Consider the following 52,641-nt stretch of genomic DNA (forward strand, 5'->3'; position numbering starts at 1 on the left):
CTCTCTTGAAATGTTAGATGAGAAGATTTATACAAACAGGTTAGTTGGTTACAGCAGCATGGAGACTGTGAACAGAGATGAACTGTGAGGCTGGTTCTGTCCAAAGCCTAATTAATCCTAATGTTTTTCTTAATGTTTTTCAATGCCCTTGTAAAGCACTTTGAGTTTCCCTGTGTATAAATGGTGCGATACAAATAAACTTGCCTAAACCTTTTAATATGTTGTTTGCATATTGTCAGAGTTTAGCCAAGAAATGTGACAGATTAGGAAAAATGTACCGAACAAATAGCGACAATACAATAATAATCATAAAATGAGTTGAGGAAACAAGAGTAAAATAATAAAGAATTGTTTTAAAAGATCAAATCAAACCCTATAGAAGGATAATTAAGAAAGCAGTACAGTAGAACCAGTTTTCTGCTCTGGACTAAAATAATGTCAGAATGAATTAAAGAGCTAAACTTCTGTCTAAACAACCGAGCAGCTATATAAATATACTGTATATACATACATATACTGTATAGTATGGGTGTATGCATGTAAACAGAACACAGACTGCCTGTGTAAATACAGGTGGAATCTGCCGAGAACAAAATTGCCTCCTATTCCTTGTGCAAACAGCATCCATTTTCAATTAGGTGTTACTGCTAATGAGAGACACAGCACAGCCGTTCATTTTAATTACAAAACAGCACCATCACAATCACAGTGTGTCCATAATAATGGAAATATTGTACATTCAACAGCAAGGTATGGAGGAGAAAAACACATGAAGTCTGTGTTAATAAAGACGAGATTTAACCAAGAAAATGTCTTCAAGATGTCCTTTTAAATCCTCATTGTATCATGGAAACTTATTTTTATTTGAGAGCAGGGCATGAATTCAAATGACTCACTAATGTATGGAATATTTGAGAATGACCTCAGCATCAATATAACACCAGTGCATCCAAATAAATAAATTACAAGCAGGAAATGGCCGATGATGAAACCTTGGAGGACATAAACTTGCACTCCACGCTGTCAATATTCCCCTGACAGTGAAGCTCATGTTCACTCGCTCTCTCCTCTGAAAATGCATTAGATACAGACGATATCCCGGGAACATCGACACGCCGCCACTAATCCGTTAATTGATCACTCTGTGTGTGTGTGTGTGTGTGTGTGTGTGTGTGTGTGTGTGTGTGTGTGTGTGTGTGTGAGGGGCCAGGACATTACTTAAGGAATAATCTTTTATAATGGGTTCAGGGACGTTGGGGTGGATGAAAGCTCTTTTTGAGTCCTTTAAGAATTCAGTCATCCCAGTTTATTGTTGTCAGTCTGCAGGAGCTCTTCATTGTGGGCTGCTTTTGTACAGTGAACATCTCAAATCTATGCCGAACCTGTAATTAAGCAGTTTATATATATATATATATATATATATATATATATATATATATATATATATATATATATATACGTCGCCGTGTACCACAGACTCAGGCCCAGACTGATTCTTGACTTTTTAATAACGATCATTATAATGTGGAATCAGGCAAACAATGTTCCCAAGCATAGTATTTTCATTTAAGTAGCGGTGTGATGCACCAGCAGGCTGCTTTGCACCAATATCACTGGCAATTATGGATGCACGATATTGGACTTTTTGGCAATATCCGATTGTAAGAGCCAGTATTGAGTTCATTTAGATTAAAATGAGTTTAAATGACTAATGCAGGATTACTTGTTACAGTGTAATGTGTGAACAGTAAAGTAGTTAACCGTTGGCCTTAAGCCTTTGAGTAAATATCCTTATAAGGAAACAAAGGGTACCTCATGGACCCTTGATGCCTTTGATAACAATGATAGATACATATGGAGCAACTTGCCTCGGTGGACGTGAAGCTGTGCTAGGTTTGTAGTGTAGTGTTTGTTTCTGTAGTGAAATGAACATGTTTTTCAAACATATGTTGCAGCAGATGTGGATATAAAATATCTCTATTGTGCAAAAATAAATAAGCATCAAAAAAAGACTAGCTATAGGGGGCGCTAACATAGAAGTCAAGGAGGTGGGAGCTTTTTCAGCCTACTATTTTAGTCATTAGTCATATTGGCAGATATTCATATCTGATATTACATTTTAAAGCCAATATTATATATACCGATTGTGCATCCCTACTGCCAGTCTAAAAAATGACTTTTACGTACTGGCCCCCTCCAGAAAAAAGGAAAATCTTGTCAGCCACCATAGTTTGTTTGTTTGGTTTGGTTTTCCAGGCTTCAATGGCATCATGTGATCTCATTTAACGATGGTTTGAATAACATAATAACAGATATTGTTTAGTTGTTTAGGTTGTTTAAGTTATGCACTCCAGTTTTAAAGCTATATAACTGGTTCCAGTTACACTTCAGCTGCCCACACCGTGCTGTTCCTTATCATAAAGCATTTGTTCCATTTGTGCAACAGAGACATTTGCTTTGTTGCATCAGTTGCGGTGTAGTCTGCTGTCACAACCTTTTCCAGACTCATACTACACCAGAATTCAAAACTTAATTCACTGATGGTTATCTGGACATGAGGAGGACGTCAACAAATTTCCTTACTTTGCTCTCACAACAAATTCAGTAAGATGTTTTTTGAAAATGATTTAAAATAACGTCTTTGAGTGTTCAGTTTTCAATAGTGCACAACAACATCCATATACTTTTGGCCTCATTATGTAACACACTGTGTAACAGAGGCAAATATTAAGCTCATGGCACTAAGTTGTCAGTGTTGCACACAAGATGCAGAGAGCGAGTGCTTTGATGTGAGTCAAACCCACCTACTTTTCCTGCGGGGACCACAGCGATGGGAGGAAACCTCAGAGCAGAGGAGTCTGGAGGATGACAGCAGGTATTATTTCACACACAGCGGATAATAACTGCAGGAGTGTTTTGGAGTTGCTGCGCTTCTCAGCCACTAAAGGGATTAAGGGTTTGATCAAGGCTGCAGCGAAAGTGATAAGAGTCCAAAAAAAAAAAAAACAGGAACAAGGAGTGAGTCACACGCTCTAATCCCCTTCTCCACTGTCTTTAGCTGCAGATATGAAGCATCCTCTGATTCTCAGAAACCAGAGGAGTTTAGATGATGCAGCGTTTGTTTTCCATAACTTAAAAGGGGTCTTCAAAAAAAAAAAAGACTGAGTGTCTAATTTATGGAAAAATGAGGCCTGACTGATGTTATGATTCACTTTTCATAACATGACATGATCAAACACAGTATACACCTCAGGGCAACATGCCTTTAATAGCCATAATTAAAGCAAAAGCTTCAAGTTTCTCATGTCTAATTTGTCAGAAAACGTACATGAGCTGAAAAATCATAATCTTTAAGCGACCAGTAACACCAATGATGGTTTGGAGGTAACGACTGTGGACACGTGTTGCCTCCGTCTGACTAAAATAATCATTAAGTGTGTGACATGGGATCTAAAAACAACAACTATACTGACAAACACAGAGTTCTATGGAGCTGATGGTGTGAATCTATAAGTTCCACACTACAGTTTCAATATTCACTGTTTCATCATATATTAAACAACTGGCAAAAACAAGTGAGTTCAAAACCTTTTTCAGTTTTTATTTTATAAACCAAACTATTAATGAAGGAAACTGAAAGTCATTTGTAGTCCTGTGATGTATATTATACTTCAACCTACATTAATATTTTTGACTGCATAACACAGATCACAACATCTCAACATCGTCGTAAGAAACTTATAAATTGCAACATTTAAAAAAGGGCAAAACATGTTACAAATAACAAACTCTAAAACACTTGTGCACCTCTGTCAAATGCTCTGATACTACGGCTTACAAACTGTCCAGAGTTGTATCACAGCTGTCACCTAACGTCAGCTGGGATTGGCTCCAGCTCCTCCTGCTACCCTTTAAAAGATAAACGTGACATAATGAGTGAATGAATGAATGAATGAATGATGATGTGAACGTTGCATCATTTCTTGCTTTAAATGTGACTGAAATCTCAAGCTTCGGTTTATACTGTAAAGTATAGAACACCTATAGGACGTGCGTGTTTTTCAATATAGAATTTAAGGTGATGATAAAACTCTCATTGAAGAACAATCATTAAAAAAAATGCTCTGTACATAAATGAATTGTGAGTTATTGCCCCATTGAGCCACATTATGTAATTTACTGCTGGGGCTTTGATTCAGTGTGACAACTTCCCACAGGATGTGCAAAACATTTCTGTTCACATACTGACCCCTAGTGGAATTTAAAAGTATAGCAAAACATAGTACAGTTGAGGACAAATTTCACTGTTTCCAAAGTATTTACGCTGTTAAACAAACAAATAATTATTAGCACGGTTTGTTTTTTTTCAAAAACATTCTAGTTTTATTTTGGATCATTTATTCATTTGAATTATTCCACAAAAATCAACTACTACTCCAAATACTCCAGTTCTTACACTGTGACCGCGCTGTGATAACTTTGTATATCCTTCTCCTTTGTGGGCATCAACAATCCTTTTTCTCGTGACAACGCAAACTCTTACTGAAGATTCTATACTGGGCATTTTAACTTGATTTTAAAAGTTTTGTACATTACAACCACTGCACAACAGTGGTTTGTGCTATGGCTCGATGAAAAGGTCAGTTCTTACGGGGGCATGGTCATTTTTGTTTTTTGTGGAAGTAAAATCATGGAAGTTTTGCTCTGTTTAACAACACTAGGGAAATACTTTTAAAACAATGACATTTTCATGTCCTCAACTGTATTTAACATAAGTCACACTACAAACAGTAACTGTCCTGTTGTTTCACATCTATTGAAACATGACCAGACATGTGTCACTGTATACAGTAGAATCAATATCAATTAAATAAACTTGAGCTGACAAAATGTCCCAGTTCACTTTGCAACCTGTGTAAAAAACACATTTTTAATTCCACTCTTCTCAAATCAGTCAAATCTGCTTTGGATAACAGTTTAATTCACAAAAATACATTGACCAATATAATGAAAACGTACTAAAATGTACTTTAATAATCCATAAAGGCTGGAACATCGACAGAAAAACACAGGAAGCATTATTAGAGTTGGTTTAGTATAATATATTTCAGCTTCAAGAGACATAGAAATCAATCCTTATTTTTCCCCGTATTTCTTCTATAAAAAGGCCCATTTTTTTTCTGAAGCATTATTATGCAAAAAATGGCATTAGAATATATTATGGGAGCTATGAAATCCCAGTGACTGAGTATAAAATTAAGTCACATCAAAGAGAGATATCTGCAGAAGAGAAGTCCATGAACAACAGGGCAAACAAAGAAAAAAAAAAACTGTAATAAAAATAATAATACATATTATAGACCTGGATCTATCATCACTGACATGACAAGCAGGGACAATAGGTGTATGGCTATAAAAAGAAATTCTCACTTTTCCACTTGATTTTACTTGAAAACATCTACACTTAATAACTGATGCATTTTTTTCATGCTGTTTTTGAAGAATATTTAGAATCGCACAACTAAAAAGAGGTCGACTTCCATGTCTTTCAAATACAATATTGAAAAAGATGAAAAATACTGAATCCAAGTTCCTAACATTGTTTTTCCTTCTGTAACGCTGTTATTTCTTTTTTTTTTATTATTAAACTGTCAACAAAAAAAACCAAAAAAAAAATTAAAAAAATGGGGCTGCTCTCTGGCCATGTAGGCAGCTCATGGACACCTTTTTTTTTATACTTTCAGAGGCTTTGCTGCAATCTTATCATCATCATCATCATCATCATCAGTTTGTGGTGGGGTTTTTTTTGTTGGTGCAGAAATGGAGACTGTCCGTTCAGGGTTCACTGAAACTGAGACACAGAGGAAGGTCCTCAAAGGCGAGAGACAACAGTCTTCTCTCTCATACTGTCTTTCTTTCCCTCTCTCTTTATTCTCTTCATCTCTCTCTCTCTCTCTCTCTCGTGTAGATCATCCTCGTCTTTGATAGGAGCGGTTCAGTCAGCTGATTCACCGTTTATGGCTGATGGGAGGAAAAGGGTGGGCGGGCGGAGGAGTAGGTAAGATCGGGGCTGTTGGAATGCTGGCACGTTCCAATCAGGGCAACAGTTCTTCATTACAGCATTTCTGCAACACGGAGCAGAGGTTTAGGTTTCATTTCATGGGTCAGCAATGCTCAGATTTAATCATCATTTTTTTACTACCCTAAAGTAAATGTATAAGCGCTTACTGCCCTCTAGTGGCCGTTTAACCACACTGCATCTGTTTGAACAACACCCCTTAAGAGGAAAACATAGTGGAAAACAAAAATTCTGTGTTGAAAGCAAATTGTATATTAAAGATTAGGTCAAGTTTGTGCACTCTTACGCCAACTCAAAGCCTTAGGAATAAAACTGGTGAGACACCAACGCAAATAAATCTACAAAGCAATAAACCCGTTTACAGAGCTACAGAAGTTTTCCTCACATGTTTCAAATACAGCTAAAAGAGACCTAACAGTATGGTTGCTCATTACTGAGCATCACCTGCTGTGTCGTCAGTCCAGGTCAGAGGGCAGAAATGAGGCCAGTGGTCAATGAGAGAGCTGATGGAGTTCACGGTACAGGGATATTTCACTCTGATATTTTTACCAAAAAGGAATATATAGCAGTGTTTATATAATATATAGCAAGCTCTTACAGAGACGCTTAAAGAGCACTGACTTCCTGCTCTCTGCGTACGTACAGTAATTACTCCTTTCCCACCTGTAAACAGTGTTCATGTCGACATCCAAAGTGTAATTTCGACTGGATCAAGTTACAATTTTACAAAGGCTGTTATGTATTTAACTTGCTGCCAAAGTGCTGTAAGGACAGTAGTTTAAGGGAAATAACACTGAAATCTCATAGATACTGAGCTGTAGTGGACTATTTTTAGCACTCACAGGTTCAACTTGGCAGCACAACAACCATTAGCTGTTCAAATATCACTCATTTACAGCAGCCATGTGTGTGTTTTAACTGATTAGGACGGGCATTATGCAACGATATAGGCCCTCACGACATGTGAGAATCTTTCCATCATTACCATAACTCCCACATGGCATGAATGTAGCAATGGTGCAGTCCCAGTTAGTGCTGTCTTCACTCAGGTCAACCCGTCTCCACTGCTTTTAGCTTCAGAAATTAAAGGTTTTGGACACCGAGTTGTCATTAAATCCCAAATTGCCTCAGGTGTTTTTACCAACGGCCAAGTGTGAGGGCAGAGCACAGGACAAAGAGAAATGGAAGTAAAAGGTTTGGATTTATATAACACGTTTCTAGTCTTGATGACCACTCAAAGCTGCTTTAAACTAGTTTTGCCATTCACACATTCACTCACACATTTATACAGTGCATCTATGCACAGCATCCAAGTGGGCAGACAGGGCAACTGGGTTTTCTCAGGGGTTAAAGGTGGAGTTTTTATAGCTCAACTGACTCTTTTCAGTGAAGACATTTTGATTTGTAATAGCAGCAAAAGCACAGGTTCCATTCACATTGGGTATATTTATTAAGGGCCATGCTAATATACCTTTAACTTTTGTTCTTTAGTCAAAGAGTTTACCATGACAGAAAGCCTTTTAGAGAGGAATGCTCAGCAGGAGTAACATCAAGCTTTACATCTACATCAAAGTGCAAAGAAGAAAACCAGAGTCTATAAAGCGTAATGGCAACATCAGGTGTCAGAGTGATAAAACAACATGTGGGCACTCCTGGGTCAAGACTGTAATAAAAAAACGAGGGGAAATGAGGCCACCTGTTGTTTTGTCTAAGCAAGCACGTACAGAGTCAGGATGATGTGAGTTTACTGAAATATGGAGTCAATTTTCCCTTTTTCAAATCCTTGAATACATCCAAACTAGTAAAATAGGAGTTCCCATACTGCCTTAGACTCTGGTCATTTCATCAGTGTATACAGTACAAATTAGATGCTGAGGTCAGCAAACTAGGTGGCCAAAGTGAAATGTCCCCTTAACTTTCACCCTGTCTCTCAATGCAATCTCTCCCTCTGTGGGACAATGAGGCTGTAATCCTGTTAGTGCTGGTTCACTGGGCTGGCGAGCATGTGAACGGGAGCGGGGTGGGACAGCACTCGCCCTGGGGTCTGTTGACAGAGGCCCCACTCTCACACACTCTGGACCTCTAGCTGTCCAAAAACATCTTCTGAGCCTATAATCATCGAAGGGAAATCCTCCAAACCACAGCAGAAACTTTCGTTCTCAAATTCTTTTTTGTTCCATATCCGCGAAAGATGGTTTAAATCTTAACAGGTTATCTTAAGCCTGCCCCACACTAGGGGATAATTGGCCAGATTTCAGTCCTGATCCGTCTTGACCGGATCGTCTAGTCTGTGCTTTCTCGGGATTAAAACACTGAAGATAGGGTTACAAAGCTTGTCGCGTCTGTGGTCTCCCACGTTTTTAAAATCAAGACAGATTTGAAAATCCAGGCTTTATTGTGCATTAACTCTGACATAGAGTAATACCATGAGTATACATAAGAAGTCGGCACAGAATGTATGTTGCAAACAAAACCAGGTAGACCACTCTACAATGCTAATCCCAAGACACATATGCTTTACTATTTCTGGCTATTGAAAGGTCTGAAAATGAATAGAAATGACATTAGTGTGGTAATTTCGTCCTAAAGCACATAATTTCAAATTACTAATAAAAAAAGAAAAACACACACACAACAAAAAATGGCACTAGAACCTCCACATGACTGTTGAGCAGCAAGTCAACTCCTGCTGTAAATGAAGATGAATTATTTCATCGCATACATTAAATATCAGTAAAGGCTAATGAAAAATGAATAAACAAGCTGTTGAGAAGGATTTACTGGCACCAGCAGTCTGATTTACTGAAAATGGCTTTTCACGACAAGCTTCTGATCACTAGAACTATAAATAATATTAAAACTATAGAAAAGAGAATAAAACCAAAAGAAGGGACTTGGACTTTCCCAACGACAGATTGGGACTTCCTTAAAACTAGCTGTTAGCATCTGCTGAGTTTAGTCCAAACTAAAAATAAGCTCAACGTTTTTAAAAAGGTGGGAATTGTAGCCTGCCCGAGAAACATTTGCTGAATGTACAAATGACAAGAAAACATCAAAATGTTTTTAAAAAGACGCACCTCACACCTACAGATAATGAACAAAATGCCCCAGATTCGTCATCAAATGACTTGGTTCCTCTTGTGACAATAGATTCAGTCAGTTTCACATGAAAAATGGAACACATTTCCATCACGTCAGGAAAGCAAGTGGCATACACTTCCACACCAAACATACACACTACCAAATAAACTGTGCATTCTAAAAGAGACAAACGAATGAAAGTGGTAAGTCTGTGTCCACCAGCTGGCGGACAAATGCTTACAGTGGTGAAAATGGTCCATTTCAAGTCTTAAGACATAGCGACACATGCTAAACTAAAAGGAGCTGCAAGAACAAATGCTCCTAAATGGGAATTAAAGCTCTTCAATAGCTAAGAAGCCGTTTTTTAGACTCACATGCACACTGCCTGTCGGACAAACTTGGAAACCAAACTCAGGCTAACGAATGACAAACTACGACCGATGAGTGTAGCATAATCTGAGATGAAAGAACAAAGCTATTACATAAAATTATAAAAAAAATTAAAAATGAACCTGGCAGTCTGTTTATGCATGATTACCTCATGATTACGGCTGCTACATTCAAATGCAGGACTAAAGTTACAAGTTTGCTGATGACACGTACACACACCTGGCTCAGAGCTGCTGCAGGGGCTGGAGGGTCTTTAAAGCAGGACACAGTTGGATTTCTTTTTCGCCTTCTTCTTTTCCACTGGCGTTTTCCTATTTATCTGTCTGACCAGGTCATAGAAGATCTAAGAGACACGAGACAAAAAAAAAGAGGACAAACCTTCAACATTGATACACAAAACGCTAAACACACCTCTCCTCTCTTATTTAATCCTAAATTAACGCACCGTTTAAACTTTATGCAATCATTTAGAGCCTCATTACTAAGTGGAGATGTGTTGCTGTTTAAACAGACCAGGTCTTACCTACATCTCTGATAAACCACACTTGTTAGTGCTGATGAGCTTACTCTCACAATTAGAGATGTCACAAATTACACAATTCCCTGAATGACTAAGACTATGGTTAAGGTAGTACTGAGGACAGGATGTTTACAGTGTGGATAGGTTCCTAAGTGGTTTGTGTGCTCACATCGAGGACGTTGATCTTTGACTTAGCAGAGGACTCTAAAAAGGCACAGTGGTTCCACTGTCTGGCCAGGTTCTGGCCCTGCTCCTTCCCCACAACACGCTCGTCCTCCAAGTCACATTTGTTCCCCACCAGAATCATCGGCACCTGGAAATGAGCAAGAAAAACAAAAGAGAGGCAATTTTGTAATGTGTTTTATGACTCCATTTTAATACGTTCTTTTAAAAAAAGAAAATGTATAATACAAAGAAGAAGAGAAAAACCTCTTTATGAAAATGCTAATGGTAAGTGAGTCTATAAAAATAGTATTAATAGCGATAGTAGGGAGGAGGGGTGGAAAATGAGCATTAAAAATAGAAGATACTTCTAGGGGGTTTTTGGTACCAGTGACAAAACAATAGCCAGGCTTCAGTGCAAATATCAAAACCATACTGAAGATGCAAGTATGACCACATGAAGAATCACATAAAACACATTGTTCTCCACCAAAAAGAAGATCAAAAACTCCCCATGTATTACACTGAATGACTTTGCCTGCTCAACTTATGCTGAAGTAATGCATTAAAAACATCTGACAAAAAAAAATACTCTTTGAGGAAAGGTTCAGGCCTGACTGTCATACTGGGCAAAGCTGGGGCAGTGAGGGTGTCGGGATGCGGCTCATCCTGCCTGCTGTTTCCTGACTGGCTATCTAGGGAGCGTGCTGGCCCGGAGGAAGCCATGGCAGCCCCGCCCAGACGGGATAACATCGCTTTCCTTCCTGAATGTTTTCAAACATTTCATTTGGATTGCATGCTCTGGCTGCTCCCTGAAATTACATGATAGCAGCAGATAGTAATAAGATGGTCATTTGTCGTGCAGTGTATTCTAACCTCTAAACAAGACTTTAATAGATCAGTATACTTCTCCCATTTTAGTATTTAATGTAGGTTTACAAGCTGTACTGTCTAGTGGAAAGCAAAGCTGAGGTAATGTATTTGTTGTGGGCCTGCAACAAATAAGTCTCTGCATGGGAAATACAGCCTCCTCTAGACACCTCTGAGCCAGAAACGGCCTCTAGACATGTGTTGTGAATCTGGAAAAACTGAATATTTGGGAATCCTGACATGTGACAACTTGCTCAGTTAAGAGATTGTATTTGACAGGAGGTATGGCCACATTCCTACTGACAGGTCTTGAAGGTATAGGATGAATAAACCATGGTCATTATTTTCCTTCTCTCGTCCACACACACACACTCAAGGTTGTGAGCAGATGACAGGAAACCACAATGTTTAGATTAACCCAATGGCGGTTGCTGCTTGACGTTTGATGTCCAAACAAGCCGTTCAGTGGACTGCTGAACGGCATTTCTCCCCGGGGTCCAAAAAGAACCAATGGCATGCCCTCCAAACACAAACCTCTGGGCCAAGCTAGGATAAGAAGGATATAGAGAGGGATGGAAGGACGAAGGTATGCAGGGAAGGAAAATATGTTCCGTGTCAGCAGTGCGCACACCGGGCAAGCGTTAGCTTTCTTGAAGAATCCACACACACAGCCCACAGAGAATCGGATCAGATGCTCTTCACATGCTACAGACAGGTCCTGTCTCGTTCACAATGGCATGCTCCAGAGTGGATTGCAGGGGAACACAGAATGTGGCAGTATAGATTAGCTAAAATGTTTGGAACAAGTTGCTCTCTAAGTGCTGCAGGGAGTCACAAGCATGGAGTCAGGCATTACTGCCATCCTAGAAACACAGGCAGAGAGCGTGATCGGCCGGAATAGTCACAAGACCTCTCTTATGTAAGAACTGTGGAAGGAAGTGAGAGGGGCTTTTAATAGTATGTAGTTTATTTTTCCAGTCTTAATTACTTATTTAAGGAAATGGAATATTACTTTACTGTGTTTACCGTCAGAAAATACTGGATTTAATTGAGCTTGGCAATATTCAGTGCCTCTGTACATTCTGACATCCAAGAAGTAAATGGAGCATGTCAAGGCGGAGAATGGGAAAAGCTGCGGTAGCAACTAGAGGTGTTTTACTCTGCAATAGCTTGAGAGCTTCTGTCCAAAAAATAAAGAAAACATCTTAGGTATTTCCTTTAGTTATGCATTCCTGCAAGGGGCAACCAAAGATAAACAGATGTTGTTTTAATCATATGATTAAATCACCGCTGGACTGATAGCTGACCGAGTGAACAAAATAGCCAGATAAGCAAAACTGTTCAACGTTCTACATTCAGAAAGAGCAAACCGAGAAGAAACATGTTGCATGTTGAGGAGCCAATGATCCTGCAATCCATCTGTTAGCCTGAGGCTAACCTCAGCTCCCTAACCACGGAGGCTCTAATGAAGTACCACAGCCTCAAACTCCAGTATGTTTCTGATGAACTGAGGCTTTCCTTGCACATCATCCTCGACAGTCCAATCACCCGCACCAAGTGCCAGACCACAGTGAGACCACAAGGCAGGCCATAGAGAAGAGGGGGGAGACACAGAGCAACAGGAACTAAAAAGCAAAGCAGAGGAGTATACTGGCACTGAAAGCGAGAGAGGAAGAGAGGCAAGATGATGACCAGTAAAAAGCTCAGACATAAAAGATAAAGAAAGTATAAAAACTTCTACACCAAACTGAAGCCCCTCATAGATGGTTAACAGGGAACAGAGAGCAAGAGAGGAAACCATAAGAGAGAGGGTTATAGTAACATTCAGTTCCAGTGATCACCAAAAAAGGGCATCTTGGATTCTGCTGACGCACTGCCCTACCAGAAAGGGGTTGGAGGTTTTACTTTCTACAACAACCTTCACAATTTACTAGAGATACAGTAAACTGGAAACTGGAAATGATTAAAAAAGTAGAAAAGCTGGGAAAACAACAAGATGACGTATCTTCTACTTTATTGTATCTGTTACCGATACAAGCTGAAGAGCAGGCTTGAATGGGAAAACCCCAGTTTAAAATCTCCTACTGAGACAAAAATATTGTCCTACTTTCTGCTGGACTCTTGACTAAGTAGGGACCAATGCTGTGCTTCCAGATTAAGTAAATAAACCACAGGGACCTCCACAGCGCTACCATTAGCTAATGATAGGCTACATACAACCCACAAGTGCTTTTCCTATTGTTTGCACTGTACTGACAATACAAGGAGTTACACCATGACACCATCTGCATTATGTTAGGGTAAGGCAAATTTGTAATCAGTGTTGTTATGGTGTCCATGGCAACAGTGTGTGATCAGATCCCTGGACGATGTAGGCGGCAGAAAACAGGGAAGTATGGTGCTTATAAACTATCTGTAATTTTTTTTCTTCAATGGGATCAACAACCTTATCAGCCATGATATATGTACAAATAAAATGAATGCAGTACTGGGGAAAAGTGTGCCAACTGTACACTTACATCCTCTGTGTCCTTTACTCGTAGAATCTGTTCTCTCAGGTCCTGGAGGTCGTTGAAGGTTGACTGTGCTGTGATGGAGTAAACCAGGGCGAACCCTTGGCCATTCTTCATGTACAAGTCCCTCATTGCTGTAAACTGTTCCTGAAAAAATGAAGAGGAAGAACTAGGCATTAGCTCTGCAATATACCTTCTGGCGTGCTTTTATCAATGTTCATGGCATGTAACAGGCAGTCAAGTTTTGTAAACGTTGCAGTGTGAATATTTGCATTCATTGTATTTTAACAGCCAACTACAAAATCTCTTTGGGGTTTGGACCGTTTGTCACACACAACACAGATTTGTCTAACTATTTGCAGATGCTTTATAGGCTGAATGAATACTTGAGAAACTGATGATTACTTGCAGGCCTACATGATGCTGAAAAAAAAAATATATAGTGCAGTACAGTTGTTGGATCTCAGTCGAGGTTTTTCGTAGCACTGCACGGGCACAGGACTACATGATAACATGACACAGATCTGCCTGTAGCAAGTATTTTATTCATAACGCACTACAACATTGAGGTAGCACAGTTCTCCTGTGTTAGGAGAAGGAATGGATGCAGCTCGGTTAATAAATGCAATGCAGTGCAGTTTCAGTTCTAGTCTACCACAGAAACAAACTTTTTCATATATTTATATCTCATTAAGAGTTATTTCTTCGACTCAGCTGTGTTTTTCCTGTAAGTTATATTTCCTGTAACACAAGTGTTTCTATCTTCTACAATGTCAAAAAGCCAGGTACAGACAAGCTTTTCAATGGAGAAATGTTCACTTACTGTGCCTGCTGTGTCAAGAATTTCAAGCATACATTGCTGCCCATCTACCTCCACTTGCTGTAAAAAAAAAAGTTAAAAAGAAACACGAGATAAAGTCCTCACATCATATTCCATGTCATCTATCATGTACCATGTTATTTCATACACACAATTAACACAGAAAAAACATTAACACAGGGAGAACAAATCATTTCAAGACCGAATGCAAGTAAAAGACAAAAAAATCAGGAGAGAGGAAAGGAGAGGGAGATACATTAGCGAAAACCAGACGACAATATCATGACGTGAGCTTGCAGAGCAGCTGCTAACAATCAGCTCATTCCAGGCCAGCGCTCACTGCCTCTCCCTCTGTGCTCTCACAGGACACTCACCTTTCTGTACGAGTCTTCTATTGTCGGGTCATATTTTTCCACAAAGATTCCCTGTACAAACTGAACTGTCTGTAAGAGAACAGAGAAATCTGCCATCAGCTCACCGTCACCTCTCCAGCCACAAAGAGTGACACATCCCGATTGTAATGCTTTCTAGATTATTCAAAGTAGGAGGACACCTGGAATGGTATGTTCAAGAAATTCACGGGTTGCACAAAGTTACAGTGCATTCATTTATCGTCAAGTGTGACTATATGCAAATAAGAGGGCCTAAGCTATATACTGTAAAGCAGTGTGCTGCTTAGTGACAGGTTTACATTAGGAGGTAGACAGAGTTCACACAACAACAACATCATCTTAAGTGAAAATAGGTCAAACTGTCAGAGATTATCTCGTCTTTGACACCAGATCAATAAACATTTGAGGTCTGATCTATTTAAAACCCTATCGTGGAAAGCCAAATTGTTATGTCAGCAAACATACAAACAAATGGATAGGAAGTACATTATGGCAAATATTTTAGAGGGGAAAATACAACTTCATAGTTTGCTTTCTTACCATTCACTCCTCTCCAAAAGGTAACAAAATATTTTGCTCTGTGATTAATGACTACCTGAGAGTCTTTAGGAAACTGCAGAGGAGTCTGAGAGAGGGAGGAGAGAGTAAATACTCACCAGAGCAGACTTGCCCACACCTCCAGAGCCTAACACCACTAGCTTGTATTCACGCATGGCGGGATTGTTTCACCGGACAGCCCAACAGTCTGCAGAGGACAAACAGAGAGAAGCAAAAATGATTTGACGAGTGAGAAATGTGTGTAAAGACAGTGAGACAACGCTAAAAACAAACAAGGGCTACTCAAAGAGACTTTCTTTTCAGTGAAAACAAAGGAATTTTCTAAGGCTGGTCACCAAGTTTTTCCACTCTAGAAAGGAGGGATTCTAGTCATTCCTGGAAGTAATGGACAAGACGCAGCACAACAATAGAGGGAACACCCATAATCGAAGCTGCTTCAGGGTGGAGGAGGTGAAGAGTATGTGACCCTTCTCTAACACAAACCAGCTGTGATGTGCGTATGACTGTAGAGGGAACTGTGGGGGAGATAGCACATGGATCTGGCAGATATTCCTACTAATGACACAATCATTTGGCCTTTACACACCAAAACCCACCCTGCTGACAGACTTTTAGTCACCCAGTCATTTTAAATATTGTGGTACAACAATATGGAGTCAGCCGTTTTGTGGAACAGGGAAGAGGTGACTGCATTTGAAAGGAAACTGAGAAGAGATAGACAGGTTCTGACTCATTGACACAGATAGTGGAGGAAAGTCAGTTGAGTTTGCCAACTGGGTCAGTATAAGCTGGACTACAGATAACAAGAGACTCCCAAAGGTTTATTTGTAGTTGGGATAAAAAGGGGGATTCCAGATTCTGTCACCTGAGCTGACTTCATACCATCAGTTGTTTTCAAAAGATATTTTTCTACAAATCATTTCCCTTGTATTACCTTAATTTAGGCGAACTGCCATCGCCTAAATTGTCAAACCAGTTTTTTTACACTTGACATAAACTATGTCAGACTTAGTGTTTTGCACCACTGCTTCATTGTATAGCTGTGCACTGCCTTCTTTGCTCGCTCTCAGCTGCTCAATCGAGTGCTTGGTCTCTGTCTCACCATCCATCTCTCAACTGGTAGCATGGGGAGAAACGAAGCCAATCAGAACATCCATAAATCTTTCACTGTCCTAGCAGACAGACACGTCTTGTCATGGTTTCAGCTGTTGCTTTGGGTGTACTTGTGTACCTCATCATTAAGCTCTGTTGTACAAAAGAGAGAACCAACATGCAAGTGCTATTCCCAAACTTTCTTCAGGAAAACATGGAACAACTTAAAAACCATAGTTTATACAAGCCAGGGAACTAGTGGCTCTTGTTTTAATGAAACTGAGTGCGGAAAATGAGAAATACTTTTGGGTCATTGGTTGAAACGTGCAGCTGCTTGGCATCAAAACTGAGTGGAAAATCACAGGGGGCCTTTTTGTGAAATCCAGGTCTGAAAAGAAGACAACAGAGGCATCCTTGATTATCAACCCTTTCGCAAACCATCAAAAGCTAATCGTCGGTTACCATTGGAAGCAGATGATCACCTCCTACACTGTTCTTTTTACAGCCTACTCCATTAAAAATACACAGGGGAGGTAGAAAAAGGACCTCCAACTTCAACCACAAGGAATGACCATGTACGATATGAAGCGGACTGAATAATTCACATTCACTAATCCTCATTGCACAAGAAGTTCTTCTTGCACGATTAGGGAGGAGTCACTGGAAGGAGAAGGTTCTCACAATACACTACACTCATGTAAACAGAACAGAGTACAAGTCAAGTGCATGCAGTGTCTCAAATACAATGTCATATAGACAATGTCAGACTCCGATTTAGGGTAGGTTTCACTAGTCTGCTATGTGCACATATGTTTCTTGTATGGACACTGGACTAACCCCTGATAAGACACAGAACATCAGGATACCTTTTTGTAGCAGTGGCTCTTAGGCCCTGTACACATGGAAACTTTTTCTTAAAAAAAGTGCAAAGTTGTTGTTGTTTTTTAATAAAGTTTTATTCGAACGACTATACATTACAATTATACAATCACAGAAACAAAGACAGAATGAACCAAGCCAGGGGAAAGGAAGGACATAAAAACGTTGACAGATTTACCTAGACCTAGATTCATTTTCATGTTTCAGTCCCTTAGATTATTACAGTATGTGACTGCTACACAAGGTCTTTCTGAAGAACATATGCTTCTTCAGAGACTGCAATCTTTAAAATCCTCAAAAGACAAACAAAATATTTACATTTTTCCCAAAAATCACCTAAATATTTTACATAAGAGGATCAGTTGCTTTTATTTGACAGGACAAATAAGCATTAAATAGGGTGACAGAAGATGGGCTGACAAGTAGTAAAACACTGTGCCACCAACTTTTCCACTTTAGCAATCAATCAACTGGGGAAACAAAAAAAAAGTCCCAGGCTCAGTGATGAGTTGTCTCCAAAGTAAATTTATGACACAACACTGCTTCAAAGGCTGTTAGGCTTATGTAAATAGGAATTCACATAAGTGAAGAAAATATTATTAAATACAATAAGGTGGTTATAATGTCTTATTTACATTGCCAACACATGTGCATTCACTATAGTGTCACATTCAACTTCCACTAAAACATAAGTCAGCCAGTCAATTTCCCCCGAAATTGATAAAAAAAAATTGTCTTATAGTAGTTGTTTTAGGAATCAATTTTGCCTAAAATGAAACAGGCAATTCAATTTTAGCACAGTAGGACAGCACAGCCTCTAATTTATCACTAAATGCTCTTACTGTAGAACATCTCACCATCACCATCTTTGGACAACAGCTGACCAGGAATAGGTTGGCTGGCTTATTAAAAAGTGACCATGCATATATGCATTGACTTCTGGACCTACAATCTTGCTGTTTCTGGGGACAGCTTGGAGAGAGCTTATACTGTGTGTATCATGCAGGCTATTGGTCAGAACCTCATGTAGTCCCACTTCAAAAAAACTTGACCTATTCCATAAAAACACGATATCTGTTCCAATTCCTACACTTAAGTAGGAGTGAAGGACAAAATTTCTAAGCTCAAAAATCACAGTCCTCAAAGCAGACGATGTTATTGATCAAGACCTCAAAAAGCTCTGCTTAATATTCAATTAGTGAACGATACCTTCCTCTTCTGAATCCCTTTCTTTAGGAAATGTTCCATCATGACATTCTCTCATACAAACTAGGGACATGACTGAAACCATTTAACACTCTCCAACCAGGAACACTAAAAACAATTCTGCGCTACTACTCGCCTGCCTACACACTCACAGTGCACACCAACACACACAAAACACACAAGGCCATTTAAGGACATCTCCCTTTAACACCAAACCTCTCCCCGTTTCCACTGCCTTGGACTACACACTTCATTTTCATCAAAACAAACACAAACACACTGCGGCCAATCCTCTGCTCTTGTAGTAACCCTAGCAAATAAGGAGTGAGGGAAAGCCACATGCCACAGACACATGCAGCCCCATGACATCACTGACTCACTCACCCTCTACAGCAAAAAGTATGTATCCATCTAAGGCTGGAAATTGGACGAGGTGGTGCTGCGAGAATATGCAGCAAATGTCTGCATCAATGACAAAACTCAAACTAGAAGTGAGGAGATGATACCATCACTAAACTGCAACATTCAGGAGCCATCAATTCCTGAAGCTGTCATAGCAACTGACTCAGCAAGTTGTATGATTGACAGCTGCCCTCTGTATCTCCTACACTGTGCGGATGGTAAAAATGCACGCATCCGCTGGTCGAAGCTAGCAGCACAACAACTCTTGTGGTATCTTATTAGCGTCCATGTTTGTTGACTCACATACAATTACATAAGCCAAACAGTTAAAAGACGACTGGGTTGAGGGTCAGGTGTAGAAAGAAAAAAGAAACGCGGTGAGATAATAACTAGTGTTCTGGTAGAGTGTTCTCAAATGCTGATAAGCTCCTGGTTACTCATTACCTCCAACAAAACCACACATTTAGCATGGAAAACCCACTAACATTAGGAGGAAAAAACAGATGCCACTGACAGCAGAAAACTTGAAACCTGAAGTGAAGAAGATGGAGTGGTGATGCTTTACATTAAAAGACAACTTACTTAAGACTTCATTCATTGCCTAGCATTATATCATGCTCATGAGAGTCACAGGGCCACTAGAGACAATCCCAGCTGACACAGGGCGAAAGGCCAGGTACACCCCAGACAGTTCCATCGCAGAGCAAACAACACCGGAACAAGCATTCACTCATCTTCTACCACGTTATTCTCCACATGAGGGTCGCAGATGGCACTGGTTCAAATCCCAGCTAGGGCAAGAGGCAAAAGGCAGAATACACCATGGTCAGGTCGCCAGTCCATCACAGGGCCACATGGAGACAAACAAACCATTCAATCCTTCACTCATACCTACGGTTAATATATAGTGTCAATTTTACCTCTATGTGTTTTTGGACTGTAGGTGGAAACCAGAAAACCCTGAGAACCTGTAAGTTCCATACTCTGATGGACTGGGTCTTGTTTCCTTTGAAGAACTATGGTATTTGATAAGTTACAGGTACAGTCTGATTTGTAGGAACGGTCTAAATTTTTTCAAAATGCTGAGCTAGTACAGTAGTGAGCATGTATCAATTTGAGCTTGAAATCTAAAATGTGTCTACAAAAAAATATTCAGTGCAAATTAATGTTTCATAGAAATATATCTCAAAGTCAATAATAGGGCTGAACAACTAATCGAAATTTTATCGAAATCGCAATACAGCTTACTGCAATCGCAGGAGACGCAATATTTGTTCGAGCCGAAATGTGTCAAAATATAATTTTAAATGAATTATTATTACACATCTTATTCTACAGACTGAAGAGAACATCTTCGTTTCTCACAGAGCTGCACAAATATCACACACTAATCCTTTTAAATGTTTTTTTTTATGGAAATGAGAATAATGATATAAAAATGACCATTCTCTCTGATATCGCAATCACATTTATTGTCAATACAAACCAGATATTTATTCAAAATCGTTCAGCCCTAGTTAATAATTAACTCAAATTATACTAAATAAAATAACTTTTTTACATTACACTGTATATGAAGCTCCATATTTTTCTCTGGTCAAATTATATTGCATGATCAACTGGCCTGTGGTGCCCAAACAAAAATGAGCAGTCATTTAAATTAACTTAAACAATACCAATAAAACAGAGTAATTTACCTGTGATTAGTGCCAGACTAACTCTTCTCAAGAAACACGCTGGGCAATTAGGAATTTACAAGCCAGTAAATTAAAGAGGCAACTACTAAACTGTTTTTGTATGTTCTTAATGTGTAATAGGTTCAACACTTCATTAACAGCAATCTGAGAATCAAGACTTCATAGAAATGAAGATTTTCACATCTTTTCAAGGGAAAAGATTATGACTGCAGTTGTCAGACTTTGTGCTATCTGCTCAGTTCTTGCCTCACTTTTCTGGCCAACCACAGCCTTGAGTTAACCAATGAGTCAGACCAAGAGTGCAATTCGGCACACAAAAGTTTGCTGACTTAATTATGACAAAGATCTGTAACTGACAAACACCATCAGCCAAAGCATCTGTGTTGCAGGGGCCTTGACCTGTAACCACATCCTCTTTCCAAAGTGCAAGAAGGCTTCAAGCTGATAGGATAGAACAGGAGTAGTTGCCCACAAAAATAGCCTCTTTGAGTCTCTGTTCCTGTTCAAGACTCCAGACAGCAGGCTGGTATAGAAGATAGGGGTTGGGTGGGTTAAATATCTCATCATCAAAACCTGAACTGTGTAGAGGGCACATGGTGAAGCAAATGTGTCACTTTTATCAGCATTGGAGATAGCCAACCTCACTGCAGATTTGTCTTTGGCATGAATCTACAATATACACCTTCACCAAGGATATTGTATGGCTGCATCTGTCCGTCTGTCTGAGAGCAGCATAACATAAAAAAAAGTAGAGGATTGATTGGATCACATTTTTTTTGGTGCAAGGCCAGGCAGAGGCTCTTTGAGTGCTTTCTCCAGTTTCTATAAGATTCTGGATATACGATCACACAAGCTAAAGTAAAAGTATGAGGGACAAACAGTGGGGATAAGATGGCTAGGCCTACAACAACATTTAAAGCAATCACCACAGCCAGCTGTGGTAGTGTTTGCTTCAAGTTATGCTACAAAACAAAGTAAAAGGTGTGCACAATCCACTGTCACAACAGTGCTTTCTCTTTAACTCTGGCAAGGACGCTTTGATTTCAGTTGCTTTTATCTGTCTATCTCTGTGCAGTGTAACTCAAAAAGTGAAGCTGTAGGTCACTTCCAAAGAAAGAAATGATTACATTTTGGTGGGGGTACTGATATACATTAGGATTTCACTGAAACAGAACAGCTTGCAAAATAGGGAGTGCCAACAGCGTTGGAGGTTTGCGCTCTCAGGGTGCTTTCTCTCAGTGTGTATTGCCTCCCATCCGAACTCAACTGGAATAATCCATTTATGACAAAGACTGTCTTCAACTTTTGGAGTCACCATTTGAAGGTAAAAACATGTATAGCTATGCCCTACCTTTTAAGAACTATGGGTGCCCTGCCGTGATCATTTAAAAAAAGGATACCGAGTACACACCTTTCCTGTAAAACAACACTCTGCAGCAGAAATAACCTGTAACCGGCAGAGGGGGGAAGCTTGGAGCCAGACATCAGAAAGAAATCTGAGCTCTTAGGGTTGTCTCACAGTGAATCTACTTAATTTGCTTATGGCAGCAGCATATGTTTATCACTCCGGGTCATGCTAAGTCCCTGCAATCTGCGGCTACGACTACACCACAGAGCAGTAATCAACAGTCGGTGGATGCGAATTACAACCGTGGCTTCTCTGAAATTAATTAAACTGTTCAAATCCTAATCCCGTGTAAAGATAATAAAATACCACGAGCTATAATCCATACAAGTGAGGCCAGCATCTGTTTATAGACAATCCACTTACATGGCAACATCAACAATAAGTCCCGTTATCAAGCCAGTTAGCAAAATGCTGCTAACTAGCTAGCTTTAAGTGCCTGCGACGGGCCGACGCTTCACAAACCGCTAGCTGCGGCTCCTTAGCAGGCGAGCTAGCTTAGCCGACACATTCCTGTCCAAGACGTGTGATCGAAACACATATTTGTGGTCAGCAACCACACAATCACTCTCAATTCACCACTGTAATATCCATGGACCAGGCGGGGGGTTTAAAGGAGTCCGCATTCCTGTGCTAATCGCTCGCCACAGACACAACCGTTTTGCTAACGCTACCTGCCCTTCCGCCCGGCCTTGACTAAAATGGGAGTGCTAACTCCCGTTTTTTTTACTGGGGAACAATTTTTCTAATTAACCCGAGAAATAAAACGCACGTCGCTCGCACTGTCGCATCTGCTGACTATCCGGCAGGTGTCGGCGCTACGTGCTTAGTTATTAGACGGCAGATAACCGGTAGTAAAGTTTGGTATTTGCACTCACCGTTCCTCGCTCGCTATCTCTCGCCGCTCCGCAAGTGTCAGTTTGCCTCTGGCCTGAGTGTGTGCGTGCGTGTGTGTGTGAGTGAGTGAGTGTGAATGTGTGCGCGCGCACAGACGTCACTCCCAGTCCCACTATTTCCCATTTTCTTAAAAGGGCATAACTACACATGATGGGCCTCACGACCCGCACTATTTGCAGAATAACGGGCTGCTTTAATGAGAGACAATAAGAGTATTAAATCACATACACATGGAAATATTTTCCGTTATAAGTGATACATTTCAAATGAGGTGCACATTCATTCCAGGACTTAAAGGATTAATCGAGTAATGTTGTGTCTATTACTGTACATGCACATGCAATGTAGAGAAAACATAACATCATATGCCACATTCACATATATCCTGTGACATAAGTATTGTGAAACATTTTGTGCAGAGACTTTGACATTGTTACTCCTTCCCTTATTTATTTAGCAGTTTCTAAAAGTTGAAAACAGGAACAGCACAAACACCTGGTCAAGTTCAAACCATAGGAATAAGAATGGTGAAGAAAGGTGATTCAAGTGACTCTGCTGATCTGACTCTTTCAATAAACTGTTGAACGCCACACACACAATCATCTCTAAAGGAAAATGGTCCAAGAAATAGAAAATATCCAGTGAGCAGCAGGTCTTGTTGATGGAAGAGGTCAGAGGAGAATGTCCAGACTTTGACAGCAACTCAAAATTATTGCAACCAAGGTTTGAGAAGGACCATCTCTGAACTTCGGACCTTGAAGCACATGGACTACAGCAGCAGAAAACCACACCAGTCCCACTCCTCTCACTTCATCAGGTCTCCTGTGTACCTTACTCGAGTGGTTGGTGAGTGTATGGCTAATACTGTATATACCGTTTGTGTGTAAATACATGCACTTAATGTACATCGTCATGCACATGCACATTCATACCTCATTTAACTATAGGATCCATGAGTTTTTTATTCATTTTCACCAATTGTCTTCTTTAAACTCATCTATATCATGGTTCCTTTTTGGTTTGGTTAACTTGAATGATTTACCAGCATTTCAAGGTTTATTTTAAGTGAAAAGAAATAAACCATGAGCTTGACATTCACACAGTGTAAATGAATTACTGACAGACTGGTTTTACACTCAACATATGAACTACCTTATGTTGCAAAAGACTCAAACTCTTGGTTTCATCAAGCCGACTGAAGATTCCAACTTCTCCAAATATTTGCTGGGCTTTTACTTTTCTGTGATAGTACTGATTTTTTTTGACCAATGGTTGGGTAAAATGTGTTACACTGAGCGCTAGGAAATTATCAGGGTTTGATGTTTATTATTGACTGAATGGCAACAAATAAAAGTGCAAACAACTGGTCGAATAGTTAACTTAATTCATAGAATTAAAATGGTACACATTGACAAACGGTTAAGTTCTTTTTGCAATAAAAATGTAAAGTGGTGACTGATAAAACGGGCAATTTAGTGTGGATGCATGTCATAGTGTAATTCTTAGCTGAGAAATTATCGCCTGGATATTTCTATCAAACAATTTCTTTACTCTAATAATAGTCTGACAAACAAATTAAATCTTTGAACATTTACTTTAAAAGTTATTATCAAAAGTACTTTTTATACTCAATCAGTTGATTTGAACGAGCAGAAAATCTCTGGTTTGGCAGTGGCTCCCTCTAGTGGATAATGACAGTTTCACACATCTATTATGGGCAAACCTTGAAAGAGTATTGGAAGAAAAATTTACATTTAAATATCTATATCTATTTTTTTCAGATGTGAGCTAACAAGATAAATTCAGTCATAAGACTAAGAGCGATTTTATAATTTATTTATTTATTGTACCACAGTACAATCTGGCATACAGCTTTCATACACTATACAATAATCCCTTGCTGGAGTTTCTCTATTCATTTGTACAGTCTATGCCATATTTTGCCACTGGCAATATTATCCACAGCTCTTTGTTGAATGTAAAATGACTGTCAGATAAAACACCATGCCTGGTCTAACTCTTTACAATCTAAAATAAATAAATCACTTTAAAACAATCTATCTTCCAGGAATCACTTTGTATCCGATGTTCTACCTTCACAACAGAATGGCCAGCCAAATGTCTCCGGCCAGCACAAGCAGGTGATACATTTAGGGCAAATAAAGACTACCGTGTGAATACAAGCAAAGAGTTGTTACTGTATATACATAAGTATTTAACTTATACATAATTTAATATGTTCCATGTGTGATGTGTTTTTGCAAACTTTATACGAACAAAAATAGAAAATCATGCCTCACCCCCACAAGCACATCTCTGTATTTAACAAATGTTTTGTGAAACAGATGCACACCACAAGGCTGAGAATGGTAAAACACAGATCTGTACATGGCTCTTGAGAAGTAAACGAAGATGTTTTTGCTCTTCACTTCTTTGACATAGTCCATAAAATTGGATGCAGATTTTTCTTGTTCGGTGAGTGGTAATTTGCATCCCAATGTCTTCATTTTAACTTCAGCAAGGAATTCAAAAAGGCTTAGTGGATACAGAAAGTCCTCTCACTGATATTGGCTGTAGTCTCCAAAGGAAGGGGAAGGCATGGGAGCAGGGGCAGGTTCCTCTGCAAACTGAGGCCCTGGAAAGGAAAAAGAACATAAAACTCCAGTGTGAGATCACAGACAATCAAAGGGTTAAAAGCTGTTCAAGGCTAGACCCATATACATGTCAGCTTTAAATGTCCAATATCATTGGTAACACTTACCAGTTGGAAATTGTGCAGAAGCAAACCTTGTAAGCAAGATTCCAGCACCTTCTATCAATGCCAGCAGAATGCCTCCCATGGCTGCTGATCCAACCATGGCTACTGGTCCATCTACAGAAGCAGAAAGTAATAATATACTAGTATTAGTCAAGTTCATAACTTGGATGTTGAGTTTTAATACTAAAAGCATTGGCATGAAACGACTACCTCCATTTTATTGTCATCGCATATAATATATACATAAATTATAAAAACAAGGACACTTGTTATTGATGTTTTTTTTCCTTCTGTTTTTAGCAAGAGAGGGGGGGGGGGGGGCAGTACATATAAGAACCATATTATGATGTACTAATGTAGTGTTACACAGTTCATAATGCTGTGTGTGGTAAGACTAAGGTCATGTCTCCAGTGTTATTGGGCTGTTCTGAAATGAGTTAAACAGCAACACTTTTGGCATTTAAACAAGGCATGTATGTTCTTTTTGAAGACCGTCATCAGCCACTGTCCCATAAGCGCTTACTTCTTGCAGCAAGGATAGCTCCTGTCATGGCCCCACTTGTTATTGAGTTCCATGGATCTTCTTTTCCTCTGACTTTTACTAATCCACAGTCAATCATGGAGAAAAGGCCTCCCCATACTGCAAAGCTACCTGCAACCCAAGAAATATTCCTTAATGGCATCATTATGACTCAATGGCTTAAGTCATGCTTGACACTTAGTTAAGTTTAGAGTGCGTCTTGTGTCCAAAGAAATGGAATACAATGAAGCACACAGTGAAACAACGCGATGAACTATGGCAATGTTCAGAGAGGCAAATGTTACAAGGTGCAATAAAGTTTAGATATCACTAGCATTAGCAATTGGTACATAGCATATGAATTAATTTATTCTTACCTCCAAGCTGTGGGGCTCTGGTTTTGATTGCAGTCATGCTACCTCTCATTCTGTGGTTCATCCCCTACAACATGCATAGATAGGTGTCAATTCTTTACCTACTGCTTGTTATCAATGTCAAAATGCTTTTGAAATTTTAAAACATGCCAAAATACAACACAGCATAAGAAGTGTCATTAAAGAAAGATTAGTGATCTTAATGATAGCTACACAGGAAATGTTGTAATTAATTCTACACTCTTGGCATGTCATACCACAATTTCAATCATGTTGACCAGCCAACAGGCTGCTTAGGATGAAAATTAGCAACAATTATATTCTAGTTTTGTGTGCTGGTGCATTATAATTTCATGGCTGAGTGGAGCCTTTGGTAGTATTTGCCTTCACAATTATTTGAATTTAACAACAAGTGAGGCTCACTTCTCAAACCCTTGACCTTGTTAGATGTCACAACAACAAGCTTTATACCCAGGCATCCATGTCTTCCTCTCTAGTTTATGTGTATTTCTATGGCAGCGTTACAGTGCCACAGAATATATACTACAGTGTTAAAAGACGTTTGGGGGGGGCTTTCACGTGTATGACGACATTTCTTGAAACAATGCTGTGTTTTCAGAAAACTTTTAAAAAACAAAAATATTGCATACATGAAGTTCTGTTTCCATATGGATAAGATGCAAGTGATGAGCTACATAGTTCTACTTACTGAGGGTGCATTTCTGAAGCCCTTTACTGCCTGAAATATTCCTCCTCCAATGGCTCCCATGGTGAAGGCTCCACCACAGTCGTCCACAATTCTCCAAGGGCTAAAAATATAATACAGCCATTAACAGGAGATCACTATAAAGGTCAAACAAGAAGAAACAGCTCATCATGCTAGTCTCAATGTTTCCTGTGCAGTTCATTGATGTCCAAGCTAATAAAACCAAGGTTAATTGTGTCTGTGTAGATTCAAATTCATCCAGGTCATGGTAATCCAAAACACATCGAGTCAGTAGCAACTGGACTAAAGCTTCTCTTAAAGACTCAATGTGCTAAACTAAAAAAATAACCTTCTAGATCACCACATTTTAAAGTTGACAAACAGGTCGATCAGACTGAGAAGTACAACATTACATCACTAGATAGGGTAAAGAAAGTTGTGTATATATATATATACAGTCACAAGTGTACAATTATAAGGCCTGAAGAGAAAACTGTAGCACAAGATGAGAATATGCTAAATTAAAAGCCAATGATTCTCAACTTTGTAGATACAAGGGTTGATCCATAGGTTTGACCTTTAAAACAGCTGAAATGCATATCTATACATCAGTCAGATCTCTTAAAAGTCAACAAAATAGACAGGTTTCTTAATTGTCAATTTTACTTCGTTTTAGAGCTGAAACCATTATAAACACTTTGAGAACTTGTTTTGGCTTCTGCCTTTAGGGGGTGCCACAGTAGATCATCTGCCTCCATCTAGTTCTACCCCTTGTGTCCTTTTCTGTCACACCAACTGTCATCATGTCCTCCTTCAAAACATCCATGAACCTTCTCGGTGACCTTCCTCTTTTCCTCCTGCCCGGCAGCTCCATCGTTAAATATAATCGCTGTCCTTCCTCTGCACGTGACCAAAACATCTCAACATTACCTCTCTTACTTTATTTTCAAGCCGTTCAACCCGAGCTGTCCCTATGGCACAGCTCGGCCGAGCAGTTTAAAATCTGCTTTTAATATATAGCTTAATATGAAGAGTATATATGTTTACATTTACGTTGTATTCAGTTGTTATCTGCAATTGTAGGAAGAGCCCTGTGGTGTGGTATCACACTATTACTGATACATGTGATATTATTATTAAAACATGCATTTGAACGTATCATCACATCACGTAGCTCAGAAAAATCACACTGTCATTGCAATTTTGGATTCTCACTAAGTTTGACTTCACCAACTGTTGTGCAATCATGTTACCCCCAACTGGTAGCTATGACGATGCTAGCTGAACTAGCGAACATGTGCTAAAGCAACATATCATTAACGTTAGCTTATTTACGTTTAATTTAAAACGTGTAACATTATAGACGTGCCGCTTGCTGTACGGCAAGTATCCAGTTACACTGTGCAGCAGATGTCAGCTAAATGTAAAGACACAAGGGCACGTAGACTGAAAAGTCGACAAGGTCACTAAAAACGTGATATAGCAACAGCGGCCCCAACCTGGTACACACCGCTAACGCAGACCAACGTGAAATTAGCATTCTTGCTAACTCTGCTAACCGGCCGGCCGAACATGAAGTGCCCTCCTTAAGCCACATTTTGAACCATAAAACACGTATATTAAACACATATCGTGCTGATCACTTCACACAGAGTCATGGACAGTTGTTGGTAAAACACAAAGAGACGTAGATGTATTTTAATTCTTCAGGACTCACCATGGTTCTCTGGCATATTCCTCCATTTTGTTCTTTAGCTGTTCCCTCTGACGAAACAAGGGACGTCACAGGGCAACGTTTTTTTAAAGGAGTATCCCTTGAAATTAGCGTCACAGCCCGAAGCTATATTCCCTCTTCTACCACCAGTTGTGCTCAAGTTCTTCATTTAGTTCTTAGTTGCTTTAGTTCTTGCCATTAGTTTAAAAGACTTTACATGTTAGAAAGAAGAATATGATGGGGAGGCCTTTTCTCCATGATGATATATATAAACTGTGTTTTCTGTGCAATGACAATAAAAGGAAGTCTAAGTCTAAAAACACAACATTGCAAATAAATAAAATAGTAAACCAATAAGAAACAAATAAGAAAGCAAATACAATGCATTTTATTATGCATTTTTCTAGCAGCGCAGGGGGCAAAGGAAATCCTCATCCAGTGCTGGATTTCCAACTCAACCATGGTGGAACCAACTAAGGCAGTTTTCAGCAGAGAAACATGTTTAAGGATGTATATTTTGACACATGTAGATCAGGTTATAAATTATAAGATAAAATGGTGGTGCTCGTGTTATATTTGGGTGTCTTCTTGCATATGAGAATTCATTTTCAATATGTAACAAGCTTCCTGGCTAAATAAACATTAAAATGGGGATGCAAATTTCGGCACCTGTAAAACCAGCTCTGCCAAAAAACGCACCCCTTTTATTTTTATATTTAATATGGAACTCATGTATTCTGTATGTTTATTCTAATGAGATGAACCAGTGAGTCAAGGTGCTGTGCTTTTATAGTTTAGCTGAGTTTAGTTCATCAGGGTCCACAATAGCCATGTTACTATAGGCAACAGTTACTCTTCCTGGGGTCAAAATAAGGTTGTTTATTTTAAAAGCATTAAATACAGAAACAATAGATTGAAAGAATAACAGAGAACATAAACAACTGAAAAAAGGCATATCTTAAGATACTTTAGATAAGATACTTGGTCTCTCTGCTGGAGGGTACTGAGTGAAAAACAGCAAAACCAAAAACATTGAGATATAACATTTAGAGTCAGAAAAGATAATAATAATTTGATGACTATTTGTTTAGTTTTTTTTACATTATGAGGAACATCGTTGTGATTGGGTTAAATCTCCTCTGGAAAAGCCACAAGACAAGAGTAAACATTCAATTACATTAAAACATAGCCTTTCTTTTGGAATTTATTGATGCAAATAATAAACAAAAACACTTTTTTTCTGGAGTGCAAGGCTGATTTACCAACATATCAAAATGGGTAGCACCCACAGGAGCCACGGGGGCCATAAAAGCCCCAGATTACTGTGTGGAAATGATGATGTGTATATTTTGATTAGGAATCTACTTTCGATCAAATGAAAAATGGGTGTTCTGCACGTACAAGGCATGGATTACACCGCACACACACTGCAAACCTATTTTCTGTCGTCACATTTGCATTTCACCCCCTTTCCTTTTTTCTCCATCTGAGATCAGTGCTGTTGGTCAGAGGAGCAGCTACAGTTGAGAGACAAACCGATGGCACAAAGCCCATTATTAGGAACAAGAAAGGAATGACTTGCAGAGCAAGCCTTCAATGAGAAATGACCAAATATAGGCATTTCATAGAGGCCGAGGCCAGGCAATAGAGACATAAACTGGCCTGTAGCTGCTGCTGCTGTTCTCTTCTTTGCCTCTGAACACAAGCAAACACCAGGCAACATGTATGTTATGTAGAGAGCAGTACATTGTCTAAACATTTTTCATGTTTGTGCTTTTAATGTGGGAGAAGGACTTTGGTGCTCACTCCCAGTAAATCCAGGAATGTGTTTGTTAATAATATCAACCAGGCATAACATTAAACTTCTGACCTGTCATTGCAGACATACCAATAGTTTATTGAAAACATACAGGCTCCGTAAATATAGCAGAGGGTCCTCTGTTAGACAGAGTGCAGTGATTTACACAATGAATTCCCTTAAGAAATGACTTTCGCTCAAACGTTGCCCACATTAACATGAACATTGAGCCAATAATGGTTTTCCAAATACCCAAAGGTTAAGACATGTAGATGTAGAATGATTCAGAACAAAAAAAAGAACATGAGATACTGAGGGACAGCCATTTGCACTTCCTGATGAAATTGCATTATGTAATTATTCCCGTCTTTTAACTCTTTGGTCATGCAACAGGACTCCACTGGGCTGCTCTCTGATCTGATAAACCCTGCCTGAGATATCGTGAGATTGGCAATGAGACACACAATTCAAAGACTACCTTGACCTTACCCAGGCTTTCTTAGGTCAAGCCGCCATTTGTTTGTCAATTCCCTGATATTTCCACCATCTCAGAATTTGCAATTGAACAGATTTACAATTGACAACCATACAGTGGCTTCCCTCTCCATAAATAAATACACGTCAGATGAATGTTGACTAAATAATTGATAAATGTTTGTATATTAGAAATTTATAGTTAGAGTTATTTGAATCTCTTATTAATAAGCTCACCACACACTCCCACCACACTCACATTCAGATGCATACACGAGCCAACACGTCACATGATTGGCCTCATATTAACTAGTGCAAATAACAAGCAAAGCATCAGTATCAACTACAGAGAAACATCCACAAACACGTGGCGCTCTCTCGTCAGCAAATAGAGAGCCCCGCATCACTCATTCTCCACAGCGTCCTTTTGGTCCAGTGTGTGAGGGGAGAACTCATAGTGAGGGCTTTTCGTCCGACCAATCAACATCGTGTGTCACTTTCTCCATCCACCCCCCAGCACAGCCCTTCACTATAGCTCGGGTTATGTAGAGGTCATCTTCATGAAATCCTTCATGTCAGTTCTCCCTCTTTTCATTTTTCACTTTATATTCCAGCAGGAAACATTACTGCAACCACTTTGGCACCGGCACCTGTGTGAAAGATAAAATAGAATGTATAAAGCGGTAGAAAATGGATGGATGGATGAATGTACTCACATTACGTACCTTGTTGAGTTGTTTAACATTGCTTCCTCTGATCGAGGCAAGCAATTGGTCCCGTGAGTTTTTACTACGACCTGGACTGAGAGTGTTCTTCAGGGCATCTCCATCCATCATAGGAGGAGGAGGAGGTGGAGGACCACCGCCAGGAGGAGGCGGAGGTGGTGGTGGAGCCGGACCTCCAGTTCTTCTTCTGGGTGTCAGCTTTGGTGAAGGCACGGGAGAGGGCATGGGAGATGGTTTTGGGGAAGCTTTGGGTGAATTTCTCAGGGATCCTCCACCTCCAGTCTTGGGCACATCCAGTGATCCCTTCTTCTCTCCATTAGCCTGGGCCTGCTTCTGTTCCTGTAGGCGCTTCTGTCTCTGCCGGTCCATGTTGCGACTCAGTATGTTTGTGGTGGTCATTCTTGGCCCTGCTAACTCAAAGTGATAGCCCAGTTTGAGTAAGGTGGTGTTGTCTTTCAGGATTTTGGTCATCTCCATCTCTGTCTTGCCACCGCAGACGTGCCGCTGGTTTTGGAATCGAAGCTCAGTCACTGTGGAGTTGCGTTGTAGAGCCTGGATTAGGGACAGGATGCCCTTGCCCGTGAGATGATTGGAGTCGATGTTGATGCTGGTGATCGTCTTGTTGCTGCGTATCGTGCCGGCGACCGCGTAAGCCACGTGATCGTCTGCGCGACAGTTAGCCAAAGAAAAGGTTTTGACATGGCTGTTGTTTTGCAAAGCCTCGGCAAACTCGATGAGCGTTTTCGTCTTGATGACCTCGGAGTTGTTGACATTGAGCTCAGTGAGGGAGGGGTCATTGCTTCGTACCTGATCCATTAGCTCATCGAACATGCTTGACTCCTCATCCTCTGCCTCTTCCTCCTTCACCTTTTTTTTGGGGGTGTTTTTGGTAACACAATTGCCCATCTTCTCAGTTTCGGCTGCTTTTTTAACATTCTCTCTATCATCATCTCTTTCCCTTTTCTCCTCTGCTTTCCTCTCTGTGTTAATCTTCTCCTTCTCTTTCACGTGATTGCTGTGGTTAACCAACTCCTCTCGATCTGTTCTTTTTTCTGCCTTGTCATGTTTCACCTGTACCTCACCCTTCTCAGACAGTTGTCGCTCAAGTTTGACATCAGTTTTGGTTTTATCTTCAACTTTCTTCTCCTCTGCTTTTGGCTTCTTTTCCTCACATTTGCTCTCCTGGCTTTCTTGTGCCTTGCTCTGCTTCTCCAGCATTTTGGAGACACGTCCTGATGTCCTGATACTCTCTGACTTTCTTTCCTTTTCCTTGCCCACATCCTTCTCACTTTTTTCTCGTAGCCTTGAGATAATGTCTTTAGTTTTACTTTCATCTCTCCTCCTGCAGTCTTCTCTCCTTTCCTTCTCTCTACCATCTTCCTTCTTTTCCTGTAACTTGGAGATCATGTCCTTTGTTTTGCTACCTGTGCTCTCTCTGCTCTCTCTGCTCTCTCTTTTGTCTCTTAGACAATTGTCTTCGCATTTGTCTTTGTCGTGAATCTCTTTCACATCATTGTCTTTGCCCTCCTGCCTCCGGTATCTACTTGAAAACCGTCTTTGCTCGTCCTTTGGATTTTCAGGAGCTTTACCATTTCTTTCGTCCACCTTAGCATCTCTCTCACTTGAGACACTAGCTTGTCTTTGTAGTCCTACATCGATGTCATCGTTCCCCTCCTGGCTCAGGCCCATCTTTCTCAGGTATTCTTGCTTCCGGCTCTCCTTCTTTGCCTCGCCCTGCAGGAGGGACCAAAGTGAGCACGGTGTAAAAAAAAATATGTATATATATACATATATTATGTTATGTTACAAAGTAAAGTAGATAAAAATGCAAACATAAAAGAATTAGGATAAGTAGAAATGCATCAAAGGATGTAGTGGCCTGAACCACAATAAATCTGAATCAATCATGCAAAGTCTGAATCATGCAGACTTTGCGTGTAATTACTGGATTCCTGTGCTGCTAAACAACGTTTCATCCATCTGCTCAGTGTGTATACACACGTTCTCACTGACACAGTATGTATGGCATGTGTGTTTATAGTTTGCGAAAGGGCCCATGTTTTTATAGAGCCAGGGTTACGTTTGCAGTGAGTAGCTTGCTAAGTGTTTGATTTGTGAGACTCCATCTGTTTTTCCTGTATGAAGCCGCGGCCGTGGCAGATGTATCCTTAAAAGGCAGTGAGCGTGGGAGCAATCAACCAAGGAATTCCATTAGGCTGGGATTAAGAAGTTCTACGGGGACTGCCTCTCCTTTAGACGCAGGAATTGCCAGCAATATGGCTTTGTGGCACTCGGCCATTGGGGAATCTATATAGGTTAAAAATCACTTACATGTTTAAAGGGGGTAATACAAATGGTCTCTACCTCAGAGGCTGATTCAATAAACAATATTTTTCCTGGCACAGAGGCCAACTCTGGGGACCACTGTTTATGAGCTGAGAGAGCATGATGTCCAGTTGGCAGGTTGCTTCAAGCAAAATGAAAAATAGCACATGAAAGCTATCATTAGAATATCTATGTCCAACATATTGTTGTTTGATTGTCAAAAAAACCCTCTAAATGTTTCAGATTGTTACAAAACTGATGTGGGTGATTGTTTTATTTAAATACCTAAAATGAGCTGCTATTACATGAGCAATAACATTCATTACCTCAAATGACTGCTCCCTCTGACTGAGCCTTCCTTTAGTGTCACTCTCCCGTCTGCTGTCCAGCTTAGCATCCAAGACATTGCTGCTCCTTGGCTGAGTCTCCCCTTGGTCAACGACCTTCCCATCCTCTGGTTTGACGTCAGGCACCTTCATCATGTCCTGCTGCAGCTCCTCCACTTCCTCAGGGGAGAGGGTGGACAGCAAGGTGTCCAAGTCTGGGTCCTCGCTGACCTGGCGGCCTGTGCGGGTCAGGCCTCTCACCTTTGCCCTGGACATGGTTGCTTAAAAAAAATCTGCGGTTAAAGGCTCTGTACGTGTTGAGATAAACGGAGAACTGGGTTTCTTTAGAGGTGCTGGTGGTAGTTATAGAATAAATCCAAATTCAAAGTTATTTAAAGTAAAATGTTGTGTAAATTCTCTCCTTTGGGTGAGAAGTCTTCCCGCATAGGCCAACGTTGCTGTCCCACTGTCCCGTCACGTCCTCCTCATCAAAAAGCCACCAGAGGCATCAGTCCTGGTGGAAGGAGGCTGGACTCACAGTGCTGCAGTGAGGGGTACCAGTGACGGACTGCCACAGGCTCACATAATCAAAGTGGACTGTAAGGCTGGGACATTCTTTGAAATCCTGTGAAAGTGCATGTCCATATTTAGTTCAGGGTACACACTCCTTTAAAGGTAATGGGAAGGGCTGAAGTTAACAAAGATGCCAGAGTAGAGAAACTTTCTCTTACACCATCCGTGTTTATAACGGGACGAGTTCCTAATTATTTTAGCAATTTTATTATATTTTTTCCAGGTTTCTGAAATCTGTACAAGTTAAAAGAAGAAATTGGGTTTTGCAGGAATAACGGCAGCAGTTAAGTGTAACAAAGCTGCTTGTGGATTCATGTTCATGTTCAGTTGAATATGCAGAGTGAAAACTGCTTCTTTTTTTAAAAAAAAACACAAAGTCAATGAAATTCAGTGACTAGCCACAGAGTAAAGGGTCAGAATTGAGTACTACCAAAGAGTATGTAAAATTGATCTAAAATAACTTGATGATAATAATAATAATATCAGAATAACATTTTAACTTAAGTGGTACCCGATTTGTTTCTGCAAATATAAAATATTATTTGAACATTTTGCATTAAAGTAAGTTAACTAGAAATATATATTTATGATTAAAACAAATCTATGGAGAAAATATTCCATATTTTAAACATTACAGAGGAATACATGCGTATACAGTGTGTATGCATCCGGACAAATATGCAACTTGTAAATAATAATAGAAGAACATTTCTCCTGGAAAAGATGTTGTGTCCCACCGAACATCCAAAATCATTTGACATTCACAGGAGGGAAATATGGACATCTAGTGGTCAAATGATGTGCAAACATTCACTTACTCATCTTCCTAAATCACAAATGAATGTCTATATAAAAAAAGGACACAACACACTGCTGTATTTTACATTCCAAAGTTAGATTTTATGTTAATAGGAATAAAAACTTTTCACTCCATCACTTTATATTACAATGTCATAGCATCCACATGACAACAGAAAACAAAACGTTATTTCGCCAACTGATGTCAGTCTCACTAAATATACTATTAGAGTTGGTTTTGGGATACAAATTGACAGCGAATAATAGGTCGAACTACATCCAGTGTTCTCTTTGTGCTTTAAAAAGGCTAAACAGATCTGTACATATGGACAGTACCATGTGTGAATGAATTATTTACTCTGTAAACTAATGTTATTGCCCGATTCATCACATGGTTAAGAGGTGAGACAAGACTCAGAATTAGTCTCGATGGAATCTCAAGGATCAATAGAACTTTATATTTAATATGTGCCTCATTTGACTTGGCTGAGAGACATGAGACCCCAAAACAAAACAAACAAACAAAAACAAATAGATAATCCAGGCATCACATACAGTATTAGTAGTCAGTTAAACACATGGAAACACATGCTGGAGACGCCGTCTCATACAGTTCATACAACTTACAAGGGAGCAGGCCTGGTTTTATCTGTACAAAGTTATAAATTCACAGCTGGATTAATTACAGTTCACACAGCAGTTTACCAAATCTGTAAGAGAATGTTTTAGTTTACAATTTTGGGAAATACACAAATCTGTTCTCGCCCACCTGCACCACAAAATACTGTAGAAATACTTTAGATTTAATTTGGTATCAAATACCCACGTTAACATATATATATATATATATATATATATATATATATATATATATATATATATTTATATATATATATATATATATATATATTTATACTTTTGTTTAATTGTTAAATGAGGCTGAAGTGCTTTCATTTACAATAAAAGAGATAAATATATTGTAATTTATGTGGTGGTGAATGGATTAGCAATGGGTTTTTTCTTTTATAGGCTACAGCTTAATGCACTCAACTTTATTATAAAATGAAATACGTGCAATGACTATTATTGTTTTTTGTATTTTGCGGCAAACGTATGACTTTTTAAGCGTAGAGTTAAATAAAAGATCTGTGCACATCGTCCATCACTCCACATGAGAATGTTCTCACTTAACTCTCGGCAATAAAACAAATGCATATATTTCCCAGAAATGTCAAACCTTTACAGGGGAGGTGTTTAACAAAATCTATTTTTACAACAGTAGTGTGTTTTTTTGTGTGTTTGGTTTTTTAGCTTAGTCCAGAAAGTGAGAACCGATTCACAGTCAAAGTTTTCCCTCAACAAAAATAAATAGCAAATGGAAAGATGCCGAAAAAACAGCATATCTTATGTTACAATAACAATAGAATATTTGAAAACAACATGTTTCATTATTAATAAAATTGAAAATTGAAAAAAATTAATTATTGTAAGGCTGGACATTTTGTTTGATCAAGCAGTGTGACCAGTGTGACCTGCTGCTCCCCCTGATCTGATATGTTACAAGAAAAAGCAAAAAACTATATTTACTATAAATTATTCAGGAGTGGATAGATCACGCTGAAAGACACATTTAACTGGGTAGCATGCTGATGTTAAGATGTCACATTAGAAATGGTGCAGCTCATGTAGTTCCATGAAGTAATGTGTTGTCAGATTAAGATTAACCAACAGAGAGACTACAGGATTCTCACACAGAATTGGAGAGGACCCTCAAATTGGAATCATAAACATGTCACCTTTTCATATCACGATTCCCTTGTTTTTCACATTAGCCCCGACACCATATTACAAAAGAAATGTCAAATCATATCTGCAGAAACGTGCATCAGCGAGCGAGACGACCTGAAACGTCATCTTAAGCAGATGTTAATCAATTCATGTTGAGTGTGGATGAAGACGTTTTTCTCCCTGTGCACTGTCATTGTTTTAAATCCCTTCTTTTTTTTTTTTTACCCCCGGGTTTATGTAACACCCTGTTATTGAGGTGAGGTGTCGCTGAGCCGAGTTGACAGAAGCAGAGTTAGTCAGATACCTCCTGTATTTGGGGGGATGGCGTGAAGCCCTCTGTGAGAGCCACTCAGGTGTCAGGTTGCAGAATTTGGAGTACAAAACGGAGAATGGAGCTCAAACCTGTATTTAATTTACGCCACAGAAGTAGCACATCAGTGAAAACAAACAAGGGAATAAAAAATAAAAAAAACTCTTAAAGTGCCTCAATCTTTTTTTTTTTTTCTCCGTCACACTCAAACCACTGCGAGTCAAGCTGTAGTGTTTGTTTAAATGTGTTTGTGTGTTGGGTGTTTTTGCGTGCAAGAGAGCAAGAGAGTGTGAGTTTGTGTGTGTGTGTGTGTGTGTGTGTGTGTGTGCGTGTGGACAAGCCCATCAATGACCAGGATACTGTGGTGGAGAGTAAGGTGGAGGAGCTGAAACACAAGCAGACAAAAGAAAAACACAAACAAAAGACAGTCAGTTTCATAGGATTAAGTGCAAATCCAAATTTTTTAAAAAGGTGAGAGAGATACTTTAAAGGGACAAAAAAATGATTGTTTTAGTCAGAGCTTTACAGGATGAACGTGGATACAACATATCCTAATCAGCAGTGAATGCAAAGTACAACTTAATCTACATCAATTATTTAGATTTAGATTATAGAATTTGACCAGATGAAAAGTCAAAAGTTGCGAAAGCATGTATTGTAAAGCACTGAATACTTGTCCATAACCTCAGGGAGTAAGATGATCATTTCATCGTGACACATTTATGATATTGATCCTTTGGGCAATTATGAAATATTATAAAATCTGCCACCATAGGAGTACTTTTAATGTGATTTATGGACCTGCAATCAATATGAAAAATTACAAAACCATTTTATATGGTTTTATTATTATTTCTTAATGCATATTTTCACCCCTGCATCTATACATTATATTGTTGCTCACTACAGTGATCTATTGATCGGGAATGATCAACTGTCACACCACAAGTATCTTGCTTTATTTGCAAAGGACTATTTTTGGAGGCCTGTTGTGGACATTTTTAAAACAGCCTCTTCAACATGAACACTAATCTTACCCTGGCTGTATGCTGGATCCATTGGATGAGGTGGATACGGTCCAGGATGCATCACTGGATACTGTGGGGGCATGCCAGGATACTGGGAGTGCATGGGATAACCAGCATGTGGATACTCGTGGGGTCCCAGTGGTTTTCCATAAGCGTCGTACATAGGCTCCGATGGGTAGCTGGCCATGGGGATCTGTTGGGCTGCGGGTTCAAAAACATACAAACTGTGGTGAAGGAATAGTTTTAAACTGGGGGGGGGAGGTGTGGAAACAGGGGTGTAAAGATAGAGTGCGCTGTAATTCTGGGCAGACTGTTCAGCCTCATGAGGCATATTTGTGATACTGGTTTTTGGGGTAGGGCAGCACAATATGTCATAAATATATCACCATTGCAATATCAACATACGCAATATACATACAGTAGTGCAAAGGCTGCTTGAACTTAATTAAAGTAGCCTGTTCCTTGTGGCCAAAAGACATTTTCTCATAAAGTGACAGCCTAGCACACTTTGCTGAACCCTGCTGCAAATTGTAACACCCTCATACGCCACCTACTGGTTGTCAGAGAGATTGGTGAGCCAAGTCCAATGAGAAACAATGAAGTAGGATTTAGATTACATTTACATTTATTACATTGAAAAACTTCAGATTTGTATTTCTGTCTTTCAGGAATCCAGGTAGGAAGGGATGTATTTGTTTGAAGTATTTCATGTTTTTGAAGTGTGGTTGTATGAGGTAGTTCACGCCATACTGCATGGGCTGCCTTTTCTGTGAAGTCGGTGTTGGTGAACTTGTCATGCAACCACACATTTGAACCATTCCTTTGAAATGAAATTCCTTTTGTAAAGCAAATGCAGCATTTCTCCTCTGAATGTAAACATGTAAAAACATGTGTTTTTCTGCCTCAGTTCTGTGTGGATTCTGAAGTCTGTAGACAAATAGCTGGTGGTTGTGTGTCATTTGCTCGACGATGTAGCCCATTACAGCATTTCAGTTTTACATAATTATCGAGTTCCCTTGTTCTGGGAATAACTGGGCCTGAAATGAGCTTCCAGCAACGAACCAACATGACTTCACCACATACTGAAGTCATATCATCATCGCAATATTCTCCATTATCACATATTTTCCTAATATCATGTAGCCCTACTTTGCGCTTATGAATAAAAAAAGTGCCCTTACATGACATGACTTGGGTATGAAGAGTGGAGAACAGGACTCACCATCATAAGGTGTTCTTCCCCTCTGCTGCCGTCTCTGGTAGAGGTAACAGCACGAGCACATGAAGCAGCAGACCATGGTGGCAATGACTGCCACAAACAGGAGGACAGAGGAGGCAATGCCTGCTAAAGTGGTCGGGCTGAGAGGAGAAGAAGAAGAAGAAGAAGAGGACTTCAATTACAAAATATTCCCCTTTATTTATAATCTGATCAACTAACCGCAATGATGTGATTGAGATTGCATCTTATGCTGTGTTTCCATCATGGTATGGTTTCATTTAGTACAGTACGGTATAGTTTGGAAGGGTCAAACCCTGGGTCAGGCCTGCGTTTCTACTCTGAACAGTGCCTTTACTTGGTAGGCGGGGTATGGGCGGTGCCCAATGGCCACGTAGGATGATGTTGTACCGGTGCAACAAGGAACAAGGAAAAACAACATCGAATGCGACACAACAGGCAATAACACAACGGACAACAATGGAGGACATCCAGAAGCTCGTTTTTGTGTCGCCCCATCAGCTGACTGTCATGGGGAAGGGTTGGGGCCAGTTATTTTGGTACTATTCCTAATTGAAACGCAAAAAATCCCTGATACCGTACTGAACTGAACCGTTCCACTTGGAAACAAGGCTTTAGTAAATAATGAACACTCTTCTACACATTCCTTCACTTCATATTCTCAATCTGTTGTGGTCTCCCTAAATGTACCATATCTTTATGGCCTTGGTTGTCATGGTTACCACTATTTGGCGCTGGTCCACCTTGGCTCCATGACTGTCTTCACAGCTATCCTTGAAACAGATAACAAGCTATTGCTTTCAGCGTGTACTTCTAAGTCAGCCATGGAAACACTGCCCAACGTGACCTTGGAACCCGAAGGAGAAAAGATTCCTTTACACCATCCATTTCATTTTAGCCTCCACTAGCCGCTGATGTGATCTCCCACAGGGATCAATAACAAGCAGACTGTCTGTTCAGTTCTGGAGAGTGATGGATGGTTTACAATGCAGTGCAGAAAAAAAAAATGCCATGTTGTAAGCTCTCAAGTACGAGCTTGCTTTGTCCTGCATTATCAGGATCCCTCACAGGAACTCAAGCACCACTTAACACACAGATAGCTGATGCACCAGAACAACTAATGGGAAAACATTGCACTCTGGGGACTTTTGTCAAATGTTACAAATAGGGGATAAGGAACAGACTGGTTTCTTTTATAATTAGACTCTATGTGTGATAAAGTATATGTCCTATATTCTCTTGGTGGTTTTATTTCTCTCTGAGTGCATGTGTCTGGCATTCAGGTGCCTTATTCCAGTAGTCAACCTACACATCTGTGTTTCGTTGGCTTACCAACACCTTAAGCTCTGCAGTATTGAAACTTTGGCTCATCTTCCTGTCTGACCAGATTATTCAGTCCTCATTCTGAGTTTAGCGCTCTCTATGATCTGTGTGTCTCTGTAAGACTCTGTGCTTGCCTGTATCTCAGGATCATTACCTCTGCCCACTCCAGTTACCTGACACGTCCCCCCTTTTGTACTTTGTGCCAGCTCCATGCTTGAATCACTGTCTCTGCCACAAGCTCCACTGCTCAGTTTTGAAAACCTTAACGTGGTGTTTAAGAATTAATGTTAAATTAATTTAAAAAATGGCTCTTTTGCCCACCAAACTGCGCTCAATAACCATTAATGGAAAAGGGAGAAAAAAAGAGTCACAAGAAGTATATTTTAATTTCTAATTTACAAAAGTATTTGCTTTGTTTCATCTCTTTGCTTAAGCAGTAATTCCGGTATTTTTCGACCTGTATTTGTGTATGTAAATAGTACTTACAAAAGCAATGGCTGCAGTGTAATCTTATGGGGCAATAGCAGCAACAAAATTGAGTGTATTTTCCATTATTTTTTCTACAGGCAAGCTGTAACCTACTGATATACGTCTGAATATGGCAACAATAAATATAAGAACAAAGTATCTTATGAACAGCACAAGGACAGACTGTTGGTGTCAAGTAAGTTTATGTAATAGTCAGTGAAAGTGGAACACAGCAGCTGTTGCTCTCACCTGAACTGGAAGAGCATACAGCGCTTCTGCTCCCTCTCTGTGATCATCTTGAAAGCGTCCAGGCAGCAGTAACGCCGGTGACAGTTCCCACAGCAGAATGTGATGAGAGGGCAGTCGAAGCCGTTGTGCCAGGTGCCGTTTTTGTCCACGTACCACAGACAGTCCTCATTCCCACTTACTGCAAATCACAAGCAAGACGATCAACAAGAGTAAAGAAATAAAGGAGGCAGAGAGAGGAAAGAAGGCAAATGGAGCGCGTCATGATTCCAGTTCATCAATGAAACCTTCACCCCTAATGCACAAAATGCAACGTTTCTTAGCTGTTGTTTTCACTTCAAACTCTTGACTGCTCACTTCACTTACAAGTCTTTATTCTGCTGTCAAGTAAAAAGTAGATATTTATTTCAAAAAGGTAGTGACTCATCTTTCTTCTTTCATATTCCAGGCCAAATACAGCCAATTCAATGCTTCTCTGAGGGTGAAAACTGATCAGAAAATGTATGTTTTTTTTAATGAACAACAATGTCAGTTATAACAGTTTATTATATAAATTATATTTAGAACATTTTAGCAAACAAAACTTAAAGAAATGTGAAGGAATAAAACTGAAATATCAACTCTGTTGTCTGTACATTAGGAGACAGTCTTACATAAGAACAAACACTTTCTGTAATTGAGTTTCAAAGAGTGGGATTATGTATTCCACCACATATAATTACAGGGCACACAAAATTATAGCCTCTTAACTCATCATAACAACTGCTGCATGACTGTAGGCTGCTTTAAGATACACCAGCAAGGACAGACGACACGTTCTAAAAAGCATGACATATACACTAATAAAGATCTAGGAACATACGTCAGACGAGCTTATGCTTCAGAAATGTGAAGTTCACGCTCTGGCTGCTGAAGAAACATGGTGGCACAAAATGTCAGCCTCTGTAATCACGGCCCTTGTCTTAAGTATATATTTAAAGACTTATTCTACTGCGATACATTTCAAAGAGATCATATATTCATGTTTCAATTACTGCCAATAACACAATAGAACTAATTAATCAATTATCAAAATGGTTGGTGATTCCATATTGAATCCATACTCAAACAAATTGTCAATTATAATCAAGAATTGGGGACTGTTTCAAAGCAACAATGAATGGTAGTTCACATGAGTGATCTGTTGATTATTTTTCAAGTAAAATTCCACTAAAATCCCCAAAACACAAGACACTAACTTTCTCATCATATATGAATATAAAACTAAAATCTGATCTGAAGTACAGAGAGCAAATATGTTGCACTTGTTGTTGAAAACTTAATGTTCTAGATGTGTTAGTAAGGAAGAAAGTCCAATAACCTTAATTTAATTTAATTTAATTTAATTTAATTTAATTTAACAGTGAGACTAATTCACTGGACCAGACAGCTGATGCTAGCTGAGGTCAGACACTGATCAGGTTCAGATCACCAGGCCTAAAATAAACATGGAGGTAAACAGACACAACTGCATTAGTTGATGTTGAATAGCAAGGGCGGTAGAAGGAGCGAACGGGTCTGTCTGTTCACGGGTGACAGAGACAAAGGATGGACAAGCAGGAGAAAAACCGCTGGCGGAACCGTAAACCGTTACTGTGTGCTAACGGCGCGGCCTGGATAAAGAGCCATAACCTTACCGGGAGAGGAGCAGAGCACGAAGGCGAGCAGCGACAAAGTCACCGCGGCAAGGGACGCGTTTGCCGCTGGCAAGACCATCCCCATTCTGAATGTATGTGTTTCCAAGCGACGGCGAATGACAGAGAATTGGCTCAATAACTCTCAGTCTAACGGTCGCTCTCCAACATTATCTCCTAACGCTCCTAACGGGCGGAGTGTTGACGACGGATCCGCTGTCCTACGAGATGTCAGACCGTTTCGCTGCTGTGACGCCGTTCACCCCGGACCAACAGGGTGTTGCCTTCACGGACCGCGTGAAATGTCGGAGACGACACGAGCTGTGCATTACACTTGTTATAATTATATTAAATTAAAATTAAAATTTACTATTACAATTAAATGATAGTATTTAAAACGTGGAGTGTCCCTTGTAGTCGTTATGGTTATTGAAACAAAGTGACATTTTAATGGAGAGTACACACATAGTTATCCTTGTTATGACTCTTGTCATTTGAACAACCTTACCCAAAAAGTATCCCTTAGTTTTTAAGTGTAATCTAACCCTTTTAATAACTCATTCATCATGACTAACCCCAACCATAAACCAGGGGTCTGTAGCCTACACGTGGCTCTTCGGGCCCTCTGCAGTGGCTCCCTGTAGCTCTGTTCAAAGTGAACACTTATTTGTTTTAATGTTTTGTCAACTAAAAATATGAGTCACATCCGTGTCCACGTCAAATACGATATTTAAAAACCTCCCCAAACTCAACAGACCTGTTTAAATGAAGTCACGTTCACATGAAGAAGCACTTCTGCATCAACACACTTATGCTAGCAGGTGTCCTCAAGCATGAGCTACACATTATAACAAACACTGTTTATTTATTATTATTATAAGTGGGTCACTTTTTATTTGACCAATGTTCAACAAATAATGGAAAGACACAAATATGTCTACATAGTTACGTGTTTTATTTCAAAAGAGGCTTGCTTTCCCTTGTCAACAGCTAAGCTAGTTCTTAACTTTCACAAATGCAGCAAACTTTAGTGTTTATATATATATATATATATATATATATATATAAAACTGTATACATGATGTCTTTGTGGCTCCAGATGAATTATATCTGGGTGGACATGGGTCAAAAATGGCTCTTCTGATACTAGATAGAGGTTTAAGACACCTGATCTAAACTTAAGCGAATCATGATTCACATCTTAATTTTAACTTTAACCAGACCCCCAGGAATACAATTCTACTGGTCCAGAAGATAAAATATCTTTATATACCAGAAAAGTTGTAATAGAGTAAAAAGGTAACAGATACAAGTGTACACACTCGGTCATAGAAGTATAATTGAATCACTAACATTTGAATTTAATTCAGGTCAAGTTATGCATTAATTAGGGTTAATATTAGGTTTGGTTACACTGTTCAAATGAATGGAAGTCAATGCAGAGTCATAACAAGAGTTTTTCTGGCACTTAGGGCTTTTTCTGGTATTAACTGACTAGCAGCGAACATAAGAGGGGAACACATTACTATTATACAAGATTTGTTTGCTGCTAAGAAGAAGCAATCTGTATATGCACATATGTGAGTATCATGTTACACAGTGTAAATGATTTCAACCTTACATATAAAAGGGAAAGAAAATAGATGTTAAGTAAGAGAGAGTGTGAATAAATAAATGCCACAACACAAAGCTTGTGATATATACAGTATGTGTTTTTGTTTTTTTTTTTTTATTACAAGAGAATTAAATCATGTCTGTAACTCCAGAGAAGCAATGGTGGTGATGATGCATCACATTTTCTTTCATTTCAAAGAAACACATGGGATTATTTAGTCCAAACAAAGTGAACTAACTCAAATACTAAAAGACAAAAACTTTCATATTCACAATTATGCTGCTTACAAATTTCAATCAATTTGATAATAGCAGTGATGACCGTGAAGACCCAACATGGGTCAATTATCTTTTACATAGTAAAAACACACCAGTACATCAGAAATTATGTTTACTGATAAACACCTGAGAGAAGCTTCAACTCGTTAGAATCTGATCTGAACACATACTGGTCAACATGGCCAATTTTGTGAACATATTGATAAATCAATAAAGATAATATTATTCTTAGAATACATCACTGCATTTCAATCCAAGAGAACTTTAAGAACTCTGTAGGTGTCTACCACGGCCTCCAGGGGGCGCTGTTGGCTGGACTCTTGTCTTTGGTGATGCTGGTCTGGACTGTGGAGTGCAGAGGAGAGAAGTCAACCTCTGTCAGGTTCTTATAAGAGGAAGACTGCATCTTGTTGAAGTTCTCCATCATCAGTCTTCTCGTGGACTGTGTCTTCACCTCCTCACTGGACAGGAAGTGTGCCACCTCTTGTACACACCTGGAGTAGCCCTGATTAACAGCAGCTGAGTCCACAACTCGATTCTGCTGCTGCAGCCGCCTCAGGACACAAACTGTCATCTCCAGGATGTCTGCTTTCTCCAGCTTGGAGTCTGGCTGCTGTTTGAGGAACTCTGGACCCAGGAGAGACTTGAGATGCTCAATGCTGCTGTTGATTCTCTCTCTGCGTAACTTCTCCACCTGAGGTTTTCTGAGCTGCAGAGAAAAGAGCAAAGTCATTAATGGACTGATTCTGGAGTAAAGTGTGAGCATGAACAAAGACAATCTGTCAAATGTTCTTGAATGTTCTTCAATTTACCTTGTGAGTCAGAGTCCGATGTTCCTGAGAGTTGGTCAGAGCTGCAGTGATTGTAGGTGCCATGTCTGGATCTGTGTGCTGTAGAGGTCTCTGTAGAGAATCTGATCTCTGCTGGCTTCATCCCTCCTATTTATAGTCCCACATCTGCATATGAATGTGTGGGTCTTGGTCTGACTGCACTTTCTCACACTCTCGGCCAATCAGAGAGCTCAAGGAGACAATAGCACATGTGGAGCAGTAACATAAATTGCTGTTAAAGCCTCAGGGACAATAGTGAAATCTCAGGGGAACAGGTGGAGGACTGGGGGGGCTGATGGAGGGAGATTCAGAACTCTGTGTGAATCTGGGAATTTGGTGACCCTGCAAAGAGAGAGATCTGCTGCCTGATGCTGATTTTGTCCGAGCACACGCTGATCATCCCATCACACGTGTGTGACAGCATGAAGAAACACCTTCAAACCTCATCATCCTTTATTTATATGTTTTTGAGTACAGGAATTTTTCCTGCCTTAATTTTCATTTGTCGCTCCCGAGTGTTCCTTTATCTTATTTTCTTTGGCATCTGTGCTTGTTAAGCATCAAAACACGTGCGCAAATTACTTGCATTTAATAACTACTTGGCATGGAGACTCACTTTGATTATGATAGGGCATCTTTGAGAGCCAGCCCCAACGATGCCATGCAACATCATGAAACATGTGCTGTAGATGTTGCATATATAAACAGAAAAGGCACACACTGGGTTGCTGGAACATTTTCCATATTTGAGAAATAATTTACACACAATAACACAAACGTCTGCTTAAACGCTACACATTAAAGTATACAGTACATCATTATTATGAGCAGTATAGAGCCTTTATTTTTTATAAAAGTTTAAGTGATTAAATTGGTAAATTGGTAATATGTAACGCAGCATCTTGTCCTGCCAAAGTTTGTTTCAGTCAGTTTAACTCAGGGTTACCCATACTGAGTCCTGTGAGCAAGGATCAGAAGTTTAGCAGATTATCGAAGGCTTTTTTAATGCCTGTCGGCCCTGTGCTGTGAAGAATCTGACGGCAATAATCAAGGTATTACAGTTTTAAAAGGTTTTGACACTCACTAAAAACCACAATATTTAGACAGTTCTCTCATGTCTGATTAGTGAAAGGGGTTTGAACATAAAGCTGGTTGCAGTTAATTGATGAATAAGTGACTATGTTTAACAGTTTTGTTTCCGTTCTTCTTTGATTGTGATGATGTGTAGGCTTCCAAATTCATGTGCCATTAAAATAAAGGAATATGTGTGTCAAAACATTAGGTCAAACAAAAAGTCTGTGTAACTCGTGTTGTTAGGGCCACGCCGTCCTGACAGTTGGCAACCACCAAAAGAATAAATAGAAGGACTCGGAGGGAAATGATGAACCGTTAAACGGACGGGGGATATTAAGCTGGCAAAAGTTAGTGAGTTGGCACCAGAGAGAGCCAGACAGAGACAGAAAATAGAAGAATAAGAGTAGAGGGGAAAGTGTGCCAACTCCCTTTGGAGAGTAATCAGGTGCTGGTGGGGTTGAGGATGCTAATCACACTCAACTGTGACTCCTCTCGCTCAGCTTTCCCACACTCTGCTCCCCTCGACAATAGACATGTGCCTTGTTAAATGCTAATTCCTCCCTACACACGCTGCTCCCAGCAGCTCTCCCCTGAGGCTACAGTCTGTTGTTGGACACTCTCAATTAGGAGAAGAGAGCCAGAGATAAACACAAATATTTTGACTGGTCATGTAAAATAACAACCAGTTAACTCAGTGCATTTGGATGCAAATTTCGTAATTATATAGTCAAACGACTAAGAATTTATTCAAAGCAGCCACAAACTATGTTGTCATCATGACCAGCATTTGTGGCTTTTTTTTGTTTGTGTTTGTAAGGTAATAGTAGTAGTAACATAACATTTATATCTTATGTACACAGACTTATTCATTGTTAGATATATCTTATATATCTTTCATCTGTTACCTGACACGGATTAAATGTTTATATAACTTACTATAACAAAAGTACAATAAAATGTTTAAAAAACTAAACTTATATTTATATGCGGTAGATAGATGTGGCTTATGGATATTAGATGTTTTCTAACCTGGAAGTTGAAGGCTTTTTTCCACCATCTTTTAAAAAATTCATAGCAATAATTTAAAAATCATCATAATCAAATAATTCATACTTGTATTTTACTACTTACCGTCAGTTTAACCTTTAATAATCTTAATCTTTAAAATTTTCTTTAAAGTAAACCTTTAAACTTGTGATCATGCCACATGTGTATAAATAGATATCTAAATAGATATAGATAAACGGTTCAGCTCAAGTGAATAAATATGTAAACATTAAAGCTTCAGTAGTAAAGAATTCCTGCTCCTCCCGCTCACAGACGTCTTTGTCTGGTCAGCCTTTATTGTCCCTCGAGGGCTCTGTGAGTGAGTTTTCTCTGGTTTCCCACACTCTGCCCATTCACCGCTTTTAAGAACAAAAGAAGTGTGTCTGGTTGCACATCACATTAATTATGGAGTCAGTTTACGAGTTTTGTCTCGCTGCCTCTGAATGGAAATTCCTATCATCGGGACTCGTCATCTCCAGGCCTTTGTAAAATTCCAATAAGGAATGCAGTCATGCTAAGGATTAATGGACATTCAAAAGCTCTGTTATTTCCCCCGTTCTTTATTCATGTTGCTCTGCATTCCAGACAGTTTATTTTGATGGGTCGGATAAAAAGGGAGTCCAACTCTGAATTTGTGTGAAGCTGGTTATAGAAGAGTGAAATAGCTAATACTCATTTGTGGTTGGTAGAATGTCCATCCTGTTCTAGATGAGGTGATGTGGGGTTTAACATCACATTATCTCATTACAACATCAGCAACATTATTGAAGAAAAAACCAACCAAGCAGTGTGTATCATATCTGACTATTAACTTTACACCATCCATGTTAAGGTTATGTATAGAGCACACATGCTGTAGATGAATGCTCAGATTTCAGTAAAAGTACATTTTAATGTTTTCATTATCTCTCCCGCGCTTGTGTAATGGGATGATCAGCGTGTGCTCAGTCAGAGTCATTGATCTGCTCTCTCTTCGCAGGGTCACCACTTTCCCAGATTCACACAGAGCTCGTTGCGTCCCCCCGCCCTCCACCCTTTAGTCCTCCACCTGTTCCCCTGAGATCTAACCATTATCCCTGAGGCAATAACACCATTCACTGTCTAGCATCTCTCATTGTCTCCTCCAGCTCTCTGATTGGCCGAGAGTGTGAGAAAGTGCAGTCAGACCAAGACCCACACATTCATATGGAGATGTGGGACTATAAATAGGAGGGTTGAAGCCAGCAGAGATCAGATTCTCTACAGAGACCTCTACAGCACAGAGATCCAGACATGGCACCTACAATCACTGCAGCTCTGACCAACTCTCAGGAACATCTGACTCTGACTCACAAGGTAAATTGAAGAACATTTCATCTTCTGTCATGACAGATTGTCTTTGTTCATGCTCACACTTTACTCCAGAATCAGTCCATTAATGACTTTGCTCTTTTCTCTGCAGCTCAGAAAACCTCAGGTGGAGAAGTTACGTAGAGAGAGAATCAACAGCAGCATTGAGCATCTCAAGTCTCTCCTGGGTCCAGAGTTCCTCAAACAGCAGCCAGACTCCAAGCTGGAGAAAGCAGACATCCTGGAGATGACAGTCTGCTTCCTGAGGCGGCTGCAGCAGCAGAACCGAGCTGTGGACTCAGCTGCTGTCAATCGGGGCTACTCCAGGTGTGTCCAGGAGGTGGCACACTTCCTGTCCCGTGAGGAGGTGACCCAGCCCCAGAGAAGACTGATGATGGAGAACTTCAACAAGCTGCAGTCTTCCTCTGAAAAGATTCTGACAGAGGCTGACTTCTCTCCTCTGAGCTCCACAGTCCAGACCAGCATCATCAAAGACAAGAGTCCAGTCAACAGCACTGTCTGGAGGCCGTGGTAAATGAAGGACTATTAGGAAGTTCCAGAGCAAATATGTTGTAACATTGTACAAACACCTGTACCTGTACTCATTCTCTCGGTGTTCTACTTTTTCAAGTCATTGCTTCTGTAGTTTTGTTTTGTTTTATTCGCTTTTGTAAAGGCTGTATTCTGAGTTCCTGTGATATTTGCAGGTTAACTACTCTTTTGCGGTAGAAGAGGAGTCACACATTTGTGATTCAGGTGTGACTCTGTGAAGTACACATTATTATTCTTTTATAATTCTCACTGAGAATGCCTTTGTATTGTTAGTAAGACTGACAGTGACGTGTTGATAGACACATATATTCACGTTGAACATGTCTAATATCTTCTGTGTGATATTCACACATTCCATTGATTGCAATGTGAATTCTTCATATATGTATATGAATTTATGAACTGTCTGTATTTTAGCAGATGAAGTTTGTCTATGAACAAAAGTGCTGCTTTTATCGCTCTGTGAGTGACAGCACCCATACCTTCAATGAAGGGCTTGTCCTGTGGAAAATGAATGTATCTCTTGAAGCCAAGTGATGTGCATTAAAACAATCACAAAAAACAAAAACAAAGAAAGTTTGCTTCGCTCTCTCTTTTTTTTGTATATATTTTCTTTAACATTACCCTTTCACAACGTGTCCATAAACTGAACAGTTGTCACAAATGTCCGATGGAGAATAAGCCAGAGAGAATTTGTGGCTGAGGTCACATCTAACAGTGGTGTGCATAGATATTTCAAGGGTAAGGGGATCAAGTGGATAAAGGGCATCCCCTCATAATTATTAACTGAAAAACTGGCAAATCTTATACTTACTTACATATTTATTTATTTACTTATTTCAGTAATCATTCACTCATGCAGTTGTATAGCAGACCTACTCCACACGTTAGTACAGAAATACTGTTAAAAATTGTAACTGAAAATTGATGCGGCCCCTGTGACGGACAGGCGACCTGTAAAAAGTACCTTAAAGGGATAGTTGAGTAAAAGTATCTTACCAGAAAATGACTTTGGTGGAAGTTGAAGTCACTTTTATAATAATAATAATAATAATTATAATATTACTTAAGAAAAAGTCTTAAAGTATATGACATTTACTGTACTTAAGCATCAAAAGTATGTTCTGATATAAAATGCAATTCAGTTTTAGAAGTAAAAGTAGCTCAGTGGTAGAGGGAGTTGTCTTTCTGGAAGGTTGTGGGTTCAGTTCCTGGCTCTGCTCGTCTGTATGTGTCCTTGAGCAGTGTGTGAATGGCTGCATGGCATAACTGTAGTCTAAAGCTCATCAAGACTGGAAAAGCTCTATGTAAATACTCTATATAAAAACTCTTCTTCTTCTGATTTTATTTGGTAATAACAAGCGAAAAGATGTAGAGGAAATGTAGTGGTAAGAGTAGAAGTTGCTAGACAAATAAATAACAAAGTAAAGTACATATACATGAATTTTGTACTTAGATTAGATTAGATCTATTTATACTTTGCTACATTACAACACTGGTCCAGGGTGTAATCCGCCTTTCGCCCTATGTCAGCTGGGATTGGCACCAGCGCCCCCGGTGACCCTCATGTGGAGGATAAAGTGGTATAAGATCAATGAATGAATAATTTGGGCCACAAAAAAAAACAAAAAACAGTGCATGACATCAGAAAAAGAACTCAACAAAACATGTTTTTCAAAATGGACAGGTGCTTATGCATATCCATATATCACATATAAGTAATTAAAACTGTGGTATTACACATAAAACATACCTATACCTATATATGTGTATATATATATATATATAC

At 39.5% G+C, this 52,641-nt stretch overlaps 5 protein-coding genes and 1 pseudogene across 6 annotated transcripts; 1 reads left to right on the forward strand and 5 right to left on the reverse strand.

Moving 5' to 3' along the window:
• Positions 1-3,576: 3,576 nt before the first annotated feature.
• Positions 3,577-23,052, reverse strand: LOC131460398 (ras-related protein Rap-1A-like). Of its 2 annotated transcripts, none has more exons than XM_058630859.1 (8): positions 22,945-23,052; positions 15,484-15,572; positions 14,810-14,878; positions 14,439-14,495; positions 13,622-13,762; positions 10,240-10,383; positions 9,770-9,893; positions 3,577-6,125 (listed from the first exon to the last, which is right to left on the reverse strand). In XM_058630859.1, exons 2-7 carry the CDS (start codon positions 15,538-15,540, stop codon positions 9,804-9,806), a joined length of 558 nt encoding a protein of 185 aa, XP_058486842.1. In that variant the 5' UTR covers positions 15,541-15,572; positions 22,945-23,052; the 3' UTR covers positions 3,577-6,125; positions 9,770-9,803. The 2 variants fall into 2 exon arrangements, with proteins under 2 accessions (XP_058486842.1, XP_058486843.1); XM_058630860.1 differs by having other exon boundaries at positions 9,764-9,893.
• Positions 23,053-24,783: 1,731 nt separating this feature from the next.
• On the reverse strand, positions 24,784-29,170 carry timm17a (translocase of inner mitochondrial membrane 17 homolog A (yeast)). Its single transcript, XM_058630861.1, has 6 exons — positions 29,039-29,170; positions 27,325-27,424; positions 26,619-26,682; positions 26,245-26,373; positions 25,725-25,835; positions 24,784-25,598 (listed from the first exon to the last, which is right to left on the reverse strand). Exons 1-6 carry the CDS (start codon positions 29,062-29,064, stop codon positions 25,522-25,524), a joined length of 507 nt encoding a protein of 168 aa, XP_058486844.1. The 5' UTR covers positions 29,065-29,170; the 3' UTR covers positions 24,784-25,521.
• A 729-nt stretch (positions 29,171-29,899) lies between these two features.
• LOC131461522 (leiomodin-1-like) lies at positions 29,900-35,274 on the reverse strand. The gene is made up of 3 exons (XM_058632833.1): positions 34,684-35,274; positions 32,033-33,766; positions 29,900-31,957 (listed from the first exon to the last, which is right to left on the reverse strand). The coding sequence occupies exons 1-3, from the start codon at positions 34,957-34,959 to the stop codon at positions 31,931-31,933; spliced, it is 2,037 nt and encodes a 678-aa protein (XP_058488816.1). The 5' UTR covers positions 34,960-35,274; the 3' UTR covers positions 29,900-31,930.
• A 3,171-nt stretch (positions 35,275-38,445) lies between these two features.
• On the reverse strand, positions 38,446-44,427 carry shisa4 (shisa family member 4). The gene is made up of 5 exons (XM_058632817.1): positions 44,131-44,427; positions 42,458-42,635; positions 40,403-40,539; positions 39,190-39,381; positions 38,446-38,537 (listed from the first exon to the last, which is right to left on the reverse strand). The coding sequence occupies exons 1-5, from the start codon at positions 44,213-44,215 to the stop codon at positions 38,497-38,499; spliced, it is 633 nt and encodes a 210-aa protein (XP_058488800.1). The 5' UTR covers positions 44,216-44,427; the 3' UTR covers positions 38,446-38,496.
• A 1,412-nt stretch (positions 44,428-45,839) lies between these two features.
• LOC131461044 (transcription factor HES-5-like) lies at positions 45,840-46,953 on the reverse strand (annotated as a pseudogene).
• Positions 46,954-50,199: 3,246 nt separating this feature from the next.
• On the forward strand, positions 50,200-51,422 carry LOC131461004 (transcription factor HES-5-like). The gene is made up of 2 exons (XM_058631966.1): positions 50,200-50,306; positions 50,413-51,422. The coding sequence occupies exons 1-2, from the start codon at positions 50,244-50,246 to the stop codon at positions 50,833-50,835; spliced, it is 486 nt and encodes a 161-aa protein (XP_058487949.1). The 5' UTR covers positions 50,200-50,243; the 3' UTR covers positions 50,836-51,422.
• Positions 51,423-52,641: the final 1,219 nt, after the last annotated feature.

This window comes from Solea solea, chromosome 6, assembly GCF_958295425.1.
Source record: "Solea solea chromosome 6, fSolSol10.1, whole genome shotgun sequence".
NCBI lineage: Eukaryota > Metazoa > Chordata > Actinopteri > Pleuronectiformes > Soleidae > Solea > Solea solea.

What these genes read in the sequence shown, in the direction of transcription:
- LOC131460398 (XM_058630859.1), bottom strand. Translation starts at nt 15,540, where the DNA reads ATGCGTGAATACAAGCTAGTGGTGTTAGGCTCTGGAGGTGTGGGCAAG. An exon ending in TTCTTGACACAGCAGGCACA is followed by an intron (nt 13,763 to 14,438) that starts GTAAGTGAACAT and finishes TCATTTTTTCAG; the next exon opens with GAACAGTTTACAGCAATGAG. An exon ending in CAAAGATCAACGTCCTCGAT is followed by an intron (nt 9,894 to 10,239) that starts GTGAGCACACAA and finishes CGTGTCTCTTAG; the next exon opens with ATCTTCTATGACCTGGTCAG.
- timm17a (XM_058630861.1), bottom strand. Translation starts at nt 29,064, where the DNA reads ATGGAGGAATATGCCAGAGAACCATG. An exon ending in GAATATGCCAGAGAACCATG is followed by an intron (nt 27,425 to 29,038) that starts GTGAGTCCTGAA and finishes TTATATTTTTAG; the next exon opens with CCCTTGGAGAATTGTGGACG. An exon ending in GCTTCAGAAATGCACCCTCA is followed by an intron (nt 26,683 to 27,324) that starts GTAAGTAGAACT and finishes TGCATGTTGTAG; the next exon opens with GGGATGAACCACAGAATGAG.
- LOC131461522 (XM_058632833.1), bottom strand. Translation starts at nt 34,959, where the DNA reads ATGTCCAGGGCAAAGGTGAGAGGCCTGACCCGCACAGGCCGCCAGGTC. An exon ending in AGAGGGAGCAGTCATTTGAG is followed by an intron (nt 33,767 to 34,683) that starts GTAATGAATGTT and finishes TCCCTCCTGCAG; the next exon opens with GGCGAGGCAAAGAAGGAGAG. An exon ending in ATGTTAAACAACTCAACAAG is followed by an intron (nt 31,958 to 32,032) that starts GTACGTAATGTG and finishes TCTTTCACACAG; the next exon opens with GTGCCGGTGCCAAAGTGGTT.
- shisa4 (XM_058632817.1), bottom strand. Translation starts at nt 44,215, where the DNA reads ATGGGGATGGTCTTGCCAGCGGCAAACGCGTCCCTTGCCGCGGTGACT. An exon ending in CGTGCTCTGCTCCTCTCCCG is followed by an intron (nt 42,636 to 44,130) that starts GTAAGGTTATGG and finishes TGTGATTTGCAG; the next exon opens with TAAGTGGGAATGAGGACTGT. An exon ending in GGGAAGAACACCTTATGATG is followed by an intron (nt 39,382 to 40,402) that starts GTGAGTCCTGTT and finishes TTGAACCCGCAG; the next exon opens with CCCAACAGATCCCCATGGCC.
- LOC131461004 (XM_058631966.1), top strand. Translation starts at nt 50,244, where the DNA reads ATGGCACCTACAATCACTGCAGCTCTGACCAACTCTCAGGAACATCTG. An exon ending in ATCTGACTCTGACTCACAAG is followed by an intron (nt 50,307 to 50,412) that starts GTAAATTGAAGA and finishes TTTTCTCTGCAG; the next exon opens with CTCAGAAAACCTCAGGTGGA.